At 43.7% G+C, this 72089-nt stretch overlaps 3 protein-coding genes across 5 annotated transcripts; 1 reads left to right on the plus strand and 2 right to left on the minus strand.

The window, feature by feature from the left end:
• Positions 1 to 654: 654 nt before the first annotated feature.
• LOC140104027 (monocarboxylate transporter 2-like) lies at positions 655 to 32808 on the minus strand. 2 transcript variants are annotated; one of them, XM_072127358.1, is made up of 5 exons: positions 32661 to 32808; positions 28214 to 28459; positions 8317 to 8460; positions 3068 to 3889; positions 655 to 2555 (listed from the first exon to the last, which is right to left on the minus strand). In XM_072127358.1, exons 2-5 carry the CDS (start codon positions 28428 to 28430, stop codon positions 2254 to 2256), a joined length of 1485 nt encoding a protein of 494 aa, XP_071983459.1. In that variant the 5' UTR covers positions 28431 to 28459; positions 32661 to 32808; the 3' UTR covers positions 655 to 2253. The 2 variants fall into 2 exon arrangements, with proteins under 2 accessions (XP_071983459.1, XP_071983460.1); XM_072127359.1 differs by lacking the exon at positions 32661 to 32808 and adding an exon at positions 32437 to 32581.
• Positions 20654 to 26022, plus strand: LOC140104367 (uncharacterized). Its single transcript, XM_072127893.1, has 2 exons — positions 20654 to 21578; positions 25100 to 26022. The coding sequence occupies exons 1-2, from the start codon at positions 20663 to 20665 to the stop codon at positions 25693 to 25695; spliced, it is 1512 nt and encodes a 503-aa protein (XP_071983994.1). The 5' UTR covers positions 20654 to 20662; the 3' UTR covers positions 25696 to 26022.
• Positions 32809 to 57511: 24703 nt separating the features above from the next.
• Positions 57512 to 67834, minus strand: KBTBD8 (kelch repeat and BTB domain containing 8). Of its 2 annotated transcripts, none has more exons than XM_072127932.1 (4): positions 67613 to 67834; positions 63982 to 64192; positions 62192 to 63306; positions 57512 to 59064 (listed from the first exon to the last, which is right to left on the minus strand). In XM_072127932.1, exons 2-4 carry the CDS (start codon positions 64128 to 64130, stop codon positions 58604 to 58606), a joined length of 1725 nt encoding a protein of 574 aa, XP_071984033.1. In that variant the 5' UTR covers positions 64131 to 64192; positions 67613 to 67834; the 3' UTR covers positions 57512 to 58603. The 2 variants fall into 2 exon arrangements, with proteins under 2 accessions (XP_071984033.1, XP_071984032.1); XM_072127931.1 differs by lacking the exon at positions 67613 to 67834 and adding an exon at positions 67552 to 67612.
• Between the last annotated feature and the right edge of the window lie 4255 nt (positions 67835 to 72089).

Below are 72089 nucleotides of genomic sequence, written 5' to 3' on the forward strand. Positions count from 1 at the left end.
TGTAGTTTGGGCACTCCGTCTCCAAAAGGTTTGTCATCACTGCACTAGGGATTGAAAAAGGATGGGTTTTTTTTTTCTATCTAATGGGTCCAAGGAATACCTATCCCTGGAAATCACACCTCTCATCGATCCATGAGCAGTTGAAGGTATGTCCAAGGCTACAACTCTATCGGCATATTCTAGGCACAGATAGAGTTGAATAAAATGGTGAAGCTGGAAGCTGTCATCAAGCCTCCCGACCTTACAGCCCCACACCACATTGACTGAGAAGATATAAGAGTAGAGGACTGCCACAGAGGGACAGAGAAAGAGTCTTTGTTTTTAAACAAAGGGGGGGGGGGAGATCTTTCGGAAAAGGGAACATTATAAACATGGCGGGTACTGAAATAGGGCCAATATAAAGGGGGGGGCTACCAAAAGTTAAAGTGTAGGGGGCAACAGAAAAGGGTGCATTATACTATGCAACGTGTGACATTGTATATTTTGGGGGGGAGTAGGGGGGAGGATATTATACTTTTTGGCAACAGTAGGGGTTAGAGTTTTGGCAGGTCAATAGTGAGGTTTATGACTGAAAAATTTTGCACCTTTCACCCTCCCCACAATTGGAGCTAATAGTTACATGAATACTAGAACATGACACCGTGACATACAAAACCAATTTAAATAAAATCTTTATTTTATGGAACAATCATCATAAAAATAATTACCGTCAGTTCTGTATTAATTTAAGAACAAGACAGATTTATCTTGTTCTGGTTCATATACTTTAATATACAATGTTTTTCTTCATAAATATTTGGTCCTGGAGGAATAGGTGCCCTTTACACGAGTGTGGCTTCAAAGGTTCACAATTCACAGGTAAGACATTTTTTCAAGTATATTATAACTTGGGCCTAAGTTATCAAAACTGTTTTACAGGCCTGTTGCTCCTTGACGACCAATCAGAGCCCAGCATTCATTTCTGAAGCTGCTTTTTAAAAATGAATGCTGAGCTGTGATTGGTTGCTACAGGCAACACATAAATGTCTTGATAAACAAGGCCTACAGTGAGCGTACGAGCAGACATTAATTGGTTAAAGTGCGAATTGTGTGTTGCTTTCCCTGAGAATTGCAAATTAGTCGGGATTAATGCAGGGATTACATCAGAAATGTGACTTAAATCTGTGTCAGGCCCTAAAACTAAAACATACTGGCCCAGATATATTAAAAAGTGAGGTAAATTTCTTAGTTTTGCTCACGAATGTGCAGCGTGCGGCAGATATTCAATAATTTAGTGTTCCCTTCACTGCTTAGGATGCGTGCACCATTTTTTTGGTGCACCTTTACAGAGTGTGACAAAATTCTATTGAGTCGCTGTGATTAATATGTTGCAAACTCTGACAATTTTCTAAAGTGTCAAATACAGTGCAGCCGCGACACAACACTGGCGCAAACACTTTATAAAAACATGCAAAACCAGATTAACTTTGCACTGGAAAAAATGTGTAGACAGAAAACTGGCGCAACCAGTTTAATATATCTGGGCCACCATCTATAGTTCAGGAAGAGACAACTAATGTGATCGCACCCTCTGCACTGCCTCAAGTTACACCCAGTGGAGATACAACACTCTGAACAATGCAGTTTTGATATGGCTGAACATTGTAATAATTTATTTCCCCTGTGGGGGTGCTGCAATAAATTGAACTCTAACTGTCTGGTCTCTTCACAGCTGACAGAAGATCATTGGTAGACAGTTTCTGATACCTTATTGCACCGGATGCATCTAAAAAGTAGCGATTGTCCAAAGTGGAGACCCGCTCTTAGGCACTTTACAATAAATCTTCTTAAAATCATTGAAATGTTACAATTAATTTCTCTATAGTGATTACCGAAGTTTAGAAAATTCCCAATAATCACTACTTTATTTCACAAATCTCGAGTTCCGCAACCTTCATATGTATTTAACATACAGAGGTTTAGGCCCAATGGATGACGGTTCCAATTGAGAACCCCAATTCACCACTGGTGACCCCCTTAGGACATCTTCTGTCTGCCTTGTAGCGATATTACATGTGATAAAGTATAAAGTACAGGGTTTGCATGGTCTTCATTTGAGATTTGAAACTTTTACAATCCGGTGGAGTCGTTTGCTTTGGTCTAGACCCTATCTGGCAAAGTTCGTACCATGACTGCACGTAGAGCACCAGGCGGAGCACTGAAATGTCCAAAATAAAGATCAAACCTACAAAATTCTAATGTCCCTCAAGTGCTCTAACATTGATGGCCATTTGCCTCTTCAGATTTTTCCGAGTCCAGTTTGACGCTGGGGACTTCGTTGCCGTTTTTTTCTGCCTTGTCTTCAGTGCTCACTTGGTCATAGTCATGTTTCTTCAAGCTAGCCCCATCCTTCATTTCTATATCCTTTTTCTCCTCACGCTTTGCCGCCTCAGCCTCTTTCCTCAGCATCCGGTAGTTGTAAAAGTTGCCGACGAAAAGGAAGACACCAGAAAAGACGATAATGGCTCCACACTCTAAGAACATGTATTTGTAGTCAAATGCATCTACAATAGCACCTGGAAGTAAGAGAACAGACAAACATAAGGGCTATATACAGTACAGATGTTAAAGAGGAAATCATGACAAATGTTCTCTACAAATCACAAAGTTCGAACTGGTTTCTAGGCTCAATCTGGCACTTAAAGGTAGTCTACCAGTGGTTTTGTCCTTACAAAGCTTAAGACAGTGTGAGGTATTGGCCCTAGAGAGCTGTGTAACCATACCTTTGTGTATGATTGTAGCTGGACTTAGGAAACCCAGTGTTCTAACACCACTGTTTTCTCTGATCTCTGCCTTCAACTACTCCCCACTCCATCTCTTTAGCATAGCTATCCAACCATAGCTCTTCTTCTCCTCTGGGGAGCAACATATGTTACTGTATGCCCATATGGTGCTATACACTGAAGCCTTTGGTTAAAGGAACATGTCGGAACATACTCATACGTGATGAGAACAGATTCTAAGAAACACATATTATGAGAAGTCAGGAAAAAACTAAGTAATTAAAATTCATATATAAAAAAATTACCTCCAATCGGGGGTCCCAGGAGTAAAGGAACGCACTCTACAATGGTGACCAGTCCAACAGCACTTGAAAATCGTTTAGGTCCAACGAGATCCATAAGAGTTTCAAAGAGCAGGGAACAAACCATGCCAAACCCTAGGCCAAAGAATACAGCATAGACAACAAGACCAGCGTAATTTGTAGCTAGTGGGCACAAGAGGTGGCATACACCATTAAATATCACCGAACAGCTGAAAAAATATTGGATTCTTGGCCTAATCCATTTAGTATTGGCGATCATTCCTGTGGCTGGTCTAGCGATCATATCAACGATGGCAAGTACAGACAATAAGAAGGCTGCAGAATACTCATCGACTCCGACGTGCTTGCCATAAGGAGCCAGGAAGACTATGGGGGCATAAAAGGCGATGAACATCAACACGTTTCCTATGAGGTAGATGAGGAATCCTCGGTGCTTAAACAAGGATAGGTCAAGGACCTTATTGAATCTCTCCATACAAGTTTCCTTCTTCTCAGGTTTTACAGGTTCCACTAGGCTCACGTTTACTTTCTCTGGATCTTTGTCCTTTTTGGTTTTAGTTGCTTGGGGTCCAATTGGTCGGAATAGAGCACCTGCAACGCAGCAGTTGAGCAGTAAGGCCCCCAAAATAAGGAAGCTTCCTCTCCAGCCGTACTTGTCCAACAACATCTGGTTTACTGGAGCCAGGGTGGAGAGTATAACAGGACTTCCCGCCATGGCGAGGCCATTAGCCATGGGACGTTTTTTCTGAAAATATTTTCCTACCACAATAACTGATGGCTGGAGGTTCAGAGAGAAACCAAACCCTAGAAATAAAGAAACATCATAATTATTGTTATAATGACAAGAAATATAGTGTCCTGCACTATAAGGCATATTACTTAATACTTCTCCACCCTGTTGGCTTTGGTCCTTTCTAGCCAATCGCTGGTCTTGGTTTGCAAGCACTGACCCCAAGAAGTATCCAATCTATAACTTCAGTAGTCACCCTGTCACAAAATCGATGAAATCACCGACTAACGAAGTCAGAGATTGGCTGCAGTGGCCACATGGATTGTCACTGATGTTACTGTGTAGCACCATAAACAGAGACCAGCCCCTCCCCTGGGACAACAGGGGAAGATAAGAGCACTTCTCACATTTTAAAATGTCTTTAATGGTAGAGAGGTGTTTTTATTTTTTGGGGTTTTTTTTTGCTGATTTTGATTTGATTTGCATTTGTTCTGCAAGTGCTGCTTGCTAAGGTATGGAGGAATGGATAGATAAAGAAAGAGAGCGATAAAGATGGATGGATATGACAGCATGCAAACAGTATCAGCTTAATTACCATGTATAATGAATAACATCACGATGCATTGATTACAAATAATCACGCAAAGTCGTTAACGGTTAATGACTGTGTTATAATTACTAAATTATGATGCACATAAATAAACAGATAGCACACTGATAACATGCAGTCATTATAGTCATTGCTGATTATAACACAAGATCGTTGGATGGCATTGACCAAGATTTGGGGCAAAAACAGCCAACAAGTTATTCTCTGTAGACAATCCCTAATGAAAATTTCCAAAAAAAAAAATCTCCAAAAAGTGTAATGCCCTACTCTGACCATAGTGGTACCGAAAACACTAAATGTGACTCAGTTCACATCTGCATTGGAGGTGATTCTACTCCATTATGGGTACAGTAGAAAAAAAACTAAAAGAAAAAAAAGAAATCAGATTTTTCAGTAAATTGTACATTGTGGTGTACAATATTTTATCTGTAAAATCATGAACACTACATGCTCTATTATAATGAATGTTTTTTTGGCAGTGTTATTAAGAAGTTCGCTGCTTAAAGGGGTTTTTCCAGGAATCTGGAAAACCTCTAAGTGGCAATAGTCGGGAAGACAAAGAATACTTCAGCTCCCAAATCCTGTGTCACTCTGGTTTACAGAACTGTTACCCACCATAAGTTCTGAGGACCTTCTTGGACCAATGAGTGGCCTCTTGGGGACAACACAGAAGGTAACATCCCATGGTAAACGTTTGTGTCATCACAAGGTGCAAGGAGGTCATATAGGAGCAATGCAGGAATGGGGGTCATAGCAGGGTAAGTTTGCATTCTTTTTTCCCAAATACAGAGGGTCCCCTACTTAAGGACACCCGACTTACAGACAACCCATAGTTACAGACAGACCCCTCTGATCTCTGGTGAAGCTTTTTGAATGCTTTACTATAGTCCCAGATTGCAATAATCAGCTGTAAGGTGTCTGTAATGAAGGTTTATTGATAATCCTTGGTCCCATTACAGCAAAAAATGTTTAAACTCCAATTGTCACTGGGGCCCAAATTTGTTTTGTCTGGATCTACAATTATAAAATATACAGTTTCGACTTACATACAAATTCAACTTAAGAACAAACCTCCGGACCCTATCTTGTACGTAACCCAGGGACTGCCTGTACTTAGGGTCTTCCAGATTCAACCATAATATAATGGAACCCCAAAGGAGTTGAATATTCTTTTATCTGTATTATTTTTGACTGGCGTCCAACAGACTATTTCTCTAAGACCCCTTTCACACCTGATACCATCATAGATTTAGTGTTTTAGCTGATAAACATTCAATGGAACAGGAAGCAAACATCTCTGTCCTCTGTGGAGTGGCCGAGACGCTGCAACTTTTTTGTACAAATAAATAGAACCTGATTTGCAGTACCTAGTCTGACCACTACACAGGAAATGGAACTGTCTACTTCCTGTCTTTGTGTTCCATCCGCTAATAAGGAGGGTTCTTAGTGTTCGACTTATTATCCCCATATTATAGATCTATTCTAAAATTCTTTACAATTACCAGTAAGGGAAAACTGCTTAATAAATGGCCTTTCCGGACCTCCCACTATGAACATTACAAAAAGAAACTTCCTATTTTGAAAAATGGCCATTAATAGATTTTGGGTGACACTCAAAGAATTTATGGAATGTAACAACTTATGCAAATTTAGGTCTAATGCCAACCACTGGGTTGAATGCCAACTACCCATTTAGGTAATAATCAATTATAGCTCCTTATTATCTCATCATTAAATTTCCACCGACACAAATCTAATTTATTATCATCTCATTTTACTTGCATTAATGAGGACGTGAAAGCATTGCTGACTTGTCATTAAAATGAGTTTCAGTCGCTAACAAAATCTTCACTGTAAATTAGATTCCGAAATTTTTTCCTTTCAGTTACCCGGGGAGGTGGGTCCTCTGGGAATGGGATAATTAATTGTCTATGGCAGAATCGGACTCTATTAACTTAAACTATACAAAAAAATATTTACATTCAGAATGGGGTTTATAAACCCATGCGCTTTTTTCATACATCAGTATGTGATCAGTGGGGGTCCCAAACCTAGAACCCCCACTGATCAGTTCTATCAGCCGCCTCCAGATTCCATCTAGTGAACAGAACCAGAATCTAAGGTCTTCAGCACCACCACTATATAATGGATAGTGATTACATGTAGTGATTCTGTGATTCTATTGACCAATCACATACTGATGACATATCCTAAGGATGAAGAAGGTTTAAGGGTACAGGAAAACTTTTTAGACAGAAAGGGACTGGAGAAACTTTGTACAGTCATCTAAAACCTCTCAGATGCCAAGGTTGCGTGTGACCACAGCATCGACAGAGTTAAAGATGAATTCTGAAATTCTATTGTCAACCTACATTAGATTGTAGGATTCTAATGGCTTGACAATAGCAAAATGACCCTTGGTCTATTACATCCTGCCAGAGGCAGAACCTACTGGGCTGCTGACCTGTGTAGTACAGACATGGGAGTAGTTATGTTATTACTCCTAACTTCTGAGGTATAGCAGGACAGTCCCAGTTTTTGGGCAGTTGATGAGCGGGCTGTCACCTATGCCTGGGGGCGGGCGGCTAAGGGAGATGGCGGCTCAGGAGGGAGGTGGCGGCTCAGGAGAGAGGTGGGTGGGCCAGGTTTAGGAGTGGACACAGAGGGAGGGGCCGGGGGCACGATCCGGGAGGCACCCGGCACCACTTACCACGGGCCGTGGCACAGCACTGCAAGGACACAGGGACCGTGCATCCCGGGCCCCTTAAGCCCTTGGGTCCTGTAGCAGCCATAGCGGTAGTTACGCCATTGAAGACATTATAAGTGGGTAATCGAGGAAGGATGCATTATATATGGGGACTGCTAAAAAGGGGGCATCATTAGTTCATGAGGCACGTTAGGGAGTGCACTATGGGGGCTCAATAAGCGGGGAATTATTGGGATATTATAAATAGTGGTCACAAGAAAGAGGGGGGCATTAAATTATGTCATAGTCATTATGGGGGGTACGATACTGCACATGCACATTAGGGGATGAGGTTAAAGCCTGAAATGTTGCCCCTATTTTCACTTTCAGTACGTTATTATTGGATATGGCTTTGTAAGTTATCAAAAGATTGCATGATGAAATATTACAACTCCAATGCAATTCTTGAAAGAAAAAAAAGAATTAAAAAAATTGGAAAGGGGAAAAACAAATGTAAAAAAAAACGGAAAGTGAAATCTACCTGTACTCTAATAAGTATCATGTGCAGCTTCCATCTTGTATCATATTAATGGAAAGAATGGTGCTCTATACATTAATAATATTAAATTATTAATCTTTTTTGTAATAAATTATTATAATTATTTTAATATATATTGATATAATTATTATAATAATGTATAATATATTATAAAAATTCCCTTTAAAAGCCCCTTTAAATAGTATATATGGCATTACATTCATTTATGCTCCTCCGCTAAACCATGGACATATCTGCAATGATAATGGAAGATATAACTTAAGTGACTCCTCCAGAAGTCTAGGAGCTCAATCTATAGATTATCCGGAGCCGTCACACATTCAGCAAATTGTCCCCCCTTCTCCTTATACCACAATAATACATTTACCTAGAAAACAACCTTAACCCCAAAGCTGTAATATTAATGGCCTCCCATTAACCCTGTGAATATATTAATGGAATATTAGTTTTTGTAAAGACCCGTTTTGTCATCCCTTAATGTTACATGACATTTGCTCTAATGACAATAAAACCTTAGGCTCCTTCTCCCTTATCATAAAAAGTACTTCACAAATCATAACATCGATCGCCGTGTCAAGAGCCCAGCAACAAATCCATACGTTAAAAGAGATTATGTTAAGTAAATTACAATATAATGCATCATTACCCGCAATGACTCCCACGCAGATATACATCTGGATGATACTGGTGCTGAAAGTGGCTAAAATAAAGCCAGTGCCACAGAGGACACCACCGAATATCACCACCGGTCGGCTGCCATACTTGTTCACCAGTATACTGGCCACAGGACCTAAAAAAAAACAAAGAAACAGTATAAAAATGTAATATACAGAAAGATGTAATTCAATATAAACCTTATAATAAAACAACATAAACCACAATCATATAATGTGTTATTATTATTGGCCTAAGGGGGTTTTCCAGGAAAAATTTGAATGCATACTTACCTCTTTCTGGCTTCCTGCTTTGCTCTGGTTTTCAGGTTTCAGGGGTCGTGGGACCTGCTTCATTTAAAGAGGTGGCTACTTGGACCAGTGGACAACAAAGGAAGTGAAGTCCCCTGGAAAATTAAAGCGATGTCCCATGTACATTGGCTGAAGCAGATTCCATGAGGTCCCCCGAATCCAGAAGTACCAAAGCGATGCAGGACACATGAGCCAGAGCTGGGCTACCATGTGTTTTTCATTTTTATTTTTTTTTACCAGCCTGAGCCCCTGGAGGAAATGAATTGCCCATTTTAATTGGATCTTCTTCAACACAATTATCTGATCTTAAACCATGGAACCTCATAAAGATTTCATAAATTGTTACTCATTTCTTAAAGTGCCTGAAACAAATGTAACGCACCCTAGCAGATAACACAGGAGTCAATGTTCCAAAAACCATAAGATGAGACCTGAGACAAGGGGTTAGGGAGTCAAGATTAAGAGGAACACATGAAGATAAGACCTGAGGCAAGGCATTAGAGAGTCAAGATCATGAGGAACACATAAAGATGAGTCTTGAGACAAGGGGTTACCGTTAGAGACTTGACCACAGATACAGATGATACCTTTTTTTCTGCCAATCTAGGCCAGTCTTATTGAGGAAAACCTCAAAGACCTGATTCTCAATCTGGAGGTATATGGGAACCCTCTTCTTTTGATTAGTGGGGGTCCCGGCAGTCAGACCCCCAATCATTTAACTATCCTGTGGTTGTAGGATAACATGAGCCAATCCCTTTATTAAATGGGGGTCCTACAATGAGAAACACCATTTATTTTTCCAAATGTGATAGTGCCTAAAAAGACAATGGGGCTTATTTACTAAGGATCTGAGGAACGCACTTCAGTCGGATTTGCCGACGTTTTCGGGATTCGCGCAGCTGTGCCAGGTATTTAACTGGGGATTGTGTTGCACTCTATCGGATTGTGGCGCGGCTGCGTTGGCTTCCATGCGACAGAAATTGGGGGGCGGGCCATTGGACGATCTGACTGATTCAGACTGACAGCGGGATTTAACTTTCAAATTGTGTCGCAAGATCAAGCACTTACATGCACCAGGAAGAAGAAGGTGAACTCTGTCGGACCTGAGCGGGGAAGCGACACATGCAGGATATCGGGGATATTGGGGTAAATGTGCCCCAATGTAGTCATTCTGACTGCCATTTTTAAGGTCAGAAAGGAATTCTCCTTTCGTTGGGCCAATTGGCATCAGCCTTATATGTTTTTTTTTATTTTCTTTGGATCAATACAGTAGGGCTATAATTTGAAATCGATAGATCTTATGTCTTTTGTCCACTTAATCTACCATGGCTATTTCTCAGAATGCTTCATACAACTTATTTTAATGGTTACATGTAATTCTCCATTTTCCCTGTGGGGGCACTGCAGGGAAACTGTACAGTTGCTGCGAGGGACCTCTACATATTACAGCTGGTAGCAGGACATGTGATCAGCTTACTCTTAACACAGGATGAACTGTCTAAAGCCGTTTACTTCTTATTACACCATGAAGAATTACAGTTATGTCAGATATTAGAAATCTGTTAAATATTAGTTGCTATTTTCCTCGCCTTTACTTTAGCAAGTAATGCAGAGGCGAAGAAAGTCAAGGAGAATTTGCGGAATAAAGATGAAAAAAATAAAATCCAGTCGAAAGGTTTGCAGATAGTTCTTATGTGCTCCGCTGATAGAATCCGAGGATCATTACCCCCGGAACAAATGACTTCACCCCTCGGCGTTCAGCTATTTGTGTGGGGGATGCCACAAGATGCCCGAGTCAGGGAACAATTTATAAATATATAGAGAAAAAGATTTCTTGTGTCGGTGAAAGTGATCACTTCTCAAGCATTATACTAGGAGTAGTAAATCATCCAGCGTACGGTATATCCGCACTACACCCCAGGAAGACATCATGGTTACCAGACAACGCAATCATAGATTTTCCATAACAGTCTGGATCCGAGGATCCGAGCGCTGCCCAGCAAACCAGAAATCCTGCTTACTCACCTGTAATGGGGAAATAAAACTCTCAAGTATTGGCATGAAATGGAAAATGTAGAGGAAGAGTAAACGTAAAGGGAACCTGTCACCACATTTTTCACAAATACACCTAGTGACAGGTTCCCATAGAGTCCTAGTAACTAACCGACCCTTTCTTTAAGCTAAAATTGTTTTCTTCACATCTCCATAAAATCAGAGATCTAAACTTGCCTTGTGTCCAGGGGTATCTAGAGCGAGACAGGGTGTGACCTAATGTCATGTGACCAGGGTGACATCCTCTCAGGTCAACTCACGCAGACCCCATGACTATTTTCCAACTTGATTTCTCTGCATACTGGCAACAAGCAAAGGTAGACTGAATGCGGCACATTTACTTACCTGTCCGAAGGGGTTCACCGAAAGTGCATTGTCCGTCAATAATGCTCTGTGCCGCAATTCACTAAGATCGTGCGCCCGATATCCTGCATGTGTCACTTCCCCGCTCAGGTCCGCCGGAGTTCACCATCTTCTTCCCGGTGCATGTAAGTGCATTGTCGTGTGACACAATGGGGCGTTCTACGTCAAGGATTCGGGTCTTCCGGCGATTCACTAAGGTAGTGCGCCCGATGTCCACCAGGTGTCGCTGCTGAACTGAAGTCCGCCGGAGTTCACCATCCTATCCTGAGTGCAGGTAAGTGCATGTCAAGCAACAAATTTTTTTTTTAAATTCCGTGGTTTTTCCAAATCCGTCGGGTTTTCCGACGGCCACGCCCCCAGTTTCTGTCGCATGCATGCCGGCGCCGATGCACCGGTAATATTCGGGAAACCCAACGAAAAATAGTGATTCGGGCCCTTAGTAAATGACCCCCATTGTGAAAGTTAAATACTGCGGTCAGCCCGAATCAGTCGGATCGTCCGACCGCACACACAACCCGGTTCTGTCGCACGAAAGCCAGCCACAATCCCGGTGCAAACCCCTGTTAAACAACTGTCAAAGCCGTGAAAATCTCGAAACCCGTCGGAAAGTCCGGCAAAAGTTAGCACCGCGAACCTTAGTAAATACGCCCCAATATCTGTCTTCTGGTCACATGTCTTCAGTGCAGTACAAACAAATAACTGAAACATGCAATACCGTTTTTCGGCACAATCTTTTCTAAAGACACCAATGCAATAGCGCCCCCACAAGCTCAGGCCTATAATTCAGGCCTAACTGATGCGGTGCACATGGCAGGAAGTGGAGAAGCCAAATTGTTTGATCTGTTACTAAGCTACTAGAGCAAAGACAGCAGTCTGTGAGAGGTCACCCCGTACCTCTTTTTAGGCGCGCACGCTACTTTGCAGTCAGATCCCGTCACGCACTTTGTAAACAATTACTCAGAACTCGCTGGAAAATGTGTTATTGATCACACGAGGCATCATTACATTTCTATATTTCACTCTCTTTTTAACCAATCCCTTACAAGTCACTTATTTATTCTGGTCTCTAACAAAGCTTACTCATCTAGCCTAGAGGACTTGGCATTATGATACGGTATCTTAAAGGGGTGTATCAGTTTAAAGGGGTTTTTGTAAAGTTGCACCATGCTTAAAGGGGTTTTCCACTTTGGGCAAAGTCTGTTTGTTGTTAGGGTTCTTTGACAATGGAAGGTAATCATGGAGGCCAGTTTATCTGCAGCGCCTCCACAGGAAGAATGAGGCATTACACATTGTCCATTCTAAACAATGAGTTATGTAACGTAGCACAAGAGATGCTCTTTGTAAGTGCTCTCCACTTTGGCCAAGAGATTTGGATCCCCAAAAACAGGACTACGGTTAAGATTGGGTGTGAACATGTTATTTTATTAAACTGGACACCCCGTTTAAGTAATAAATTTCACAGGCTAAGTAAAGATTCTCCATTAAAATTACACTGATTAAATGGGCCCCATTAAATTTTGTGCGCTCACGGAGCTGACATAGAAAGACCCCATCATGGTGGTACAGACTCTCACAGACCAGCATGGGAGAAGACATTTAAGACTACACAGAAACATTAGATTTAGGGATCTCGCTTCGTCTCTGGATGACGCTCAGAATTTGGAAAGGTCCAACTTTTACAATAGTCAAACTTTTACCTTCAGAGTCAAGGTAAAATGTCAAGGTACTGTAAATACTGTCACGCCCTGGTATCACCATCTCCATGAAGTGCAAAGTTCAGGACTGTGTTTAAAGGAGACCTTCCTAAACTTTAGGAATTTTAGCTATCTACATCAGTCCCTATGAGATTGATAGAGCAGAAGTAGACATGTTCAACCAACACATTCAAATGCAGAACTTTACACCCCTGTACCTGTAGATAGATGATAACATATCATTCTTAGACAACCCCTTTAAATGCTGTCAAAATAGTCTCCCACTTCCCAGCCAGTGGTAACCCAATTTTGATGATTAAGTCTTTCGGTGCTGATGTGGGTCAGACTGGTTGCTAGAGGTGTATTGCATTTGTCAAGGTCAGTCCCAGTTAAGCACATTTCCTTCTGATCCTCCTTGAGATGGCTCTACTCCTTCATTAGAGCCCAGCTGTGTTTAATTACACTGATTGGATTTTATTAGGAAAGGCACACGTATGTCAGAGCACATGAGAATCATGAGGTCTAAGGAACTGCCCAAGGAGCACAGATCCACTCAAGGTTCCTAACGCACGGTGACTTAAATCCTTGGCCGGATTTAAATGAAAGAAGTTTGGGACGGCCACAACTCTTCCTCGGCCTGGCTGTCCAGCCAAACTAAGCAATCGTGGGAGAAGAGCCATGGGGAAAGAAGTAAAGAAGAACCTCAATATCACTGTGGCTGAGCTCCAGAGATATAGGAGGGAGATGGGAGAAAATTCCACAAGGTCACCTATCACTGCAGCCTCCAGCAGTCAGAGTTTTATGGCAGAATATGCCGACAGAGGCCTCTCCTCAGTGCAAGACATATGAAAGCCACAGTGTGCAAAACACATGAAGGACTCCCAGACTATGAGAAATAAGATTCTCTGGTCTGATGGGACAAAGATTGAATTTTTGGTGTTAATTCCAAGCCGTGGGGAAACCAGGTGCCGCCATCAGCTGCCAAATACAATCCCAGCAGTGACACATGGGGGGCAGCATCAGGCTATGGGGAGGGGGACCACTGGGAGAGATTTACAGAGATATCCTGGATGAGAACCTCTTCCAGAGTTCTGGACCTCAGACTGGGCTGAAAGTTCACCTTCCAACAAGACAATGCCCCTAAGCACACAGCTAAAATAACAAAGCAGAGGCTTCAGGACATCTCTGTGACCATTCCTGACCGGCCCAACCAGAGCCTGGACCTATACTCATTTGAGCATCTATGGAGAGACCTGAAAATGGTGTCCACCTACATTCACCATCCAACCTGAGAGAACTGCAGAGGATCAGCAAGGAGGAGGCAGGGGATCCCCAAATCCAGGGGTGAGGAACTTGTAGCATCTTCCCAAGAGGACTCCTGGCTGCTCCAGCTCCTAGGCTGCTGTTTATGGCTTTGGTTGTAGTTTCCAGTCTCTCTCATCCTAAAGGCCAAATTGTCTCTGACCTGATTCCTCTCCGCTTGTTCTCTTGTTGACATATTAATTAGATTTATTCTACGAGTTCTCACATCTTATTATCATCCAATGACATTTTTGCATATTCTTTTACTTCCCAGTTTCTGCGTCACACATGTGGTTGTTTTTTCCGTATTTGGCCTTTGATGCCCAATCAAGCGCTATGTAATAACTTTATTTCACAAAGTGCAAAGGTCAGGGAATTCATTCACTGGTAAATTGGCAGCGGGGAGCTCCTTTAATAATCAGATTAACTCCACGGGAGCGTTAACCTTTTACCTCCTGTTTGGTGGCGCTTGCGTTCGCTCGCTCGGGTGTCATTCTCACTCATCCATTAGTGCTTAATGTAATTGTACTTATCTTGTTTAGTGAGCTGCGTAATTATCATGAGCTCGTAACGGAAGTCGCTACCATCAGCGGTCATGAGGCGGACGCCAGAGTAACTCCGTAAAAGAGCATTTAATAACTGAAACATGCTGTTTGGTCATACCCCGAAAATAAAATCACTGATCCCTTGTTTATCATAGAGCCGTACGGATTTACCCACATACGGTAATTATTTGTAAAAAAAAACATGCCACGTATCATTGGCCGCGCTCGTTACCAATTTTGCTCTGTTTTAACTCTCACCTTGACGAGATTGGTCTCTTTTTATTCAATGCTATTATAAGGATTGGGCAGTCTATAGGACTACAGGTCCCAGAAATTTTCCAAAATAGACTTTAACCTATTGCCAATCTTTTTTTTAGGTGACTAGTAAGTGTCCATTGGGTCGCTCAATGATCCCGAAAACGATGGCCCTCAAGTGGTGTAGAGAACTGGTACACGTGGTTGGCCCACACCCCTTATAGGGGACATTTGGGGAAAGTATTAAATATCTCCCATAGACCCCCAACCTCACAAAGAGAATTGAGCACTGGTTATGGGTGCGTTCACACAATCAGTTTATCAGATGCAGTTTTCAAAGCCAAAAGCAGGTGTGGATCATAATGGGTGATAAGATATCACTGAGAGGTGCTACTTCTGCTGTTTTTTTCCACTCTACTCCTGATTTGGACAGTGAAAACTATCTGAAAAACTGAACGTATGAACCCACCCTTATGGTGATGGCACATGTGGCGTTTTGAACATGTTTTGGGCCACTTTTAAGCAGTTCTTTTTAAAAAAACGCATGCGTTTTTGACAGGTTTGACCAATTATCTTAATTCCAACTGGTCAAAAACGCATGCGGTTGACGGACTGCTTAAAAACGGACCAAAAACGCGTTCAAAACACCACGTGTGCCATCACCCTCTGTGTGTGCACCAGCCCTCAATTCATGCGGTGCTCTCAATGTCTACTTCATGGGTCCTCAAGCAAATTAGGCAGAGCTCAACTCTGAATGGTAGAGCAAGGAGTCTTTTGCTACCTTCTCTGCCATTGCTTCAAACTGTATTGGCCTCTGTGTGCCCCTTCCCAATCCCAGAGGCCCCTGGGATACACCCTCAATAGATGGGAGCCCCAGTGGTCAGACCTTTAGGCCGCGTTCACAGGTAGCATTTGCATTGCTTTACAACTCCTGCTGCGATTACCTATTGAAGTAAGATTGCGTTTACACAGCGTTTACTAAACATGCGCTAATTAATAATGTACAGCACCCATTTATTTATACATTTTAAGGAGGAACAACACATCATAGAGTCTTATTTTGCCCTAATTTGGTATTTATAAAGGAGTTGTTCATTGCAACCAATCAGAGCTCAGCTTTCATTTTTCCACAGCTATTTATAAAATGAAAGCTGATCTCTGATTGGTTTCCATGGGCAACTAGAAACTTCTGGTAAATCTCCAGCATTGTCTTTTTCATCCTAAAACAGCACCACTCCAGTCCACAGGTTGTGATTGGTATTGCAGCTCAGTTCCTTTTACTTTATTAAAGGTGTTTTCTAGGAACCATGATATTACATGACCCTCGTCCCTGGCACAGATACATATCACAGCGATATATAACCTGGCACTGTGGATGTAATCTAGCAATGACATTCAGCCATAATAAATTATCTATCCTTGCCAGATGAAGTTGTGTGACTCTGTACCCTGCAATGTCACACTCTTAAAGGGGTTGTAGATTGCAGATACTGCGCCCCCCTTCCATGCAGCATTCATTTTCATTTTGATGAGCTGCAATACCAGACACAACCTCCGCTCAAGAGTGGCGCCGTATCTAGAAATATTAAAGGAATTATTATATAATCCCTTTAAAAGGGTAGTAACACCAGTATTCCAGTTATGTATTAAATCCCCTATTTATTAAAATGCATATGTTTTGTAGCGGATATGATTATAGAGCTTATAATACAATAATCCCTTCTTATGAAATTTACACATAACTTTTGAGCATGTAGTGGCAGAATTCTGCATTGTGACACAATTTCTGAAATATTTTAGAAAGGAGATCTGTAGGGGCCACATACTTAAAGGGTTTTGCTGATCTTTATTAAGGGAATATCGCTTTAAAGGGAATCTGTCACCAGGGACCTAATTTTCACTAAAGACAGATTTCAGAAGCCCACTACAGCTGCTTTGCATATACCGTATGTCTTTCTACCTTCTCTAAGCATTTGCATTACAATATAATTGCGTGTTATAACTTACCTTGCACCCTGTAAGAATCCCCTGTGTAGTCCCAGGGGTTGGGCTTTGGTTTGAATACATTTCAAAAAAACAACACGTGACTTGTCAGACACCTCAGCCCCCACCTATGTGCTCCTGTACAGCACCTCACTCGCACACTGATGTCAGCTCAGCACACTGTGAGCTCTGGGAAGGAGCAGGAGCTGAGGGGCTGATTCTGATCTGTTCCTATTTTATCCCTGCTACAAATCTATGAATATATTAACTTGATGTTACTACATGGGGGATGTCTATACACAGTCCAACACTATCCAATAAGACAACATAATGTTGTGTAAGGATCCCCCTCCCCACCGAATGGTGACACATAGTTGTCACTAGATTTCTAGGAGGAATAACTGAGGAATGGCACAGCATAATGTTCTAAAGTAAAGGAGTTACTAGATGAGGGGTATCCATAGACAAACCAACACTATCTAATTAGACAACATCAGGCTGTGTAGGGACAAACCCCAAATAGTAACATATAGTTGTCACTAGATTCCCAGGATGAATAACTGAGGAATGGCACAGCATAGAGAACTAAGTAAAGATGTTACTAGATGGAGGGTATCCAAACACTATCCAATTAGACAACATCAGGCTGTGTAGGGACACCCCCAAATAGTAACAGATAGTTGTCACTAGATTTCCAGGATGAATAACTGAGGAATGGTACAGCATAGAGAACTAAGTAAAGATGTTACTAGATGGAGGGTATCCAAACACTATCCAATTAGACAATATCAGGCTGTGTAGGGACAAACCCCAAAATGGTAACACATAGTTGTCACTAGATTTCCAGGACGAATAACTGAGGAACCGCACAGCATAGTGTTCTAAGTAAAGATGTTACTAGATGGGGGGTATCCATACACAAACCAACACTATCCAATTAGACAACATCAGGCTGTGTAGGGACAAACCCAAAATAGTAAAACATAGATTTCTATGAGTAATAACTGAGGAATGGCACAGCATAGAGTACTAAGTAAAGATGCTCAGAGTAGGTTGTTTATGCTGCCGGCCTCAGTCCAGGGCCGGATAATGTGTTTCCCCCCGGTATATTGGATTAGTCGTGTTATTTAATAACTCCGCTGTTGTTCACAGGACATCATAATTAATACAGCACTTTAAACCTTCAATCCCAATAATAAGTGAGCAAATTAATCCATTAATAAAGCAGCCGGGGAGCGAAGCGGAGCCAGCGCAGCAATGATTTACTCAGTGCCTTTTCATAGGCCAGCAGTGAATACCGTGCACACTGTAACAAACCCTCTGCTTGATGAACTAGACTAGGTCAGGAAAGGATTGTAACTGTTCAATAGGTTTTCATTGCATGACAGCAAGCGGGGGTCTTGAATTGAAAATATATCAGTGTACGGTAAATTTATAGTTTATATTTTAATGATTTATAGTCATTGGATTCTGTAATGTAATCTATTATTTAAAGGGATGTTGGGTGTTGGTCATGGCACCAGGAACCTACTGCCCTTCGTTCTGCCCATCTGATAAGCCTCTCACCCCACCCAGACGCCACAATACTACTGCACTGCATAATATTTGCACAAGATCCGTGTAATATGAGGCAACAACACACAGATATCTCTGGCTCCAAGTGTTAGACCATGTGGAACTTTCTCCTATGGTTCAAATAGCGTCTCACACTTTGGAGGACTCGCCATCACCTTTTCTGACTATTCGCCATGTAATACCACTCTGCACCACCAGTGGCCACTGCAGGAAGAAGTACCAGCTCCTAGGAGATGACCGCTGATCGATGGTGGTTTCATGGATTTGTCTTATGATCAAAGCTTATTATCAACTATTCACATGACTCTCAACGAGAATGAGAAAGAGGGTCCTGTGCCCCCAAATTAAATGAAGCCACAGTCATGACTATTGTTCTCCCTATGGCTGCGGTCACACATAGCGTTTTGAACTCATTTTTGGCCCATTTTTAAGCAGTCCATTTTTAATCAGTTTTAATTAAGATAATTGGGTAAACCAGTCAAAAAAACGCATGCGTTTTTTAACGGACTGCTTAAAAACGGGTTCAAAACGCCACCTGTGGCATGTGTGACTGCAGCCTATAGAGTTTGCATAGAAGTCAAGCAAGTACCGGACTGGCCCCTCAGAATCCCCCCCCCCCGGGCCCCCACCCCTCAAGCTCTGACCCCATGGGTCAAGCAGAAGATAACCCAAATTGGAGGCTACTAAGGGTTAATGGATGGTGGGTCCCCAGAATAAGTTTATATTTTATAACCCCAGTCCGACAGTAAGAAACAATGTATAAACGGGGGAATATAGGACCCCAGTTCTTGTGATAAGGGGGGATCCTTCTAATAGGATAGTTGGTAAATTATGATTATATGACAATCCCTTTAAGCGACATGATCTGCATTGATCACCAGCTTTTAATGAGAAAAATTTATATACAACTGGATGTCATTTCTATACTCAGTTTAAACAAGGAAGAGGTCGCAGCATTCTCCCCCCCCCCCCCCAATTAGGTTCCCTTTAAAGACCTAACTGACATTCATTGCCTTTAATACAGGCCGGAAAACTCCATTCATAGGGATTTCCAGTTTTATTCTACTGCCAGGGAGCAGTCATTAGTAGTGGACTGTTGGTGCTGGTACATATAAGATCCGGGTTATTCCCATTACAGCAAATTAATGTTAATGTTTTTATGATAAAAAGTTATACAGTTTTCGAATATACGTTCTGTATCAATACCTCACTGTTCTCTAGATCTCTGCTTGCTGTCACTCTATAGAAAGCTTCTATGTTCACTTCCAGTGGACAGAAATCTGACCGTGGTCACACAGGTGCACGGCTCGTTAGTATCATAGAGAGTAATCAGAGCCGTGTGCTATAACGAGCCGTGCACTTCTGTGACCAGGGTCCGATTTCTGTCCACTGGAAGTGAACATAGAAGCTTTCTATAGAATGACAGCAAGCAGAGATCTAGAAAACCATGAGAAATTGATACAGAAAGTATATTGGGAAATCGTATAACTTTTTATCATAAAAACATTAAAATTATTTAGCAGAAATGGGAATGCCCCTTTAAGAAAATAAATTTGCAGCGATCCGTCATAATTCACTGCATGAAACAAGTTTTCTCCGAGTCTGGAGACTTTTCCATATGTGACTGCGGTAATTCCTCTAAGTGGATTACCCTCCTCTCTATCCCCATGTTACTCCCAGCCGCGCTCCTGCGTACAATGGCAGCTGCCGATTAACATTCTAGCGGATAAAATAACTCCGCGTCTGCTGGAACTTTTCCATCGAGAGGAATTGGAAGTTCTGCGCAAAGACAAGGAATTCATGGAACATCAATTGATTATTAGTCATAACATATTCATTATAGCTGCAAACCAACGAGGATGCAAAGACTGGAACCAAAATCCATAGCTTCTTAAAGGGGATCTTCACCCTAAATTATTATCTTCATTCTTACAAGTTTGAAGATTCTTAAAGGGAGTGTTTTGACCTTGCAGGCTGCAGCTGGTGTTGTCCCTGGAGAGATGTGTATTCATACCTTTGTCTATGATCTTAGTAGTAACAAGAATGTGAGACGTGTATTTATATTCCAGGGTTGTAGCTTCTTCAAGTGCACTGTGCTCTTCACTCTCTACAGCCAGTGTAGAGACATTGTTTCTTGAGAGATGTATAATAATACCTGTTTGCAGGGGTGGATCAAAACTGCCATGGGTCCTGGGCTGTAGGAATATTAAGTTAGGGCCGAAGTGGACAGGAGGTGGAGCCGGTAACGGAGGCCCGTCATGATGAGGGGGACCGGAGCGACAGAGTTAAAGGGGCGGGGCTTAGGCCCGCGCCGAAGATCTCGCGGGAGCCGCAGTCTCCCGGGCTTAAAAGGAGGCTGGGACGGCCCCTTCTTCCTCTTGCCACGACGCCAGGGATTTGAACGCATCAGCGCGTCGGCAGAGGAAGAAGGTATGTCCCACATCCAGGACATCATGCGGGCGGCAGCAGCTGAGCACGGCCAGGATTGGCTGCGTGCGCAGCTGCAAGCCGCCTTAACCCCCTCTTCCCCGGCATCTCCTCTGCCTTCACGGCCGGCGCGACGGGCTCGCCCCCCGGAGCGCTTTAGGCCTGACTCCTCTCCCGCCAGCGTTCCCACCGCCAGCGGTACCGCAAGGCCCACCACCCGCCAGATCACCGGCGCGCGTGGGACACGTGCGCCCCCGACACCGGCGGCCAAGAGGGTTCGCCCTCCGTCTGCTGGGGCCAGGGGGACTTCCATGTCCCAGCGCAGATCCCCGTCCCGGGCCCAGCGGACCTCCCCACCACCGCAGAGATCCAGGAGAACCGCTGCCTCCAGGCAGAGCCCCCCGTCGCCCCGTGTGTCAGCTCCTGCAGAGCGGGGGAGGGATAGAGCATCCCGCACACCCTCCCTCTCACCGCCCGCCACGCCACAGGCCAGCGTGACCAGCAGACCCCAGAACCACGTGGTGGCAGCGGTGGTTCATACCCCGCTGCGCTCTTCTCCAGCACCCGTGTTGTCACCAAGAAACCCCCCACCAGCACGGCAGGCCTCTCCGGCCTGTTCTATCGTCGCTCCACCGGACGAATTGGAAGAGTTCCTGGACGCCAGCGAGGCCCTTCCGCTGCCTCAGAGGCAGCCGACTCCCGCAGGACCAGGCCCAACGGCTGTTCTACCCCCGGCGGGGCAGCCTGGTGAGTACCACACAGCCCCTTCCTCCTATTCCCCCATCCCCCTTCCCCCACCCCCTCAAATGTATTCCTTTAATGCCAATGTTCCACAATCAGGGGCCCCGTGTTCTCTCCCCCCCTGGGTAGCACATTTATGGTCAGGCTTCCAGGAGTTAATGGGGAGGGCATTAAACGCGGGTAGCCCAACACCCGTTTGGTCACCTCAGATAGTACCTGCCCCAGCTCCGGTTGTGCAGACGGCAGAAACACCGCTGCACGCCGAGTGGCGCCCGGATGACGGCCCGCGGAGCGAAATATACGTTTGCTTTGAGGGATGAGTACGTGGAAATTTTTTCACTACTTCCTTTAGACAAATTTAATCTAGATAAACCACGTCCAGAAGAGTATAAAAAGGAAGATGAGATAAAACGTAGGTACCAATTAATTCCCAGAACCTTTAATAACTGGTTCCAAGCATTTGCCATCCTAGCCAGTGTGATAGGTGAAAAAGCCCCTCAGCATTGCTCCGCTTTATTTTCTTATATGGATGCCATTGGGGAGGCGCATCGACTTTACGGAGGAATATCCTGGTTGCGCTATGACGAACAGTTCAGACAGAGAAAGGCGATGCGCCCCTCCATGCGCTGGGATCACAGGGACATTAGTCTATGGATGAGACTAATGGTAGCGGCTAGGATAGGTCCTCAGCCCTTTCGTGCAAGCTCCTCCTATTCACCGGTTACCCAGGCGACAGCTGTTGTCCCAGCGGGCGCTGGAAAATCAGGCACTTGCTGGCAGTTCAATGACGGCAGCTGTCGCTTCGGTAACACATGTAGATTTAAGCACGAGTGCTCCCATTGCGGTGGAGCGCACTCGGCAGCAAGATGTTTCAGAAAATCTCGAGGCCGTGCCTCCGATCCTTCTAGAAAAGGGGAGGACGCCGGTCCTAGCAAGCCAGATGCAGCCGTACCTAAGTAAGTATCCAGATCGGGAGGGAGCAAAATTTTTGTTAGAAGGCTTTAGTGTAGGTTTCAAAATTCCCTCAACTTCTAAACGAGTAACTTTGAGCACAAAAAATTTAAAGTCAGCTAGGGAACATCCACAAGTAGTTCACGAAAAATTGTTCAAAGAGGTAGCGTTGGGCCGCATGGCAGGTCCTTTCAAATCAATACCGTTAAGTAATCTTATAGTCTCACCGTTGGGGGTAGTCCCAAAAAAGGAACCCAATAAATTCCGCCTAATTCACCACCTATCTCCCCCCCCGGGGCTGTCAGTGAATGACGGGATAACGGATGAACTATGTTCAGTATCTTACGTGTCATTCGATAAGGCGATTGACCTAGTGAGACTAATGGGCCCTGGAGCCCTGTTGGCTAAGACGGATATTGAAGCAGCCTTTCGTCTGCTCCCGGTTCATCCTGAGTCCTTTCATTTGCTAGGCTGTTACTGGGATGGGGCCTATTTTGTAGATCAATGTCTCCCCATGGGTTGCGCGCTGTCATGCTCCTACTTTGAACAATTCAGCACTTTCTTGGAATGGGTGGTGAAGATGGAATCGGGCATCGATTCCATTATTCACTACCTGGATGACTTCTTATGCATAGGCCCCCCAAATTCGCATGTGTGCTCAGTATTACTGAGCACTGTTCAGAGGGTAGCAAATCTTTTCGGGGTTCCGCTAGCACCCGATAAAACAGAAGGCCCGGCAACAACCATGCGCTTTCTGGGCATTGAGATCGACTCTGTCGCAATGGAATGTCGCTTGCCACAGGATAAGCTGCAGGACTTGCGCGAGTCGATTGAGACGGCCCGGGTAGCGCGTAAGCTGCGATTACGTCAACTGCAGTCGCTTCTGGGGAAGCTGGCCTTTGCCACCAGGATCATACCCATGGGTAGGATATTCAGTCGCAGGCTAGCATTAGCCACGGTGGGAGTTCGTGCTCCTCTTCACTTTATCAGACTATCAGCGGCGCATAGAGCAGATTTGGCCATCTGGTCAACATTTTTGGCTAAGTTTAATGGCAAGACGGTTTGGCTTCAGGAATGGACATCCAACGAGGAGGTGGAATTTTACACCGATGCGTCTGGTGGTCTTGGTTTTGGGGCTTATCTGAAGGGCGCTTGGGTGGCAGAGGCTTGGCCTACGGAGTGGAGAGATGCAGGTGTCATCAGGAACGCTACATTAACGGGATTATTCACATTAGTGGTCGCCCTGACGGTTTGGGGTTCCAGATTGGCTAACAGGCGTTTAAAAGTATACACACCCAACGAGGCGGTGGCTCAGGCCTTAACATCATTAACAGCTTCATCCCCGCAGGTTGTCAATATTCTTAGACATCTGGTACTGCTATGTCTGTCAAACAATATATGGTTGAGTGCTAGACATGTCCTGAGCGAGCCTAATGCTACAGCATTTGCTTTATCTCATTTACAGTGGGAGTTGTTCCGGTCCCTGGCCCCGAATGCGGATCCCGTCCCGACCTACGTTCCACTTCATGTTTGGGATATCCCGTTCAGGTGGCATTGTCCTTTATAAAACAGTCCCTAGCTCCCTGTACATGGAGGTCGTACAATGTGACAAGGCTAGCTTGGGAACAGTGGTGCGAGGGGTTAGGTGTTAGCCCCTATCAAAACAATCTGGTAGTAGTTTTAGTGGGTTTCCTAGGTCACCGCCTTGAGATGTCGGTGTCCCCGTCAATCTTGCGGAGAGAAATAGCAGCTCTTGCATTTTATTTTAAACTGTTTTCAGGCCAAGATTTTACAAAACATTTCTTGATCAAACAGGCAATAAAAGGATACACCCGCAGTTTCCAACAGACACCCCGTATCCGTCGTCCAGTCTCCTTTGCATTGCTGCTGAAATTAACGGCATCTCTTCCTATGGCTTGCAGAGATGCCTATGAAGTAGCTCTATTTAAAGCAGCATTCGCCCTAGCCTTTTTCGGGGCGTTTAGAATTGGCGAATTGCTGAATTCCAGCAAAACCAAACCCGATGGTCTTCCGTACAGTGCCATATGCCTGACGGATAGTAAGATAGAATGTTTCTTGGCCAGATCAAAAACGGATCAATCGGGAAAGGGATCCACAATAGTGTTAAATAGTTTGCCGGATTCGCCGGCCTGCCCGGTAGCAATGGTGTCTCAGTTTTTGAAATCACGGCCCAAGGGGTTTATTCCTTTATTAATCCACAAAGATGGGTTACCTTTAACTAAATACCAGTTTGTAGTCATGTTTAGGAAGCTACTGGCAAATCTGCATTTAGACCCGCGGGAATTTGCTTCGCACTCTTTTCGTATTGGAGCTGCCACAGAGGCAGCTCGTTGGGGTCTTCCGGATGAGGTGATTAAGCAAATCGGTCGGTGGGAGTCAAAGCGCTTTAAGATCTATGTGCGCCCCAATTTAGTAGTGTAAGTTACTACCGGATCGATATCCCCCTCCCCCCCCCCCCCTCCCCCTCCCAACCTCCTCACTACCCCCACCTCCCCCCACCCCTTCCGGCTCTTTCGGGCATAGAAATGCAACAACGTTCCTGTTTTGTTTTTTAGCTCCGTCCAAGTGCCTGGTATGGATTGTAGGCCACTCTTTTGTTGTCTGGGGCGCACGCAGAGCTGATGTCCGTCCACAGGGTCGCAGGTTGGGCTTACCCAGAAGTGAAGCGGAAGTCCACTGGTTAGGAACTCGGGGAATGTTGTGGAGTGCTCTCCTCCCTCAGCTACATTACTATGCTCGGCTGGATAGGGAACCTAATGTCCTTTGTTTACATTTGGGAGGTAATGATTTGGGTTCGCGTACTTCTCAGTCGCTGATTAGAGATATTAAATATGACACCATGCGCCTGCTGTCTCTTTTCCCGGGAATCATACTCATTTGGTCTGATATCCTTCCCCGACTCAAATGGCGCAACGCCAGGTCGGTGTATAGGCTGAACCGCGCCCGGGCAAAAGTTAACAAAGCAGTGTCTAAGTTCATTACCCGACAAGGGGGGATCGTAGTACGTCACGACGACTTAGAGAATACCGATCCACAATTTCGTCGTGCCGACGGGGTTCATCTGAATGATATGGGCATTGATTTGTGGGCTTTGGGGATCCGGGATGGTATAGAGAGAGGTTTTCAGGTATGGCGGAGCGCACAGCAGTAAAGGGGTTTACTACTGCTCGCGTATGGCGGGGTCTATGAGGGCCAGTGGGGTGAAGCACTATACAGGTGGAAGTGGTTTGGTAACAACGAGCGTTTGGTCACACCAGGTGGGTGGACCTGGGAGGAGGAAATTGAGTGTCCGCGACACTTTTGTCACCCCACGAGCCGGAGCGGTGCGGCGTGGGGAATATTGCGCACACTCTCTTCTCTCTGGCCCTCATAGACCTTCTTTCTGCAGGTTCTTTCTTGTATAGTTTATAAATGTTATTTTGTAACATGTTATTTATGTTAATATATTTAATCCCCTTTTTGTATGTTGTTAATAAAGAGGCTGCTGTGGCCGCCATATTCCAACTTTTAAAGGTGTTTTCTGGATATTTCTTGATAAGATAAAGGTACACAGGGTTGTAAGGGGTGTGGGTCATAGGTACGGAGCACATCGGGAGTCCCTACATCATGGCCCCTACAAGTCTGGAATCACTTCCTACATCTGGTACTAGAATCACCTTCGGGAACGGAGGATGTCTCCCTTCTACCTGCTTTCAAGTTGCAGTTTCAGGACCTTTGAAGGACCTTCAAAGGTCCTGAAATGGCTCCTGTGTACATTGCTCGTGTGTATTGAGAGCAGAAACAGATGTACAAGGATTTAATGGATGAAGGTCCTTTTCAGTATATAATTTGGTGGGTGGTTTGGGTGGCCATGGGACTCCTAGAAGCCATGGGTTCCGGCTACGGCTAAAATCACCTATATAATAAACCACTTCTGCCTTTTTGTATTGTGTTAGTTTCTGCAGGACTGTGCAATATGTATATTCCAGGATTGCAGCTTCTCTGAGTACAGTGGAAAAGTATCATCAGGCCAGCAGCACACGTGGCGTTATAAACCCAAATTTGGGCTGTTTTTAAGCAGTCCTTAAAAAATGCATCCGTTTTTGACCTGTTTGAATTAAGATTATTGGGAAAACCGGTCAAAAACTGAGGCGTTTTCAAAAAACGCATGCGTTTTTTAACAAACTGCTTAAAAACGGACCAAAAACAGGTTCAAAATGCAACATGTGCCACCGGCATTAAACTGCTGTGCTCTAAGTTCTCTGCAGACAGTGTTTGTGATGTCTGTGTTGTTAGTAGCTGCTGAACTGTGAAAATAGATATATACGGTAGTTGCACTGGGGATGTGGCTCTCAGCAGACAGTGTGAGGTATTGTACCTGGAGAGAAGCGTAATCATACCTCTGTATGTGTGGTTAGTAGCAGCAGGACTGTGAAATATGGATTTATATTCCAGGATTGCACTAGGGGCAGGTCCTCACACTGCTGTGCTCTTAGTTGTCGCAGATGTTATAACATGCAACTATGTTTAGTATGTGAATTCCCTGCAGCCATTTTATAAAATAAAATGGGGATCAGCGGGACCCCCATTATCAATATACATGCACTGAATGGGTGATAACTCTCTAGATAAAACCGCAAGGATCTCTGGTTGCTGCTAGATTACACATTTCCATAAATCATTCAATCCAGGATTACGAGAGTTCAAAGGTTAATCTTATCAAGGATTAAAAACACATTATAAGAGAAAATCTGCTGCAATAAATGTCACATTGCATTTAAAGGGGTTTTCCACCTTAATAGAATGGAGGGGAATGACAGTTGGATCGAGCAGCTCCATTCTATGGCCATACTGTGTTACTACAGTTCAGCTGCTCCTGTTACATTGGATCCAATCTCTGTGTTAAATCTGGTGCTGATGATCTAATATTGGTGACCTATTGGTCATCCATATCTGTAAGGTTCTCCAAAAACAAAGATGGCACAAAGATGTGTCACACATATCCACAGGTTGTATATAGTATTGCATTTCAGCCATTTTCACTAAACTCTTATACTACACACAAATAACGGACTAGTATGACGCTACTCAAGGCAAGTCAGCGGTCGTGTAATACCAGATACAGCCTGTGGACAAGAGTGGCGCTATTTCATGTTCCATGTGTCCATGTTTGTCTAATCCTATATAACCTAAAATAATGATCCAAATAGCCACCAGTGCTGCAACGCATAGTAAAGATTTGCCTTTAACTAGGCCTATAGTAGACAGAGTTCCTTCTGTGACGCCTTGTAGTGTCATAGCCTGGAGGTGCAATGTAAGACGTACAGTGTTGGAGGGTGCGAAGAATCCGGAAATTTAGCTCTTCTAAGAAACTGTACAATCTAAGATAGGTATGCTGGGAGTTATAGTTTTGCCGCAGCTAGAGACTTAATCTCTGGAGACTATTGTTAGGGTTGAGTTCAGACACTAGAATTCTAGGTAGATCCCTCCAGACCAATCAGAGTTCAGCTTCCGTTTTTCCAAAACCGTAACATTCTATCAGGATTCTATTGGTTCCATTCTGTCTTTGCATATTCTTGCCAAAAAATTGGGCCCATAAGCAATTGACCCCAAATGTATTATGAATGAGTAATATAACGGAAGTATACATCTTATAGGGGATATATAGCAGTATAATGGGCGTCACTCACCTCCCGCGTACATAGCGGCCAGCAACAATGAGGAGATCCAGGCGATTTCACTATAAGACGCTCCGAAAAACTGCTGGATTTCTTTGAAGAAAACGGTGACGGCTTTGCAGAAGGAGTAGGAGAATCCCATCGAGATGAAAGCCCCAAAAACCACCACCCATCCCCAGCCACCATCAGGGGGGGTGTACCCCAGGTCTCCCATCACTGCTGGAGCCATTGTTAGCTCAGGACGCTCTTCTCATAGATCTATAATATAAGCAAAAAGTAGATTAAGTCTAAAAAAATAATTACTTTATCTTAACACACGTCTACATTGAAAATTTAAGGGGTCTTCCGAATTATTGATGTCCTATGGATAGGGTGGGTCATTAGAATGAAATAGGCAAAGGTCTGACACTTGGGAACCCCACTGATCAGCTGATTCAAAGGAGTGGAAGATGAGCTGCAGTAACACAGTTTGGCCACTACACAAAGAATGGAGCTGTTCCCATTGCTCAGTTCTCTGTGTTATTTGGCTAAATGAACTGTCAGGATCAGGACCCTACAGATCTCATATAGGTGTCCATTTCTATGTGTATACCATTAGTATCATTACACTGGAGAACCCCTTTAAGCGGGACATGTATGAATGTATTTGCATGTAGCTGATTTAATACAGAAATTTCGGTAATTGTGTTGATTGATGAAATTCCTACAATTTTCAGCAAAACAAAAAGCAAATCTGCAGTTTTTGAATGCAGACTATCACATAGTTAAAGGGGTTTACAATTAAGGACATGTTTCCTATGCTCCATTGATTTCTATGGGACAGATAATGGGGGCTTGGGGCCCCCATTCTGGAGATCGCAGGAAGCTCAATATTTGGACCCGCATGCATTTAGACCTTTATACCCAATCCTGTGGATAGGGGATAAATGTCCTTGTTAGGAAAACCCCTTTAAGTAAATTTGCTATTCAGGAGCATGGGAAAGATGGGTATAAGCTATAATGACAGCAATACAGTCACCCGGCTTTCCCTGAATGACATACACCATACCAGCATGACTCATTGATTCCGGTCTACTAGTAATGTCAGATTTTGGGGGAAAATTACTTCTAAATGGGGTAAACTGATGGAACACTGAGCAGGTTAAAGGTGAAGCTGCCCGGATTGTATCATATCTGGAGGCTTAATCCCCCTCGGCACCACAGACCGCCCTGTGTTCATGCTGAATTTACCACATTAGACGTTGATCCACATTAAAGCTCCCGCGTCACATGTTCCTTGTAAATCCTTTAAATCAAATGTAATAAGCCGGGACTCTGGGGACGCTGAAGGCTGACGGATCACAAAGGGGTCTATTATAGACAAGTTACACTCTGACAAATACAATTACTCCGAGATATGAACCCAAACTACTGTAGTGTAGCTGTAAATGTCCTGTGTTCTGTCATGTTGTACATAAAATATCAGGTCTACTAATAGCATGTTACAGAGCAGGAGGAGCTCAGCTGAGCTACTCTATACCTATAACAAGTTGTCTGCAGATAGGACACTGTACAATCTGCTTAGCTCCTCCTGCTCTATAACATGCTGCCTGCAGATAGGACACTATGTAAAATCTGCTCAGTTCCTCCTGCTCTATAACATGCTACCTTCACAAAGGACACTGTACAATATGCTCTACTCCTACTGCTCTATAACATGCTGCCTGCAGATAGGACACTATGTACAATCTGCTCAACTTCTCCTGCTCTATAACATGCTGCCTGCAGACAGGGCACTATGAACCATCTGCTCAGCTCATCCTGCTCTATAACATGCTGCTTGCAGATAGGACACTGTGAACAATCTGCTCAGCTCCTCCTGCTCTATAACATGCTGCCTGCAGATAGGACACTATGAACAATCTGCTCAGCTCCTCCTGCTCTATAACATGCTGCTTGCAGATAGGACACTATATAGAATCTGCTCACCCCCTTCTGTTCTATAACATACTACCTGCAGAGAGGACTCTATGTACCATCTGCTCAGCTCCTCCTGCTCTGTAAAATGCTACCTTCACATAGGACACTGTATAATATGCTCTGCTCTGCTCTATACCATGCTGCCTTCAGATAGGATACTATGTGCAATCTACTCAGCTCCCCCTGCTCTATAACATGATGCCTGCAGATAGGACACTATGTACAAACTGCTCCGCTCTCCCTTCTCTATAACATGCTGCCTGCTGATAGGACACTACGTACAATCTGCTCTGCTCCCGCTGCTCTATAACATGCTGCCTGCAGGCAGAGAGGACCCTATGTAGAGCATCATAGGGCTCTATGCTGAGCTGACAATGGGTTCACATCTACTTGTTGTTTATCACATGTAAAGAGGAGACAGGATACCTATGTTCCAGCATCCTGTTGCGATCCAGTTGCATCTACATGAAAAATAGAGCTGTGTTTATTTGATTTTTCTGTTGACAAACAAGTGCACAAGCACCAAGATGGAGCGCTGGTACACTAGATCTGTATAGAGAGGCTGCTCCAGTCATCTCAGGGAGCAATGAGGGGTCCAAATGGGGTACATCTGACCCCTGTTCTCATGATCTGTAAGGGTCCCATCACTGAGACTCCCACTGATCAGCAAGTTAGGCCCTATCCTGTGGATAGGGCCTAACTTGTTTTGTAAGAAAACCCCTTTAAAGGAAATCTACTATTTTAATCCATCCTGATAAACCATGGACATTACTCATAGATCCAGGGACCGTGACTGGGGTTATCTTCTTATATTTCTTATCCATGTCCTCATTCCTTCTAAAAATTAACTTTAAACATTATGCTAATTAGCCCAAAGGGCTCCTGGTGGTTTTACCAGAGCCCGTCTGTGCTATAGCTTCACAGGCTGTTATACTGTCTCCCCCTCCATTCCCTCAGCACTTCACCTTCCCTCCACCTGCCTAATGCAATCATATACCAGCAGGGAAGTTTCAGCACTTAATGGGAGGGGGAGGTGTTCCTCTACACTGTAATAGTCTGCGAAGCTGCAGCACCAAGGTGCACTGGTAACACCCTTCAGGCTTATTAGCATCTTTTTGAAAGTTGATTTTAGAAGGAAGGAGACCATGGATAACAAATATAAGAAGATTACCCTAGTCCCAACGGCAGTGCTCCTGGTTTATCATGATGAGCTACCTGCTCATGAACATGTGTTGTATTTGTACTGTAAGCAGATCCGTACTCTGTTTTGTGGTCCATGTGACTTCACTGTGTAATCAATTTCTGAGCCAAATGTCAGCAAAAATTCACATTTCATCAACCAATTACTAGAAAAATGTGCCATATGGCGTCTGGCGACTAACTATAGTGGAGCGACTATGAAGCATCCATGATAAGGAGACAAGAAGTTCTTCCTAGAGATGATGCACCAGTGACCCGCACCCATCAGACATTGGGGGTCCATTCTATGTCCCATTACATTACATATCGACTACTGCAGGATGGAACATGTTCTAACACATAATCCTTCAGCCAGACTAAAATATTAGTAATTTATAACAAATACCAAAATTGTTTATGTAATGTAATTTTATCAGCACGCAGGACCCCAACTCTACTAATAATCCCCCCCCTCCTCCAGAATTCTAGGACATAGGAGGAAAATACAGATCTGATACAGATACAATGTATCAAATAATAACAAATATTGTACATAGTATCTATTGTATCTAGATACACTGCAATGGTAAACACAGAAGATGTAGAAGGACTGAACTTGTTTCATTTAATGTGCATTCATTTGTGAAAGCCCTTTGCTGGTGTTGATGTATTTTACATGGGACTACAGGTTTCCTTCTGTATACAACCCCAGCACTGTTACATCTGTAATATACAATTGTTTGAATAAGTTTTCCAGGGGTTGATCCTACCATAATGTGAGTCCCCTCAAGAGCAGGATGACCCAGTGCTGACACTCCCCCAGCACTGGGAAAAGATACAGCATTTACATGGGACTTCTCTATATACAACCCCAACTCTGCTACATCTGTAATTTAAAATAGTACACATAAGTTTTTTACTACTGCTTTTCCTACCATAGTATAAGCCCCCAAGAGCAGGATGTGACCCAGTGCTGACTCTTTTTCATTGGGATAAAATAATGCATTTACATGGGACTGCTCCTTTGGTCTGTACAAAGCTGTGCTACATCATTCATTTCTAATAGTACAAATAAGTTTTCCAGAGGCTGGTCCTACCATATTGTGGCCAGTGCTGACTCTCCTCCTGCACTGGGGATAAGATGATGCATTTGCATGGGACTGCAGGTTTGTTTTATGTACAATCCCAGCGCTGCTGCATCAGTCATTTCCAAAAGTGCAGTTTTCCAAATGCTGATCCTAGCATAGTGTGAGCCCTTAGTGCTGACTCTCCACGTGTGCAGAGTGAAGTTCCCCCGTCCCAGGAGCTTGCACTCACTTACCAGATGACGTGGAGCTCTCTGCTGCTGCTTCTGCTGGTAAATACAGCTGGGGGTGACAGAAAATAGTTTTTAGTCCAGACCTTATCAGTATATGAAGAAGGCAGGATGCTGGGAGGAGCCCAGGCTCACACCATGCACAGCACAGACCTGGCCCCCTGCTCCTTCCTCACTCACCTACACAGGGGGGGGGCTGGAAAAGTTTTTGTAGAACTTTGGGATTGGTGCAGACATCAGCAGAGCCCACATTTTCCATGCATACAATAAATCAGAAGGACAAAGGAGCCAGTGATGATCAGGGGAGAGTGCAAATACACCAGTGACTGCTGCTGCAGAACCTCTTGGGGAGTCAAAGTACCTGTATATGACATTTTTGAATTTGCAGGTAGTCTTCATCTTGTAGCAAGCCTGGATTGTGCATGCTGGGAGTTGTAGTGCTGCAGTAGCTGGGGTGTCATTGGTTGGAGATCACTGCATTGGAAGTACTCTGTATGGGTTGTAATATATAAAAAATGCCCCATTTTTGGGGGGGATGTAAGTAATGTAATGAGATTTCCTGACTTAACCCCTTCCTTCATGACCACTTATGCGACTTATATATGGTCAATGGTTTCTGTACAACAAAATGGGCAATAGCAATGAAGTCCACAGAACAGTTCAGGGGGGACATAAAAAAGGTCACAATTTATAATAAACATATACAACAAATTTTTTTAACCCCTTGAAGACGTTACTTTTCCAATGTTTCCATTTCTTGATCTTTTTGACTGCATTTTTTGGTACAGGTTTTTCTGCATCAAACTTGTAATAAACTTTGTAACTATCAATCAGATTATATGGATTACTGGAAGGCAGATCAATTGAATTTCATTGCTCTGGAATTCAGTGTTAACCATTGCATTGCAGGAAAAATGAAAATATGGCCATTATAGTGGTTTCCAGAGCTTGTGTCTATCCAGTGATTGTGTCAATATCCCATCCACAGTATATAGGGTCTATATGTCCGATTTCTGGGGGTCTGACTACTAGAAAGGAGGTGCCCTATGCCCTTTTGTGCCTGTGTTCCATTCACCCCTATGGCACTATCACTGCCAAAGAACCACAACTACAAGGGCCAAAGTAATATCTGGCAGCACCTTACCCTTTGAACTTCCCAGCTCAAAGGTCTTCAGATATTTGATCCAATGTTGACAGACTGACCATAGACTGACCGCTGTTTTACTAAATGTTATAGCGCTCAGAGGTGGAATATGCAATAAGAGCGCCCCTTTAAATGGGCTCGGTCACCAGATTGTACCCCATTAAACAACCAGCCCCCTCAGGTAGGGTATGAAATGACCTTCCCATAGTGTTAGTCCCCCAAAAGCAGGATGGCACCCATTGTTGTCTCTTCCCCTGCACTGGGGATAAGTTGATGCATTTACATGGGACTGCTGGAATTCTCTATATACACTCCCAGCTCTGCTACATCTGTTTTTTTCTGAGGCTTTCTTATCATAGCGTGAGCCTCCGAAGTGCAGGATGTGACGCAGTTCTGTCTCCTGCACCAGGATAAGATGTGGCATGTTCCATGGGACTGCAGCATTGCTATATTAGCAAGCCCATCACTGCTACATCTGTAACTTGCAATAGGGCAAATATGTTTTCCAGATGCTTTTCCTATCATAGTATGAGCCCCCAAGAACAGGATGTGATCCAGTGTTGACTTTTCCCTCAAATTTACCCGTCCCCTCGGGTAGGGTATGAAATGTCCTTTCTAGAATTCCCCCTTAGAATGAAATCGTACCTGTTTACCCATAAAAATAATTTCTACAAAGTCATGTGAAATTGAGCAGAGAAGAATCATATTTTGCCTGAGATGAGTCAAGTTTGAGGCTGCAGGAGAAGTCACTTCAGAAACTACTATCTTCAGTGCTATAGAAACATGCTGGTGATGTCATATTAAAGAATATTAAGAATCTCATTTTTCTGTGTACCGATGTTACAGACAGTTAAAGAAATAGGTGGCAACTTCAACTTTAACAGATGCTTGCATTTCCAACTATATATTAAACCTTCTGTATCTCCGGTTCTGTAGATCACAGAACCACCAACCTGATAGCATCTGAAAGATTAGATCCGTATCTTTAATTATACCAGCTGCATGTTTCTAGGTAGTATATAACTGATGACAGGGGTGTCTGAATTGACTCTTTCCCTGCAGCCTCTAAATTTGACTCATCTTAGGCAACATATGACTGTTCTCTGCTCATTTTCACGTGACTTTGGAGGAGATTTCTAGAAAGGACATTTCATACCCAACCTAAGGTCGCTGCTAGTTTAATGGAGTCAAATCTGTAGACAGGTTCCCTTTAAGGGTATGTTTATATGTCCCACTATAGCGAGTAGGTTTGGTCTGATCCAGACTTTCACATATCTAACAAAAAGGAATACAATACCTATAATTTAGCAACACTCTGCAGTACATTTAATACATGAATGGTCAATTTGTTACAGTGTTGGTGCTGCTGTTTGGCTGGCAGACAGGGACTCCTTGCATCATAATTCACTGTGATGCAAAAACTCCCGTCCGTTGCACTGAACTTGGTCCATGGGATCTGACCAGCACACAGGTCCATTTCCACAGCCTAAGCACTTGCTTGTGTGTAGGTACCCTACGCGGTGCATTCTTGGTGCATTTTTAAATGCATTGCAAAACACAAATGTTTTTGCATGTTACCATTTGGCAGATTTTAATCCATTTTTCTTCATTTCAAGTGTAAGCAACTGACTCTCATTTTACAGCATGCGTTTTTAAAAAGCATTCTTTTTTTACCGTTTACCATGCATTTGGCTGCTGTGAACCTGTTTATCTATTAAAAACTGCAAAAACCGGACGCGTTTAAACACATGCTTTAACACGGTCCAAAACGGGACGTATGGCATCACCCTTAACTAAAATATGACTCTTCTCTGCTGAGCTTGCAGCTGCTTACACTTCCAGAAATCAAAAAAACAGATTCAAACAAGCCAAATGCATGGTAACACAGTTCAGTTTCTATTGTTGGTCCCGAATCGACATGAATGGTCGGGATGGGACCCCTTACATCATAGCGATCTATAATTTAAGCAGTTCCGAGACTGTAATCTTGTTTATTTAGTGAAGAAGCAGCAACTTCTTACATCATAGATCCCTCAAGTCCTATTCCAAATTGTGATATCGGTCGGGAAATAGGAATCACGGATCAGGAATTGCCCGAAAGGTGTGTAATGTATGCGCATTTTACATCCTAATTAACATTCATGTAACTACATTGTCCTCAATGTCCGTCAGCTGGTAAACAGCGGAGGATGGGCTCCGAGGTGTCAACATGTTGTGGGCAACATTACTAATAAAGGGTCTGGGGCCGCAGTGCCCGGGGCTGCTGACAATGTAAATATAGAGGCTTTCAGGTTAAAGTTACCAATACACCCCCTGTAAATAGAGGAGAAAAGTTACAAAACTAAGGAAGTAGTTACTGCGTGACCAGTAGTGAGTCCATCATGATATTTGTGTCCTTAGAATCCAAATGATACAATTCAATGAATCCTATTTGTGTGGTTTTTTTTGCAACGATTTATTAGAACTGTGCGTCAATTGTTATAATGTAACAATTAAAGGGGGTTTTCAGTCAAAAATATTAGAAACATTCATGGATCGGCTTTGTGGGGGATACAAGATGTAGTACATCCTAAGAATCAGATGTTCTCAACAGCTGATACATATAGAATGGAACAGGAAGCAGACAGCGCTATTCTCTGTGTAGTGGTCAGACCAGGTTACTGCAGCTTAGCTTCCTATACAGTGCTAGGCCACAGAAATATAGACAGCTCTATAATTCACCTACTGAACATAGTCTTCCAAACCCAGCCTAGTACCAGGTTTACTACGTAGTTGCCCTAAAAGCCTTACAAGGGTATGGGATAGATGGTTTTTCCTTGCCAAAGTTTGATAATATCCCATAATGCTTCTGGCTTCCACCTGAGCATCTAGCAGCTCCCCATTGGCAAGGACTAGAAAGGAGATCGCAAACTAGACCCTCTCAACCAAATTCGATGTCACATATGGTCTCCTGGAAGAATTTACACAAGTTTCCATGATAAAATCTGGTAAAAAGCCTTCCCCGTAGAGTGGCGGCTGCTTTCCTGGAACAACTCCATAATAAAGGGCTATTCCAGAATCTGGAACACATACCCACCCCGCTCCAGCTGACTGTTACTGCATCCAGTTTTTAGGCCTTCGCCCAGCTAGAAGTAGGTCACAAGACACACTTCAACCATAGATTGACCTTCTAAGGCAAGAAGACAACTCATAAAGTGATGTCCCATGGTCTGAGCAGATCCAATGACCCCCAAGACTATCATCCGGGTGAAGACCAAAAACTGGAAGTAGTGGAACGATGCTGATGCCAGAAGTCGGAGAGGTGTGATTTTTCACCCCAGCTTTGGTCTATTAAACATCCTACAAGATTTTGGAGTAGAACTTTGTTCCCATTCATCCAGAAGACCGTTTATGAGGTCAAACAATGATGTTGGATGCTTTGTGATCTCCTTTCTATTTCATCCCAGTGGTGGGTGCTCAGGCGGACCACAGAACATTGAGGTTTATATTTTCCAACTTTAATGGGTCATTAAAGCTCCTGTAGGTGGCCCTTACTCTTTCCCATATAGTGTGTAATAGGGGCCAATTAGGATTGCAGACTGGGCTTCTTGTAGATCATGTAACCCTTGTAGATCCTCGATCATGAGATGGACTAAGTATCCCCATATATGTCTGTACGGAGCGATGACACATTGTATATACATCTCCATAAGGCTCAGCAGTAACAGATTGTAGCAGGAGCTGTGACACGGTCAGGCACTGTAAATATATTGGCCCTGATAGAGCAAATATTGCCTTGAGCCTAGTGAGATAGTCCCCATTGTCCGGCCATTTTCTTCTATGACTTGGAAGCTGAATATTCATCACTCATGTCTACATTATCTTTGCCAACTGTTTCATAAAGCAAAAGTAAACCAATCAGTCAAGCGGCCGAGTGACAGCATCGCTTCCCCCGAGCAAGCGCTGGTACAATTACTTACTAATAAATCCTATTATCGATCTGTCCAAAGAGCACCAAAAGCCATAGTCCTTCCATGGAAACATATGGAATCGCTTATGTCATGGTCAACTGGTCACAACTTCTCCAGAAGGTGCTTGGGGGGCGACCATTAAAAATAATAGGGGACAATGAAATAGATGGTTGTGTCAAGTCCATCTGGTCCCAAAAAACTGAACTTTAAAACTGATTCATATTCCTGGATTGAGGCTTTTATGGGTTGGTCCTAACACTGCTGTGCTCTTAGCTCTCTGTATTGAGCTGCTCCACAACCCGTTTTTTCCTTCTCTGAAGTTGTATTTGACTTCTAGTTGAATATTACAGCAGTCACTCGGATGTGAGGGGTTGCAGAGCAGATCAATGCAGAGAGCTAAGAGCACAGCAGTGTGATGACACGTACACTCCTCTGTGACCTAGAATTAAGGACATTGTACTACACAGCAGATCAGTGAACTGATTGGCTGCCAGGTAGTAGTACTATAGTAGAATAGCTTCTATACAGGGGTGTAACTACAGGGCTAGCAGCCATAACAGCTGCTATGGGTCCCGCAGGGTCAGGGGGCCGAGACATTAGCAGGATTGGGTGGGAATATACTATATGTATGTATTTGTGATGTGTATATGCTCAACCTGTATTTGTATTTGTTATGTGTATATGCTTTATGTCTGTGTACATGAAGCATGGGGATATATGGTAGTGTATGCATGTGTGTAAATGTGGTGTGTATATACTGTATGTGTATTTCTTAAGGGGTAAATGGGGTCCTATTCAGAAGTTTGCTACACAGCGCTGGATCTCCTAGTTACCCTATTGCTTCTATGCCCATGTTTGTGTACTAGGGGGTCCGAAGTCGGACTGGGGGATTGTCACACTCATTCTTTTTGAAAGGGTTAATCACTGTTGGTCCCTTTAAAAGACCTACTTGGGTCTCCTGTTGGACAACTCAGCACCATTACTGTCACCTAGTCAATGGTACTACCACATTGGCATGGCCACCATGGGCTTCAATGGCAGCCCCATGGCATCAGCTCGTATTTGTTAGTCCCGATCAGACTTGATTGATCATTTTGAGGGTTGCACTAAGTAGGTGGCTATTAGTGAGTAATATCAATCCAAATTCCCTCTCTATGCCTCTAGGACTAAACATCATTATTCTCCACCCACATTATACAGATGCAAAGAGATCGGAGTAACAGGATAAACCAGCTCAAATAACTCTCATATTCGTGATACCCCTAGGTATGAGAAAGGTGACACACCTGAGTGTATAGATCTGCTCCATATAGTGAATGAACATATAGGATCAAAGAATATCTTAAAGGGAACATGTCAGGAGGCCTAATAATCCACTACCGGTCCGTTGTCAAGCAGCTGAACACCTTCCAGATTCAGTTTCTTTTATGGTCCAGTGCGGTGGCATCATCCAGACAATCAGCTTTGAAGTGAGATGTAAATTGGTTGTATAAAGTCATGGAGGCAGAGCAGGGATGCAGTAAGACCACCATGGGCCCTGGACTGTATGAATATTGTAGCCTCTACAAGTCTTGAATCATTTCCTACATCTGGTGCTAGAAGCAGCTTCTTGGGGAATGGAGGATGTGTCCCTTTCGTCTGTTTTCAATCTGTGGTTTCAGGACCTTTGGAGGACCTTCAAAGGTCCTGAATTGCTCTTGTGTACATTTGTATTGAGAGCAGGAACAGATGTACAAGGATTTCGTGGGTGAAGAACCCTTCTCAGTATAAAATTTGGTGGGTGGTTTGGGTGACCCCAGGCTACCGCCCAAACCGCCTATATTGATATATAACGCACGGATGCTAAATACCAGTGCAGACTCTGTAATGACTACAATGTCGGCTCTGCTGCATATCGGGGGAAGAAGAATTCCAGTGTATGGAGTCCCGTCCCCAGTATTGGGTCCAGTCCATGAAGCAGGACCCTGCACTGTCTATGGTTCATGGACCGAACACAACATGAGTGAAAGTGCCCTAAAGTTTAGTGTGCCCTAAAGTGTCTGTGTTTCAGTTCAATTTCAAGATCTCTGCTTGCTGACACAGGCTTAAAAACATGGATGATCAGAAAAATAATCAGTAACAGGAATCTCATTCCTGTCTACATGCTTTGCTACAATGTATCAGTCCAGGCAAAGCGAATGAGCATGGATTGCAGACTGATTCATAGAATTGCCTAGACGAGATACACTGTAGCAGACTCTCAGCTGTGAAGACACAGATGTCCCAGATGCTATATATTAGTGAGTACTTTAGGAGGAAACACAGCAGTGCAGTAAAGCGCAGTAACGCAGTATCACGCACTTGATCGACACGTGTGACATGTTACAATGCAGACCTGCAACATTTTACCACTTATCAAAACTCTCTTCCACTTTACAGCGAGTCTGCCCTGGTTTCAGCTGGATAATGATACAGAAGGGTTAAAACTGTTACGTAATCAAAGCAAAATCCTGTAAAGTAACAAGTGGGAAACTTGGCTAAAAATCTCCTAACATAAGTTTCCCGCTGCAAAAACGGTCCTGGATGGATCATCCAACATGTAACAGTCCAAAAATTCAATCTGACCGGAGCTCTACGTAATTCATCGATCTTCTCTCCAGCACTGTTCAGCTTCCGTTTATTATCCGGACATGGCGTAGACGGTTTCAACAATTTAAAACTTTTTATTTTCGGTTCTACTCACATAATACAGGGTAAAATGCGCATACCAAAATATATCCACAAGGACGCCAGTCATTGCCCGACCCAGGGTTTCGCATCTCAGCCTCTTCCGCGCCTGATGTTCTGCGCATGCGCAGACGGCAGATTTCTTGGACGAGGGCGCACAGCTACAAGGAGCTGCGTGCCGAAGATTTCGGGTAGGGGGATAAAAGAGGCTACTGGGGCGTGGAGTAGCCACACCATGTAGCCTACCCAGTTACCCAGCTCCGGCTACTGGGTGGCCCGGTGGCTGAGTGGGTAGCACTTCTGCCTTGCAGCGCTGGGGTCCTGGGTTCAAATCCCACCCAGGTCAACATCTGCAAAGAGTTTGTATGTTCTCTCCATGTTTGCATGGGTTTCCTCCCACACTCCAAAACATACTGGTAGGTTGTTTAGATTGTGAGCCCCATGGGAACAGGAACCAATTTGTCATGCTTTGTGCAGTGCTGCGTTATCTGTAGGCACTATATAAATAAAGAATTATTATTATTACTCCACGCCTCAGTAGCCTCTTTAGAAAGTTTACATATTAGGGCAGTGGTAGCGAACCCTCTATATGGGCACCCTCTATAGCCCTCTATATGGGCACCCATGCCATCACCCCACCGCAGACTCTGCAAGACAGGACTTAAGGCCTCTTGCAGTCCCAGGCAGCCCAGGTCCCTAGAAGGAAGCTACAATGATAACCAAAGCTTTTTCTCCTCATTTCTACTGGTGTCTTCAGGTGCCTATACAATTTAAACCTGTGACAGAGCAGGGAGTAATAAGTTACTGTTTAAATAGTTGCATCGGCACTTTGCGAAAAATATGTGGGTTTTGGATGTAGTTTGGGCGCTTGGTGTCTAAAAGGTTTACCATCACTGTATTAGGGGAATAAAAGTTATGCAAAAATTGCAAGATGATTAGCACTTAAAAGGGCTATCCTCACTTCCAATAGATGCACCTACCATCCGATCTACCTTTATGGGTTGATCCGTGGTGGTAGATTCCCTTTAAGTAAAAATGTATAATATAGTACCAGTGCTGACCATTAGGTGGCAATACAGAGATCTCACACTATACTATCACCATTGCATACGAGAACCTCACTATACATAGCAGGATCAGTCCAAGGCTTTGTTCACATTTGTATCATCTCCCCCATGAGCCCCATTTGCGGATTAGATCTTTTATGCTGAAAAAACCAGCAGAGACTATAGCAGAAACCTCAGCCAGATCAGAGCTGGTCTTGGGTCCGACCCATATCTACCAACAGTTCGGAGCCTCTTAGTAGATACAGGCGCCAGAGGGGGAACTTTAAGACCCCCGGTATAGGTTGGACAGTGTCACTGTGAAGGGTCACACCTTGTGTTACATGTTTTCTTAGTCTTCCATGTGGAGCAATCATAGTCATAGTATCATAGTTTATACGGTTGAAAAAAAGACATATATCAAGTTCCACCAAGGAAGGGAAGGGATTGGATGAGGAAGAGATTTATGGGAAACAATTCTATATTATAACATAACCATCAATGTTATTTAGGTGTAAAAAGGCATCTAGACCCTTCTTGAAGCTCTCTGCTGTCCCTGCTGTGACCAGCGCCTGAGGCAGGCTATTCCACAGATTGACAGTTCTAAATGGAGGAACAACCAAACACATGAAAAGATGTTCCAGAATTGTTATTTCATGGTAAATATTTACAGACGTGACAGAGGCCGTCGCTGCTTTTCTCTAAATTCTGCAATAATTACCTGAAGGTTTCACATTCTCTCTCCTTATTTTTCTTCCCTGTTATTTTGTATTTCATAGCCACAGGCGGCCATAAGCCTGGAGGACGTTCACAAGGTGTTGTTGAGCTCCTCACTATCAGTCCATCAGCAGGCGTCCACCTGGTGACCCCTCTATCTTCCGCTCTGTAGATTCTGCCAATATTTTGGGTCTCGGCTGTCGGATGGGGACAACTGTTTACATACACTGCTGTCTCTGGATTCTGGACCATCCTGTTTGTGGTGACCAACTTATCATCTGACGTGTAGATCTTTAAAGGATCTTAGAAGGAGATAAACTCGCCCCTTCTAATGCACCAATTCATCCTGTTTTTATACAGAGACTATGTGGTGCCATCTGATGTGGGGGGGGGGGGGGTGCGCATGTCTGATGTGGGGGGGGGGAGGTGCGCATGTCTGATGTGGGGGGAGGTGTACATATGTCTGATGGGGGGGTGCGCATGTCTGATGTGGGGGGGAGGTGTGTATATGTCTGATGAGGGGGGGGTGCGCATGTCTGATGTGGGGGATGTGGGGGGGGGTGCATGTCTGATGTGGGGTGGAGGTGCGCATGTCTGGTGTGAGGGGGGAGCATGACTGTTCACTGCAAATAATCACCACTGAATGCTGAGAGGGGCAAGTATAGCCTTAAAGGGGTATTCTCATCTGGGCATTCACATTCAGTTTCATTAATCTGTCATATATAAACATTTCTTCATTAAAATGTTATTAAAATTTTTTTTAGCTGTGTGAAGATAATTTCTCATAAATGTAGTCATATGGTCCCTTAGAAACAAGACTGTGTCCTTGGATACGGCCACCTCTGCTGGAGGGATTGCACAAAGAAACAAATGTTTTTTTGTACATGAAATGTCCGGGAGTTACTGCGTGTCCCGCAGCCGTCCTGTGGTAATGCTGCATCCAGGTGGTCAGGCAGGATTCAATAGCACATGTCTGGCCAACGCGACCAAAGTGTGAGGTGGTCGTATCCAAGGAAGCCATCTCGTTTCTAAGAGACAACATGACTACATTTATGAGAAATTATCTTCACATTTTTTTTAATAACATCCAATTGAAGAAATGTTTATATATGGAAAATGAATTTAATTAAATGTGAATGCCCAGATGGGAAAACCCCTTTAATTTATTTTTAATCCTCCTACACTTGGATAGATATATATCTCACAGACAACACCCATACGCTGCCGGTGTCAGCTATAAAATACAACAAGCAGGCACACAGTTTGGGTGCAAAGCAATTCTGTGCAAATTGCACAGAAAAAAAAATTCAGGGGACCACAAGTGCATTGCACACCAATATGTAACATTCAAAATACACTGTTTTTTAAATAAAGTTCATAAACTTTAATAAAAAAAAAAAAAAACTACGGTGTAGTTTGAATATTACATATTGGTGTGCAATGCACTTGTGGTCCCCTAAATTTTTGGTTTGTGCAGTTTGCCGTTTTAAAGGGGATTACTTTGAACCGGAACTGTGTGCCCACTTGTTGTATTATACTGCATTATACACCTGACACCTGTCAGTATCTGCCACGGTCGCTAATGGCACCAATCACAGCAGTTAACCTGAGAGATGCTGTGGTGGAACCCAAAAGGTCTGCTCTTCGGTGCCAACCCCCCTCCCCCCCCCTTGCTGAGGTGAATTAAGACATGTGCCCTGGACTGTATGAATGTTATAGCCCCTACAAGTCTGGAATCACTTCCTACATATGGTATTAAAATCAGCTTCTTGGGGAATGGAGGATGTGCCCCTTCTTCATGCTTTCATTCAGTGGCTTCAGAACCTTTGGAGGACCTTCAAAGGTCCTCTTATGGCTCTTGTGTACATGTGTATTGAGAGCAGGAACAGATGTGCAATGATTTAATAGGTGAAGGTCTTTCTCAGTATAAAATTTGGTGGGTGATTTGGGTGGCCATGGGTCCCCTAGAAGTTTTGGGCCCTTGGGTGATTTTGGGGGTCCGGTTCTCTTGCCATTAGAAGATGTTTGGGCTTAGGATAAAGATTTTCCACTTTTTGTTATAAATAGGACCACTTCATCAGTAGAATTCATTCAAAGTGCTACAAACTTGAAGGTCAGGTCAGTCTTTTTGATGGTTCTATAGAGTAAAAATATTCTGTTGAAGTAGTGGACGTGTATATACATCCTATCTACATGGTGCATCAAAAATTAGGAGATATATACATATATACAGAAGACGGGAAGGAGTCACTGGGAACGAGCTGCCAATCTCTGTGCAACTTCACTAACGGACCTAGAGCCTGTACCTAACTACAAAAAAAAATAATAATAATACAAAATTGATTGATTGTGACCATGTAATAAACTAAAATAGAATAGATAAACTTTTTTATTTTAGCTTTTCAATTGGTGGAAAAAAAATCAACTCATAATTACCCATTTTTCAGCTTTTTGGACTGTTTAGAGAATCCGCTTCACGTTATTTACAGTCAATGTGGAATGTTTTCAGTACTCGATGCACCAAGAGGGAAATAAAGCAAATCTACAATATCTGGCAACAAAAAAACAGCAGTGAAAAATGTATTCGCTGACCGGTGCGGATCAAGGACACGGATAACACCCAACAGGACCTGCACAGAATATTTTGTTACACTGCTATGTGTTTACGCTCGCCGTGTTTGGGCGCTTTGAGCCTCAAGGTCACTCATTTAGTTAGATAAACAGCAACAGAATTGACTTGGTTGGAGGGGGGGGGGTCATTCTTGCTAGGAAGTGCGATTCTAAAAATTGTAATTTTCTAAATTATCTTATAGTAAAGTGTAGGATTCTTCAAAGTACATGGCAAAAAAGAAATCACAACATTTCGTGAAAGACAATGGGGATCTTTGTTTCTTAAAGGGGTTTTCCAGTGACAACTTGGCTCTATCCTGTGGATAAGGACTAACTTGCCGAAGTCAAGTACAGCGCTCGGTTATTTCCTTCAGAGAAATTGAGAGGAAAAAAAAGCAAAAAAAGTTGTGGAAAGTGCACTGGATGCAGTGTCCTGTGTAGTGTGCAGGGGGCGCCAGATTCAGGATTTCTGGCAACCATTCTTCATGAATCTGGCTCCCCCTGCACTGCCCCGACAGAATACACCAACTTTTTAGTGCTGCACCTTTAAGGCTAGGCTCACATCACATTTTGTGCCATACGTCTTCTCACAACCATCTGCCTGTACAGTGGGATACATCGCCCGGGGACCCCCTTAATGCGGGTCAGCTGCCAATGAACAGGGTGTCCTCCCTCCTGCCGAGCGATGTATGCGCTCGGTGGGGCTGTGGGGAGAGATGCTATACGCTGCCTCCGCTGAGCGCATACAGCGCTCAGGCCGAGGCTGCTGTGTGTCTTTCCCTCCTGGTTTTTTTGGCATACGTTAGGTATAGTGGTCAGACAGAGGCAACAACTATGGGGCACATTTACTTACCCGTCTGCAGGAGTTTCCCGAAAGTGCATTGTCCGTGTATAATTCACTGTGCCGCGACTCACTAAGATCGTGCGCCGCTCAGATCCGCCGGAGTTCACCTTCTTCTTCCTGGTGCATGTAAGTGCTTGTTCTTGCATCACAATTTGAAAGTTAATTCCCGCGCTCAGTCCGAATCAGTCAGATCATCCGACGGCCCGCTCCCCAATTTCTGTCGCATGGAAGCCGCCGCTACGGCAAAATCCGATCGCGCGCAACACAATCCCTAGTTAAAGTTGAATGTCAGAGTAGATGTATTTGGGTAAATCCAGTTTGATATACCGTATATACTCGAGTATAAGCCAACCCAAGTATAAGCCGAGGCCCCTAATTTTACCACAAAAACCTTGTAAAACTTATATATTTTTTACTCGAGTATAAGCCGAGTTTGGGTTTTCAGCACATTTTTTTGTGCTGAAAAACTAGGCTTATACTCGAGTATATAAGGTAAGCTGTATTTTTCTAAATACAGTGGGTACGGAAAGTATACAGACCCCCTTAAAATTTTCCACTCTTTGTTTCATTGCAGCCAATTGGTAAAATCAAGAAAGTTATTTTTGCTCATTAAAATGCGCTCTCTGCCCCCAGGAAAAACAAACAAATATGTAGATATTTTTGCCAATTTTATTAAACAAGAAAAACTAGAAATCACATGGTCATAATTATTCAGACCCTTTGCTTTGACACTCATTATTCTGACATTTCCTTCTGATCCTCCTTGTGATGGTTCTTGTCCTTTATTGGAGTCCAGCTGTATTTAATTAAATTGATTGGACTTGATTAGGAAAGACACACCTATCTATATAAGATCTCACAGCACATGTCAGAGCACATGAGAATCATGAGGCCTAAGGAACTGCCCAAGGAGCTCAAAGACAGAATTGTGGCAAGGTACAGATCTGGGCAAAGTTACAAAAGAATTTCTGCAGCACTCAAGGTTCCTAAGAGCACAGTGGCCTCCACAATCCTTAAATGGAAGAAGTTTACGACGACCACAACTATTTCTCAACCTGGCCATGCAGCCAAATAAGTAATTGTGGTAGAAGAGACTTGACAAGAGAGTTAAAGAAGAAGCTAAAGATCACTTTGGCTGAGCTCCAGAGATGCAGTAGGGAGATGGGAGAAAGTTCCACAAAGTCAACTATCATTATAGCCCTCCAGCAGTCCATTATGGCCGTCGGAAGCCTCTCCACAGCATTATGACTTATTTCTCATAGATTCTTTAGTCTGGTGAAATGAAGGTTACACATTTTAAGATGTTTATTCAAAGCGCTATGTGTGGACAAAACCAGGAGCTGCTTATCACCTGCCAAATACAATCCTAACAGTGAGACATGGTAGTGGCAGCATCATTCTATGGGGGGCAGAGATGGGGCGACTGGTTGTAAGGAAAGATGAATGCAGCCAAGTACAGAGATATCCTGGATGAGAACATCTTCCAGAGTGCTCTGGACCTCAGACTGGGCTGAAGGCTCACTTTCCAACAAGACAATGCCCCTAAGCACACAGCTAAAATAACAAAGCAGAGGCTTCAGGACATCTCTGTGACCATTCCTGACTGCCCCAGCCAGAGCCCGGACCGAAACCCTATTGAGAATCTCTGGAGATACATGAAAATGGTGTCCACCTACATTCACCATCCAACCTGAGGGAACTGCAGAGGATCAGCAAGGAGGAGGCAGGGGATCCCCAAATCCAGGGGTGAGAAACTTGTAGCATCTTCCCAAGAAGCCTCCTGGCTGCTCCAGCTCCTAAGCTGCTTCTACTCAACACTGAGCAAAGGGGCCGAATACTTATCACCAGGGGCCGAATACTTATCACCGGGGGAGATTTCAGTTTGTCTTATTTAATAAATTAGCAAAAGTATCTACATTTCTGGGTCACAATGGGGGCAGAGTGTACATTAATGGGCAAAAAAAAAAATTAATGCAATGAAACAGTAACAAATTTAAAGGGGTCTGAATACTTTCCACTGTAACTGGTATTTTTAATAGTTTTTTCAATATATGCACCAGCACCTTATGGTTAGAATAATAAGCAGGCACACGCTTGGACTATAGAATTTTTTTTTTTTGTGCTGTTGAAATATATTGTTCATATGTATTACCTAAAGTCCATCTTCATATCAAATGCTAAGAGTCCCCTTCCTTATGCATGATACACAAAGTTGCCTATTACCCACTCCCGCTATTTGCGCTGGAATGTGCGACTTCCCAGTGGAACGCATAACCTGAACTATGACATACTACCGGCTTTAATGCTGGGGCGTGCGCCTCCGATTTCCTGCATGATCGCCGTCAGGGCAGACACGTGGTACAAACCTTTGCTTTATAGATATCCCCTGGGGGAGCCTGCGTGCCAGGCGATACGCATTGGGTCTATTCCTACCTCACCTGGTAGTGTTATGTAATACTGATCCGGTAATGTAGTTAATCCATTACATAATCCGGTAAAGCATTGTTCATTGTTAGTGGCATTGTTGCAATCACAATTTAGTAACAAACTTAGCAAAAAAAAAATAAAATAATTTCCTTAGTATATTATTTTTGGTATTTGTACAGAATATTAATTGAGTCAACCTCCATTTGCTACTCCAGGCATTATACATATGAGTTACTACTGCGTCTTATAATATATTTTGTCATGGTTCTACCTCAGATATGGATATAGCCATTTGCAGGTTTTTAGGGAAAGGTTTGTATTGGTCCCATATGACATGGATTACTTTGAAATGTATTATATATTAAAAAAAAAAAATTGTTCCTGTTTGATGCTGTAGTATCTGTGTAACTTATTCACATAGCCGGCTGTCCTGCAGCAATGGTTCTTCATTCATCTCTAATGGGGTTTAGGAAAATGCAGAACACAGAAGTTCTGGAAAAAAAAAATTTCGATACACTTACCTAATAGAGTAGTTTAAAGGGAACCTGTCACCCTTCGTGAGCCTCCTCCCCAACTTCAGGCAATAATATGAGTTATTGTTTTCACCACAAAAGTTTTCGTGGCTCCCTACCAGCTTGTGTCCTGTGTCCCTGCATGTAGAAGAGTTCTCCTCCCCATTTTGCAAAAAAAAAAAACAAAAAAAAAAACAAAAAGCAAACTTTCCTCCACCCAGTGACTTCCCCTGCCTTCTCCTCTGGCAGATCCAGCAGAGAGGAGGGGGTTTTCCCCTCCAAACTCACAGATAAGCATTTTGCAAAGACAGGAAGGGAGAGGAACTCTGCTCCATGCTGAACACACCCCAGGGACCCAGGACACAAGCTGGTGGGGAGCCGGGTAAACTTTAATATAAGTTATTGTTTTAACCACTAACGCCAGAAGTTTTATAAAAAAAATAGTTTGAAGGATGAGCTATTTATTGTCTGTGGGGACATGGTGGAGGCTCAAAAATTGCATCTGGTCAATACGTTTACGTTAAGCAGCGATGAACACTGGACCTTCCTAGAACTTTTACAGAATTTATTGCAAACTTACCCCATCTCAGGGAAGGGCCGGTCACCCAGACTGTAGGTAGGAAGGGAGCATTGCTCCCATTATTTTTGGCTTTATCAAGGAGGTATAGTCCTGTTATCTGTGGACCACATTGCATATGAATTCTTTTTAATTATATGAAATTATCCATATTTCAGACATCTCCTTTCAAGTCTGGTCCTTCATTATATTAATTTTAGTTTTTTAAATGAGGAAAATGGGAAAAAGTTAAATTATGGTGTGCATTTATAGAAAGTTCACTATTATGTCAGCATGGAGATAAAACATAAGTACAGGCGGTCCCCTACTTAAGAACACTCGACTTACAGACGACCCCTAGTTACAAACGGACCTCTGGATTTTGGTAATTTATTGTACTTTAGCCCTAGACTCCAATAAACAGCTATAACAGTTATCACAGGTGTCTGTAATGAAGCTTTATTGTTTATCCTGGTTTTTATGACAATCCAACATTTTTAAAATCCAATTGTCACAGAGACCAAAACAGTTCTGGCTGGGATTACAATGATAAAATATACAGTTCCGACTTACATACAAACTCAACTTAAGAACAAACCTACAGACCCTATCTTGTATGTAACCCGGGGACTGCCTGTAATATTAAAAAAAAACACACAATGGCAAGAAGTGCTAGAAAATGCAGCAACATGGTACATAAAAGCTCAAACATAATTTATTATTGGTAAAGAACTGACATGTGCAAGATGGCAGGTAACACAAAAAAAAACACTATACAGGCAGTCCCCGTGTTACGTACAAGATAGGTTCCTGGGGTTTGTACTTAAGTTGAATTTGTATGCAAGTCAGAACTGTATATTTTTGTCCCAGTGACAGCTGGATTGTTTTTTTTTTTTTGTAAATTTTTTTGCTGTAATGGGAACAAGAATTATCAATAAAGCTTCATTACAGACACTTTACAGCTGATCATTGCAGTCTGGGAGTAAAGTAAAGCATCCAGAGACTTCACCAGAGGTCACAGTGGGCAGAGAGGTCCGTCTGTAACTAGGGGTCGTCAGGTGTCCTTAAGTAGAGGACTGCCTGTATATACTAGAATTTTTTTTCGGATTCAGGCCTTTTGTTTGTTTATCAGAGTTTGTGGCAACTCCTCTAAAACAATGAATTATTGGTAACATGTTACAATCTAGATCTACATGAAAAATGAAGTTCACAACATACAAGTGCAAAATTTTTCGAAGGATGATTTAAGAAAAAATCTTGCCAAAGACTAATAGTTAATTTGCCAGTAATTGAAACTACAAACGGTTGAGGGTTACATGCTCATGTGATTGGGCTACAACCCATAAGAATTGTTTCTTCTCCTATATCAGTGATGGCAAACCTTTTAGACGAGTAGCTTATTACTCCCTGCTCTGTCACATGTTTAAATTGTATAGGCACCTGAAGACACCAATACAGTAGAAAGAAGGAGAAGAAGTTTGGATCATCATTGTAGCTTCCTACTAGGGTCCTGGGCTGCCTGGGACTGCAAGAGGCCTTGAGTCCTGTCTGGCGAACTCTACGCTGGGCTGATGTTGCAGGTGCCCATAGAGAGGGCACCCGTGCCATAGGTTCGCCACCACTGCCCTATATCCTGATATGGCAAACACAGTAGATGACACATAGGTTGATAGTAAACCTACTCGCACATCTCTTGCGCTACAAAGATACAAACATGTTGACATACCTACCCAAACCAGTCTGCTCCAAAGTTACTCTTATACTTACAATTCTGATTCCCACAGGATCTGCTCATGCCATGGGATCAGATTTTAATGCACAAAATTTTTTTTTTTTTAGACCTCTCAAAGATGTTACATATTAATCCAAAGGCCATAAGGGTGAACAGAAGATGGAGGCGAGAAACATCACCAGATAAATCAGAACTGCAGGACATTCCTTTAAAATTTCCAAAACTTCGAGTAGGGAAACGAAGTCTAGATTATTTATCCATATTTTGTGTGCGTATTCTTGATTTTTTTTTTTAAGCAAAAATGTTTAGCATAAAAAAAAAAAATAAAACCATACACACAACCCTGTAGGGGACCATAACAGCCGGTGATGGCCTTCACCAAACCCAACATATGCATGCTCAGCAAAGTGTGACTTTCTTCCCCAAGAATAATAAGGATCAGACACCGAAAATTCAAACGGGCCAATCCTAATCTCTTTTCAATATCTTCCATCAAAAAAGGGGGTGTCAAAACATATATATTAGAAGGTAGACATCAAAAAAGGTCAGTTCCGTTTGACAGCAAATGCATTTGTTGACTTGCTTTAGACTTTAAAATGCACCTGTCACCGGGAATGTCATTTTTAGCTGCTGACAGGTTCCAATATCCTGTGCGGATTGTAAAAAATGCCTTTGTCTGCTTTCTGCATCATTTCACTACCTTATAAAACAACTTTAATTTCATATTACTTGGCTCCCTGCCAGCAGCATGTTGCGAGTCTCATGGGCTATTGAAACCAGTCACCAGCTAAAAATCCTGGTGACAGGTTCACTTTAAAAACAAATAGCAACTGCACCCATTCCTGCAACCCTTCCTAGAGTGCAGTGTACACAATAGAAGTACATCCTTCATTCTGCTCTAAATTCATAAACCCTTGACCATAAGAATTCTCTGTGCTCTGTACAGCATCCAGGGCCGGATTAAGGGTGGTGGGGGCCCCTGGGCGCAAACTGGTGGGGGCCCTTCCAACAATGATTTTGGAGATTAGTAGCCTGCCAGCCCCCCTGTAGTATACAGCCTGCCAGCCCTCCTGTAGTATATAGCCACCAGACCCCTGTAGAAAATGGCGGTCTTGGCGATCTCCCCCAGCGAAGGCAGCTGTGTCTCAGCCACCGGCCGCTGCACATTGTGCACAGAGACAGAGCTGAGCCAAGTCGCTGCCTGTCTGAAACTGGTGGGGGCCCCTTAAAAAGTGAAAGTGGTGGGGGTCCCGGGGCTCGAGCCCCTTGAGCCCCTCCTTTAATCCGGCCCTGACAGCATCACAGGGGCAGCTAGATTGCCTCTTCCTACAGGGAGGACAGTGTGCCTTCTCAAACTTCTCTAGAAGTTTTTCAAAATCTTAAGTTCAATATGCATTTGGGCGTTTGCATTGTCATCATCAAATTCACCGTAGTAGTAATCATGACAGGAGTTTGTGCACCCCCTTAAACTGTGTGGTACAGTCCATGCAGTCGCACAATCCAGGGAGCCAGATGGTGGCATCCCGTAAGATAGGAAGTAATGTGATCCAATTAGATTGCACCACAAGACCAAAAGGACCAATGAAATTTAGATCTAAAAACAAAGTTTTTCTTTGTCAAAACACCACAATCTTCATGCCCAGACTCCGAGTGTGGCTTGAAAATTTTATTTTACATTTTTTAACAAGGCAGAATTAAAAAGAATATCACATTTCACACGAGCAGAGAACAAAAAATAATTCACTATTAGAAAATGGTATTTTTGTTAAAAATAGAATTTTTTTTTTTATACTTTAGAACGCCAAACCCACATCAATGATCATAGCATTCTTATAATTGGACAAACAATACATTACCAATAATTAAAAAAATAAATCAAAACATTAAAAAAAAAAAAATTCAGCGGATGAATATAAACTTTAGTTAATTTTGTAAAAACACAGCTCAATGTTATTAATCACATGGGCATCCTACACCCTCATCTACGGACGTTCATATCGATACAAATCTTCACAAATATCTTTCCAGACGGGCAATGGTGGGCCACAACCCAGTTTGAGGCAATGGCGAAGGTTTGTTCAGCCAAAATCCGATCAAGTAGTCTTAAAAATTTCCCACCACAAATTCAAGTTCTCCGACAGATGGTGCCAAGAAAGAAATCAAAAGGATTGTCCAAAAGCAAAATGTATCTATATACAGCCAGAAATGGGTTTTTATAGAAGACATCACATTCACAAACAAACTAAGAAGAGGCGGAGGAGTAAGGGGAGGAGAGGCAGAGGAAGAGGAGTAAGGGGAGGAGAGGCGTAAAGGGAGGAGGAGTAAGGGGAGGAGAGGCGGAGGAAGAGGAGTAAGGGGAGGAGAGGCGTAAAGGGAGGAGGAGTAAGGGGAGGAGAGGCGGAGGAAGAGGAGTAAGGAGGGAGGAGAGGCGTAAAGGGAGGAGGAGTAAGGGGAGGAGAAGTGAGGAAGAGGAGCAAGGAGAGGAGGAGTGAAGAGGAGGAGTAAGGGGAGAAGAGGTGAGGAAGAGGAGCAAGGAGAGGAGGAGTGAAGAGGAGGAGTAGTGAGGGGGAGGCATAAGGGAGGAGGAGTAAGGAGGGAGGATGAACAGCTTTCAAAAACATTTACAAAATTTTTAACTTTGCTTTCAATGTAAAGCCTTCACAGAGCGGAGAACTAAATTAGAGTTTAGATCAACAACTCTACTTAGACCGTTCACGTTGGAAAGGCTAAGCTGCAAAACCAGACAGACACAACCTGAGGGTGGCATCTTGTCTGGAAGAAAGCAGCCATATTGTTTAACCTCATGCAGACCTTTAAAAGGAGACTTTTTGCCCCCTCATACTCAAAAAGGACAATTCCAGAATATTCTTTTTCCGAATGTTCCTTAGCAATCAGTGCAGATTTGGCATTCGATATGCCGATTAGGCCCTCTACTGTCAAGTGGGCAGTCTGGAGAGGAGACGTCCAATGACCGCCTACCTGCCAGTAAAGCGCGCAATCCACATAAGTGATGCTTAAAACAAATCGGCGCCAATTGACCAGGAGCAGTGAGCGTTCTCTTAGAATCAATAAAAGCGAGAAGAGTTGTAAATGGAGAAAGATACTCTTACATATATACACACAGAAGGAAAGAAAAAATTTAAAAACACATTAAACGACTTGCGAATGCATATGTAAATGTTCAAAAGAAAAACAGATGAGGTATGTGATTTGTCAAGGCTTTTCTTTTTCACAGTATTGTTTGTGCAAGACATGGGCATATAGTCATAAAATATATATAATAATATACAAAAAAATATGATAAATACAAGGAAGGACCAATAGAAATCCCCTTCTCCCAACATGGGTAAAGGCGTACACCTGTAGTATTCACTCAAGTATGTATATGGGGTGCGGTATTGCTCTCTAAGCTTATATTGCAATTTTTATGATCTCCAAAATTCCAGTTGATCATTTGTTACAATAACGAGTGTTTCAAGTACAATAGATCTCTACCTTGCCCCCATCCAGTTGGTGTAACCTTATAGATATGGTGTGTGCCAGGACGAGCTGTAGGTTTCAAAAACCTCAAAATGTTCTTAAGAGTAGAAGCTGTGCAAAACATGGACCAAGTTTCAAAATGGCCGCCCCCCTCCGAAACACAAATATAAAAATCAACGCTCAAGGCATGAGGCCATTTTATATGACTTGTGGGGGGGGGGGGGGGTGTATATGAGGTCTGTCTGGACATTATCTCCCAAAAGTTGCATTAAACTTCTGGCAAGAGTCATGGTCTTAAGGTGGTCATATAATGGTGTAGACCGATGGTTGGACGACCACTGAGCAAATCATGATGGGAGATAATTTTGCACAGATGTAGGAATGAATTTTAGTCCAGGTTGACCTTTACCCTTTTAACCCTTAGTTAGTGTTGAGTGGACAGTAAAGGTAAAAACTTTCCCTGACATCCATCAGCTAAAAGTCCTTGTTAAAAGTCACCCAAATCTCCAATTGTCTATTTTCATGTAATAAGCATAAGCAACTTTATGCATTTCCATGAACAAGACCAAGTGTAGATTAATTAGGCAAGGGAGCCTCCACGTTAAGGTTGTAAGCAAATTTTTCAACATCTTTAAAAATTTACCAAAATTTTAATTTTTGTCCAATATAGTCACCAATTATAAAAAAAAATGGGATTACCATCTGGCGCCAGACACTTAGTAGACAGTTGCTGAAGCATATAGCATCTGGAGACAGTGTAGGCATAAGTGGTACAAAATATAGGACAGACTAAAATTTGTTCCAATTTGTGACCTCCAGCCATGTTAATGAGGACGTCTTATTCCCGATCAAAAAAAAAAAAAAAAAAAAAAAAAAAAAATGATATATTTAAAGACAAACTAAATGGATGGAGCGAAAAACTAAATCTGAAAAGGGCAGCAAGGTGGGGTCAGAATCTAAGTGTTGGGATTGGTTCTGTCTAGCACCTAGGTCCTCTCTCGGTTGTATATGGTGGCTACATAACAGATCTGTAGGTGGCATCTCATTGCCAAATCTGTGCAACAAGGTGGTACAATTGTCTCAATTTAGGGAGAAGTAGACCCCGAAACTCTGTTCCAACAACTATAAAAGAGGCGAGGCTATAGGATAAGATAGTCAATTGCAATATACACTATACATTTTCTACATGGAAGTATACAGCATTATTTGGGATAATGCCATAGGACCACACATTACACCCCCAAAGATTTCATCGTTACCAAAATTTTATGGCCGCTCTGCCAGCAGCCAATATTTCCATGATGAATTTATATGGATAGAGAGTAGCAACTACAGGCAGTTTTTAGGACCAACAAGCTACAGTCAACCTCCACTCAACCCGGGTCCAATAATATTCAACTGCATAGGAAGCTGTTAAAGGGGGGGGGGGGGGGGGCTGTACCATCTAAACAATTGGAGTTTCAGTCTCACAAATTGTTGTAGCAATTGGCCCAGCATGCATCCTGCCATGACAGTCAATACTACGGGGAAGACAAAAATTGGGTACCTGGGTATCTTCTGTGCTCCCTCTCACTGTCTACGAGAGGGCCACAAAAAGGGACTCCCGATTACAGGATCAGTGGTGGTGTTAATAGAGATTAGCGGAGCCAAACTTTGGATCCGACATCCTCCGTTCAGCAGCTCTGCCTAATGGGCTGCTAGAGCTTTACATCCTTATCAACTAGGCTTGGCCGTGATTGGCCAGGTGGATACACCTAGCCAATCACGGCCAAGCCTAGTTGATAAGGATGTAAAGTTGCCCAATTGACTGCTCTGCATGCAGGTTAGGTGGAGCTGCTGAAGGATACATGCCAAACCTAAAAGATTGGTTCCGCTCATCTCTAGTTCCCACTGGCCGGACCCCACCAGGTAGATTCTAGTCCCCTATTCAATGTCCCCTTAAATTGAACTGAACCAGGGATTTGTAGGAGAATGAAGCTGGACATACAACAGAAATCTTTTTGCTCGCGATTTAAAAGTGGTTGTTTGAGGGGTCAGTGCTATGTGGTAAACTCGTGAAACCAACCAATTGATCACTATGGAATCTATAGTCAGGTCTGGCCTTCCATCGATAGGCTACAGATCTTATTAAGCATGAATTTTCACCTAAGCACCCAACAATGGCCAAAAATATATCCAACATGGCAGAGCGTCTTTGATGGACACTTCCCACCAGTCTTGAAAAGGCACTGATGGTTGGCAGAAAATGTATCAAAATCTGCCTTTTAACCCAACCAAAATTTCTGGTGTATGACCAGCTTAACCCCCACATACAGCACTGGAAGCAAAAAGGGAAAAGACAAAAAAGGACAACGCGGCACGATTTGGATGACTGAACCCTTCATCCTCTTGTGGGTGGGTAGGGCTATTCCAACTTTCATCTGGTAAAAAGCCAATTTTTAGACTGAGCCTCTTATTATTTTGGAAGTAAAAGCCCCAAAAGATCCAATGAGTTTGTAGCCAACGTGCCGAAACAATCGATGACCCGACATTTGTTAGGTCAAATTTTTTCTACGTCTATGAAGGTGGCTCCTAAATTCTACAAGATTTTGCTCAACCTGTGCAAGATCTCAGAACTTGAGCAGTTCACATGACCAAGATAAATTACGGTAATCAAAAATGGACCAGTAATGAATGAAGGGTGGGTAAATTTTTTTCTGAAGACAAAAAAAAAAAAAAAAATTCCACAACCATGCAAAGTCTGGCAAGGTTTACCCATAGGAGTGTCCCAAAATCTACACAAAGTTGTGAAGATCGAAACGGATCTTCAAAATATATTCCTAAAATAGTAGAATATACTAAAAAGGTTTCACACAATTAAGTCAAGGAGTAGATATTACAACCCCCCCATACACGTAAACCCCAAAAACTACCGCAACCTACGTACAGTACTCATTAGATAAAATCGATTATTCTAATTTTGGTCTTCTAGTTTAACTTTTTTTATATATAAAGATAGCACCATTTAAATACACAAATTAAAGCATGTGATCAAATTAAAACCTGCTATGACATGTGCTTTTTTCCAAAAAATACAGAAAAAAAAAAAAAAAAAAAAAAAAAAAAAAAAAGGAACTCAAAAGAGACACATAGTTCTCTATACAAAATGAAAACAAAATACTGAAAATCATTAAAAACAGCCCAAAAATCGAAAAGCGTCAAAGTATGTAGCGTATGTATTGCAGCCTCAAGGATGACGGGCAAGGACTGCAGGACTCTGGAAGCCGTCCGTGCAAGAAAACGGTAAACCAAGTAAAAAGGTTTGATCAATAGTGTTTTTTTTTGTTTTGTTTTTTTCCCCCTAGAGTTATAAATAAATCAGAAGGGGGTTCGGAGGGGAGAAAAAGACACAAAGCCTAGTGATATTGCCTCAGATATTACCCGTATTAAGTCTTCAAAACTTTAAAAAGATGCAGTACCACTTTGACGTATTGTGCCGCGGTGTGTAGCGATGAAGGCACTCCAACATATAACATCCTCTGCACCATAGAGATGTAAAATACAAAAAAAAAAAAAAAGTTGGATTAAATATAATGCAGAAGACCACTCTTTCCAAGTTCATTCCAAAGCAAACCTATGCGACCTACAAGAGACAGCAAAAAAATTCCACTATTTCAAAAAGGTCAAGAAGTTGGGACATTAGAAACTCGACCAGCTGAACACAACAAAACAAAAAAAAAAAAAAATTAAAAAGAAATCTTAAGACAATACACAAGATTCCTTAAATAAAAGGAAACAATTTAGGATGAAATCAAGTGGAACTGCCCCATAGAGGCTAAGGCATGAAGGAGTCTCACCTCCGTTGCCCGCATCCTCTACCAATTGTTGTGTAGTCGTAGGTTCGGCCCGCGCTCTAGTGCATAGATATCTTGGTTCCTCTAAAGCGTTCAATAAGTTACGTTAAAAACAATTCCTACCTACAAAATACGACGACGAATGACATGAATACATGTACACCATGAAAACAATGCTGATAATTGCACTTTGTAAACTCAGGTTTCACTGAAATACAGTGGTGAGAAATTAAAAAAAAAAAAAAAAAAAGCTGCGATCCTACGGCAACTCATACTGCAACCTTAAAAAGCACCCAATCCACAAGTACAGGAAGCCGTCCACAGACATTAAATACTGACAGTTTTTGAATGGTCTTTTCCCTCCCGTCGGCAGCCGATAAAAAGCCGCCTCAAGTCTACAAAACTTTTTGAAGACACTGGGGATAAAGTTTAGCAACTGCACATTCGAAGTGACGGCCAAGGTCCCACAGCCTCTCCGGAGTCTCGTATACTTTTTTCCAACCATCGGTCACCTCGTCGTACTGATAAAGGGAATTCTTTCGACTGGTCCGGAACACAAACTCTTCCACGCTGACTTGGGTTGCGCGAACAAATAGGTGGAGTTTACCCTTAAGGACGACAAGTTTGATGTACGGGTTCGAAGACTGTTCACATGGAAGATCTTTCTTTCTAGTCCAGCGGTTTTGTTCTATGTCGTAAGCCTCTACGGTGAGCACTCGATGGTTCCCCCGGATGCCGGCTACATAGTAGATGGAACCTTTGTATACAGCCGCCATCCCCTGGACTCGAGGAACTGTCATGGGAGTCAGGTAACACCAATAATCTTTTGGAGGATCATAGCATAAAAAGACATCTCCTATAGTAAGACAAACAAAGGAAAAGCCAGTTTCATATAAAATATGAACAAATTATAGAATTTTAAAGGGGTTTTCTTAAAAGAAATCTACCATCAAGGATTATACAAAGTATTACCAGTTAAATTAGTTATGTTACAATTTATACAAAGGTGTTCCGGAAGCTACTGGTAGCCCCCTACCACCTTCTGCACAGCGCACTCCCTCTGCCCCCTGGACACACTCGTTTTGTGTAGTAGACATGTGCAGTAGCTCCATCTACGCGGACAGAGGAAGTGCACTGTACAGAGGGTGGTAGGGGGCCTCAAAACCGGCAACTGGGTCGTGGAGTACCCTTTACTCTTGCTTCACAGCGCAATTGGTACCGCCATCCATCAGGTGTTTGTAGAGACCATGACTTTCAGAAAAGGTCTGCAGCATAGTCACTCCTCACCAAGCACAGCGCCATACATTGTTTAGTGGCCATGTTCTGTATTACAGCTGGGATCCATTCATACAAATAGAACTCATCTAAAACTTGGCCATGTAATTGCCTGGAAAGTGGAGGTAATGGTCTACCAGGGTGCCTCTCGTGTCCGATGTGAAAAGATGTGATAAGCCCCCCACAGATCACGAAAATGAGGGGTCCCACATACCAGTAATGAAGCAGACTGCCGCACATGACCGGTCTGCTCCATTACTCTCATGAAAACGGGCAGAATAGTAATGCGCGGCCGTCTGCTCCATTACTCTTATGGAGTTATGAGGGGGTCTGACGGAGGTACATGGGAGCCCTCATTTTTGTGATCTGTGGGGGTCTAATCACCAAGACCCCCACGATCAACAAGTCAATATATTCTAAGGCCACTTCTATATTTGGCAGAGATTCTGCAACAATTTCTTCCAATATATAATGCATCTCCTGCAGCTGCTAGCTCTGCTTGGCACATGTAGAGGACAACCTTCACCAGACCGCCCCCCCCCTCGTAGAATCCTTTAACAGATGCGGCTCATTCATTCTGGTTTAGGTGGAATTTTTATCTCTGCCCCCCCCCCCCCCCTTCATTTCAGTATAATAAATACCATTAGTTTCAGCATCCAATAATACTTAGGCCTTCAAATGTTCAAACCACCTACTTGACTGTAAAGAGCCTTACAAGGGGTAATTTAAATTAATGCTACAATCAGTGAAGTAGCTCCTACTATAGGGAACCTGTTATCCAGCACAGGCACAATCAAACAAGGCACAGAGGGGATGCGAGTAAAGTTTAAATGTGCAGCGCAGGCCTCATTGCTTAAATCTGCCTCCTCCCACCACCACTTGGCCCCGCCCACTGCAGGGGTTGCAAGAAGATCTGCAGTTTCCCACTCAGGGCTCACTGTTACATACACCATGCTGTGAGAGGGACAGCATTCTAGTAAGACAGACTGAGGACTTCCTGTCTGCTCAGATACAGATTTTACACCGAGCGATCAGTCAGAAGGAGGAGGCGGGGACTCACTGGCAGGCTGGAGAAAACCTTGACTCTTCTCTTCAGAAGTGGACTCATGTGCTCAATAAAAACCATCTATAATTAGATTCAGTGCCCAAGTAAGGTGCAGATAATTTAAGGAGATATGGGGAGGACTTTTACTCCTTTACCAGCAGGTATCACTGGTGTGAGGGGTAAAATTCTGGTGACAAGTCCTCCAAGTTAAGCAAAGTCAGTGGAAGTGATGAAATGTCCCGCTATTAAGAAATCTGCTGCTTTATGTGACTCAACATCAGTCAATTCCTTCAACAAAATTTACAAATACACAAAGTTTTAACAGGGAGGGAGGGAGGGGGGGGGCACCCAAAGGACAAACATTACATAATTTTATCAGATTTCTAGCACAATCCAAGTCAGAGCATTAGTAATCTGACCTTAGGAAATCCTCCCCAGTCTATCAGTTTTGGCTTCTACATTTATAGGAAGTGGTCAAAGTGCATCACGTTATGCAACAGCGTTAGGTTACATTCACATCACGTTTTTACGATACGCTCAGCGTGTACACAAGGAAAGCTCCTGGTGTATACGCTCAATGGGGCTTATTTACCAAGTGTCCGTGGACAACACTTTCAACGGATAGTCCGAGATTTTAGAGTTTTTCACGGCTGTGACAGGTATTTAGAAGGGGATTTTGGTGGAGCTGCGCTGCTTTCATGCGACATATCCTTAAAGGAAATCCAGCACTTGCACAAAGATCCAGGCACCGAAACTGTGGTAGCCATCTTATATTTGTCATCTATGGGCTTATTCTTTCTACAAGCAAGTTTTTAAATTAAGCTAATGAACGAGAAGGGTTCTGGGGGACATTGCCATAGCCCTTAAGTGCTGCTGATTCACAGGCTGTTCTGACCGTGTGAGATTACAGCAGCCAGAGGGTAGGTAGGGTAAGAGTGGCAGATAGTTATAGCCTGGTCACACAACCCAGAGCCCTTCTGCCTCATCAGCATCATTTTAAAAGTTGAGTTTAGAAGGAATAAGGCCATAGATAACAAAGAAGATGACCACAATCATGTTCCTATGAGTAAGTGTCTCTGGTTTATCATGATGGATTTTGAGGGGAGATTTCCGTTAAAGGCCATCTATCACCAAATCACGGATTGTAAACCAAACACACCGACATACTGGTGTGCGCCCCTTCTGGCAGAATCTGCTCTTCTTTTAGCTTGTTATGTTTTTTTTTTTGGGGGGGGTAAAACTGTTTCAATTTATGCAACTAAGCCCGAGGGGCTCCAGTTTCCGTTAACTCCTAAGGAGGCTGGAGCCCCTCAGACGAATTGGTGTAATAAAAAAAAACAAAAAAAAAACAAAAAAAAAAAACACCACACAAGGGCATAAGAAGTTAAAGAGCAGATCTTGCCAGAGGGCCCGCACACCTGTTTGTCAGTATGCTTGGTTTACAATCCTTGATTTGGTGATGATTATGTGCTTTGAAGCAGAGGGCTACAAACTGGTGTAAATGTACCCTATGAAGTTCATATAAGCCGAGGACAAGACAAGATGGATAATTTCTGCCATAGATTTAGTGACAAATCTACATTGACTTAGATCTACCATGGAATAAGACGCACTTGGGCTATCAGAACCTTCCTCTTACAGAGCCAGTGATCCCATATCTTACCCTGTAGGATGTAAATCTTGTCCTTATACTCCACAGCGCTATGAAACTCCATGGCCACAGGCATTAGACTCACAGCCGTCCAGCAATTGTCTCTCACATCGTAGCATTCGACGGACTTGAGCGGATTGCGCCCGTCCCCTTCATATACGCGGCCCCCTATGGCGTATTGCTTGCCGCAACAATGAACCAGCCTGCAACCTATTCGGGCTCTGAGCAGCGGCGCCTTGGCCAGCCACCGATTATTCGAATGGTCGTACAGCCAGAAGTCGCTTTCCGCTCTATGGTCTATGCAGACGTCGTTGTTACTCGGTTTGTAGCCCCCCGCGATGTAAAGTTCGTTATCTGGCGTCACGAGGATCCCGACTTCTCGTAGGTCTCCGGGGGGTTTGCATAGTTTATAGACTTTTCCCGTGAGTGTGTCCAGACAAGGCACAGTTTGCTTCTTCCCTGAGTGTTTGCTGGCAGCTTCGAAGCAGATGATCATTTCCGAAGCGGTCATGCCGAGACGCCGATTACAGTAATTGGCACTAATCTTTCCCTTTTGTACGTGGTTTTTAGGCATTGCCCGTGCAAACATAGGAGGGATCTTTTCCACAAATTGTTCTTCCATAAGAGGCATACGGACACATTTGGCAAATATTTCCGGAAGATGGATTTCTCGTTCGGCTTGGTCGTGTTCGAACCAACTGATGATGCTGTCGTACACGTGTTCCTCCTTGTCCACGTCCAGGTCGTCACTGTTTAGGATACTTATGAGCTGGTCTTTCCTCAGGTGCAGAAACTCCTGCTCTTTGGTGACGTACAGAAACTTCTTCCGAATGTATTCTTGAGACTTGTCCTTAAGTTCCTGGTGACCGTAGTGATCGGCAAAAATAAATACACCTATACAGTTCTGTGGGTCCAAGCGGCTGATCATGAATAGAGCGCACTGGTCCTGGAGGGAAGGGATCTGGAAGATGCTAGCTGCAGTGAACAGAGCCTGGACATTAGCCTCGGTCAGCTGGACTCTGGAGGTGTATGCATAGTTCAGTACCAGCTGCATGGAATCCGCTTCAATCCCCACTAACCGGACCTCCTTCTGTGTGCTCTCCGTAAGGCCGCTAGTGAACATAGATCTGTAGTCATGGGAGAAAAGGGATAGATTAAAGACACAATGTACATACACAATATTACACTGGAACATATTACTTAGATACATTCAACAAGATGAGACAAAGATAGAATGGGTTAAAGGAAATTTACTGTTAAAGGGGTTGTCTAACAAAAATTTTGGTGCCCGGCTCGGGAGGGTATTTAAAAAAAAAAAAAAAAAAAAAAAACTTATACTCACCTGCCCCGGTGTCTCTTGAAGCTCCACAACTTTTAAAAAGCCCTCCCCATCCTGACACTGATATTTATATTAGTCAGACAACCCCTTTAAAAATCAACTTAAAACTGATGAAGAGTTCTGGTGGTGGTGGTGGTGGTGGTGGGGGGGGGGGGGGGGGGATTGGCAGAGAGTGCAGAGTGTAACAGCCAGTGAAGCTACAGAACAGAGGGGCACTGGTAATGCCCCCAGAGCCCTTCAAGCTCATTAGCAAGTTAATTTTATAAGGAAGGAGGCCAGGAGTTGCCTGGATCTAGGAATAATGTCACTATTTATCATGATGGATTTTGGATACATATCCAGACATGTAAATTGATGGGTGCCTGACCACTTTCCTGAATGACTAGAGCACAAGGTGGGGTATATATCCTGACCCTGCATTCATTCTCTATTGCAGCTTTGCTTAATAACGTTATTTCCCTACCTGAAGTAGGGACTGATTGCTGCGAGGACGTTCCGGTGGCAAGAAAAATGTTTCCCATGATCCACTTCGACAACGATATCGGTCAGCTGGCCTTCATCGTACATCGCTTTAAGCTGCTGGAGAATGCTGCAGGCATGGTAAGGGTCCATCCCACTACTGATTGGACTGGACGAAGGGACTCCATTCTGTGTTTGTAAAAACTTGGCTACTTCTGAAAAATAAATGCAAAAATTTGTGTAAAATTGTGCTAAATGCAAACAGCCCCCATTAGCATTTGCAAGGTCTTAAAGGGGCCCCGTCACCACTATTTTCACAAATACAGGTAGTGACAGGTTCCTATAGAGCTGTAATAACTATCTGACACCCTGCTTGTAGCTATTCCCCGGGAAATTCCCATATATTGAACTTTATAGTTTTATCTGGTAACTAAGCATGGCTACAGCGAGTCCAGGTGGGCGTGGCCTCCTCAGGCTGAGTCCAGCAGCTTCTCTCCATCCCTATTGCTGTATGCTGCTATAATGTCATGTGACCGGGGTGACATCATCACAGGTCCTATAGCTTCTGTAGCATTAGGAACTGTACACTAAGCATACATGTCATGAAATCACAGCATATTTTATCACATGAAATCACAGCAGGCTGCATGGAGAGAAGCAGAAGTCCATGGAGGCTGCTGTGATGGTTTTATGCGGTCAGATATGTACATGTACAGTTTTCATATTAAGTAGCTTAAGGACCTTTGATGATGTCACCCTGGTCACATGACATTAGGCCACGCCCCCTGGACTCGCTCCAAAGCTGCATAGATACCAGGCAAGATTATAACTCTGATTTTATGGGGATCTGAGGGAAACTACTTTTAGCTACAAGCAGGGTGTCAGATACTAGAGCTCTATAGGAACCTGCCACTACCTGTATTTGTGAAAATAGTGGTGACGGGTTCCTTTTAAATGATGTCATTAGATGCGCCGCCATGACAGGATCATAAATCCAGGCGCACATGGGTGAGGCCTATCAGCTACAGGAATAAAGTATTGGACATGTTAAAATTGGATATGCCCAATCCTCCATTCCAATTTCCAAAACATTCATTTACATTTGCTGTAGGCAAGTACAAGGATTTTCCAGGTAAGTGACAACCAGGCAGGATGGTCACTTTCTAGGTCCCATAACGAAAAATTATTTGCATAAATCACACGTGTGTATGCGTCTCAGCAGGACGACAGAAAAAATTAGCTCCAAACTTTGTCACAAGTGTAATGGAAGCTGAATCTTCAGGTAACTGCGGAATCTCTACCCCTCACCCGCATCTAATCTGGGCAAAAATCTGCAAGTAATAGGAGTCCACAGTTCATGTCAATTTCCATGCGGAGCATTTCGTGGCAACTTTATAATCTCAGTTCTCAAACCTACTGTAATCCGCAGCTGATATTCTGCCATTAAAATAGACGGTAAGCTCTTGGGTCTATGAGGGTCCCGCCCCTCATACCTATAACATATAATCGTAATTTTTCAGGATGTAGATCACACATTTTTTATTTATTTATTTTTAGAGTTTATTTTTATAGTTGTTAATGCCCACAGTGCGCTTTTCCTACTCTTTTTTGCATTGAGACGCAATGTCAGACATGAGACATGTCTCATCGGGTCCTGTCCAATTTAAATCCATAGATAACAGACTGCACTCAGGTGTGAAGTGTGCGTAATCAACGTGCAGTCCGGTTTTACATCGTTTCTAGGAAATATCATGTGACCTGAGGTCTATATTTCAGCCAATTACATAATTGAAGAGCCTGCTTTCATTTTTACAAATCCGCAAAACGGGTGGCACAAGGATGACACATGGAACGTGTCTCTGGCCATATGGATAAGCTGTGGATTTCCTCTCTGCATTATCTGCAGCTGTGAGTGCACATACACAAGCGAAAATCTCGATCACCAATAGCACTAGGCCCTGCCATGAGGTTAAGTGTGAACGCAGCCAAATAATCACAGGATGCCCCAAGCCAAAACCTACAAACAGCAATGGTCTACATACAGAGATGAAACCCCATGGGCACAGCTCAGTTATCTTTAACTATAGTGATGTTGGCCATGGGATATGGTCATCACAGCCCTGTGTGTATTGGGGATCCTAACGCTGAACCAATGACCTATATTCAGGGTAAACACAGATCAGTACTATCATTTTGTTCTAAAAGCCATAAGCTGCCACTAGACTAAACTACCCCAATACGATAGCACTTGCACACTCAGTAATACCGAGCCAAGTATGCGCATGTGTGTAAGGTGCCCAGGAGAATGTAACATTTATGACAAGCCTCATATTACAATGGTTTGATGAGGTTGGATGTCCAGGATTAGGAACCTATGAGTGGTGTCAAAGGTCATTCATCCCACTAGAGTCCTATCCGATGGAAACAAATGGAGATCCAAGCTCACAGGTTGAATCCCACCTGGTCAGGCCCTACAAGACGCTGCAGATAGATTGATATACCCTGAAGCCGGGGGTCTTACCGATAGAGCCTCTATTAAAGGAAACCTACCACTGCCCGCATGATGAAATCATGCGAGCAGACCACCCGGTAGGCTACTTAATGCTGATGCCGGCACATAGTTTTGTTAGGCACGGCAATCGTTAGTTTAGCAAAAATAACTATTTTCTTACATATTTAAATGAGCCCTCCGGTGCTACCGTGCATCATTTTCGGGCTGGCGATGGCTTCCGATGTTTAATTATTCCTCCTTCAGGTGCCGAGAGCCGTGACGTCACCAAGCTCTCGGCACCTATCGCGCATGCGCAGACACTAAGTCTCGCACAGCCGGCCGGCGATAGGTGCCGAGAGCCACCGCCAGCCCGAAGATGGCGCAGGGTAGCACCGGAGGGCTCATTTAAATATGTAAGAAAATAGGGGGGGGGGGGGGGGGGGTTAGTGTGATCCTGTGTACCCCAAAGCTGCACAAGGCTACGGAAATGGACACGGCCTTCCACAACCTCCAGATAAAATATAAAGAGCGCTATATAAAGAATTATTTATTGTTAAAGGGGGGCGACTCCCGGAATCTTATTGATCCTTAGGATCAGATTGGAGGGGCCCACCACCTGCCACTCATAATCTATAATACCTATCAGTACCACTATAAGACCCCTGGTGCTGAACTGGGTAAGAAGGGAAGAGCCAGGAAGACCTGGGGGTCCGGCTATGGGAAACCCAAACACTTAACGTCCATTAAAAAAAACTTGTCGATAAAGTTTAGACTTTCAAAAACAGTCACTATTTGCCTGAAGTGGTCATTTTGTTGCCATATAAAGACGACTGGCGCCAAAGACGACACAGAGCGGAGACATGACCTGCACAATCATGGGGGGATGTAGAAGGGAACTGAGGACATGCACTGGAGGGGGATCACCCAGGAGACAGGGTAGTCACAGGTACAGCACTGCATGCTGGGTAATCCCCATATACAGCCTCTATGACAGTCCTATATACAGACAAATGAATGAAAAACGACCCCCCTTCACCTCCCCAAATGCAAACCCAGAGCCCTGAGACACCCCAAACAACCCACCTCCTCCCTGCGCAGCCATTCTCCTCCTCCGGCTCCAGCTTGAGTACAAAACGTCACTTACTTCCTTTAGAAAGCCCGGATGTCCCCTCCTAGCCAATCACAAGCCTCCCCTCTCACCTCCGCGGCGATTCTATTGGTTAGCTCTAGCAAAAGACGCCGGGAGATGTAGTTCCGAATTGATAGAGAAGGGCGGAGCCTTTCCCCGGTGTTTTGTGTGACGTGTCAGCAGCTGGGAGAGGTGCATGCCGGGAGATGTAGTCCTAGAGGGCAGGAGTAGGAGGGGCTCAGTCTACTTAAGGGGCGGAGAGTGTCAATCTTCAATAATGTAACTTTATCCACATGTATTTTATACACACATATGACATATTGTTGCAGGTTTTGGAATGTAATGGTTTCCTCTGAGGTAATAATGGAAAGTGAAAGTGTTTTGCATGAGGAGAGGGGATTCCCATAGTTCCATATGGTCAGGGCTGGACATGATGGGGGACATTAATAGTGGCCCAGATTTATTATAGTCCCTGTCAGACTTTATGTATTTATCAAGTGCCTGAGACACGTATGTGACGCTGCTGCGCTGTACTGCACATATAGGGGCGCTCCGGTGCTCAGTCGGACCGTGCGGCAGATGCAGTGTCTGACAGAAGTGTGTCATACGCCCCATGTTAAAGGTGCACCAAAAAATAAATGGTGCGCTCTGTCAGGGCAGTGCAGAGGGGGGGGGGGGGGGGGGGCAGATTCATGAATCGTGAATCTGGCGCCCCCTGCACTATACACAGGTAACTGCACATAGTACACACTGCGCTGGTCTTAGTAAATGTGGCCTACATTTATTGTACTATATGCAGTTGCCTGTGTAGTGTGCATGGGGCGCCAGATTCAGGATTTCTGGCGCACGTTCTTCATGAATCTGGTGCCCCCTGCACTGCCCTGTCACTATTTTTCGGTGCACCTTTAACATGGGGCGTGCAACACATTTTGGTTGGACTTTGCATGTTAAATGTGATGCACGGCGCCGGAACGCCCCCTTCAATGCCAAAATTTGCATCACGTTTCATATGCCGTTGCACCAAATAGTTTAGAGTGCGCCATAGATGTGACTCAGACACTTCTTAAATACCTGTGCAAGCAGTCTGCACATGAAGGAACGTGCAAAGTCTGAAAGAAAACTGGCGCAGGGGGCATGTGGCCCACTGTGTCTTAGATTCGCTTTTTTTTGCGCCTGGTTTGTTCCTTTTTTTTGTCTTGTGATTTATATTTTTTGTTGTTTTGCCTTATTAAATGCGTTTTGAATTGTGGCACGGCCGATTAATTTGCGCCTAATGTGTCGCAAAGTGCGACCAATAAGGAAACGAGATTGAAAAAAGCTGGCAGAACGTTCAGGGTGCGGCCACACGTTGCGTTTAACGCTTGCGTTTAAAAACGCCTTGCGAAAGCTTGAGCCTTCCCAAGTGGTGTTTTTAAACACATCCAAAACTAAAGTGGGAGGGGGGTTGGCCGATCGCATATGCGTTTGCAATGAAAATAAAAAGCACTATTCCTGCAGATCACTCTTCACGACCGCTCCAGTACCAGAATCTCTTGTTTAACCGGTTTTGGGCCTGTTGTTCAATAAAGAACCGTGAGTTGATTTGCACAACTTTGCTTCCGTCTGATACCTGGATACGGCTGTCACCACCACGGGCTCCCCATCCATTACCCTACAGACCTTACAGACACTCAGGGCGCGTTCACACGTTCCGCTAGCGCCGCGTTCATAACGCGACGCTAGCGCACAGGGGGCGGAGTTTGGGGCGATCGCATATGCGTTTCCAGAGAAACGCATGCGATCGGGTTATTAATCGCATGCGTTTCCCGGGAAACGCATATGCGATCGGCCCGAGCCCCGCGGAACCTGTGAACGCGCCCTCAGGGGTTGCACCAGGGAGAACCAGTACATCAGCCTCTCCCTCCATATTTCTTGCACACACCACCTGCTGGAGACCTGCCAGGCTGTGCAACAACCCTCCCCCCATACCAAGCACCGTGACACTAGCGTGCCTAGGCCGCAACCGCCAGTCACTCCGGTATTCTGGGCCCGGCTGCCTCCAGGCCCCAAGAAAAGGCGAGGCCCCGGTGGGGGATGTTGCATCCATATTACAGATACTTACCATAATAGTGTTTTTAAACTCCAAAGTGTTATTATTGTGCAGGGCTGAATGAGCCTCTTACTGAATGTTCATAAAGTAGTTTTATTTTGGGGCCCTACTTTTAGTTTTGCCCAGGGCCCCACATTGTCTAAAACCGGCCCTGGAGTTCTTAATTCCCCAGTATGTAGCAGAGCCGACACATATCAATCTCCAGCACAGTGATCAGTCCCTGGTATGGCCGTGCTGTCGGACTGATGACGGAATAATGTGAAACAGGCTTTAGGCCGCGTTCACACGTTCCGCTAGCGCCGCGTTCATAACGCGGCGCTAGCGCACAGGGGGCGGAGTTTGGGGCGATCGCATATGCGTTTCCAGAGAAACGCATGCCATCGGGTTATTAATCGCATGCGTTTCCTGGGAAACGCATATGCGATCGTCCCGAGCCCCGCCCACTGTGCGCTAACATCGTGTTATGAACGCGACGATAGCGGAACGTGTGAACGCGCCCTTAGGGTGAAGACACACATGCCGTTTTTGGGCCGTTTTTGGGCCGTTTTTACTAAGTGCGTTTTCAGATCGTCAAAAACGCATGCGTTAAAAACGCATCCGTTTTTTAAAAAGGCATGCGTTTTTGTCCGGTTTTCCGAAATTGCGCAATGAAAAACGGACAAAAACTGATGCGTTTTTTAACGCATGCGTTTTTGACGATCTGAAAACGCACTTAGTAAAAACGGCCCAAAAACGGCCCAAAAACGCCATGTGTGTCTTCACCCTTAGGCCGGCGCCACACAGGGCGCTTTGTCTGCGCTTGCAAACGCAAACGCAGACAAAGTCGCGCCCACCGAGGCGGGCCTCGGCCCGATCGCATCAGCGTTTCTATGGAAACGCCTGCGATCGGGAATGAGCCGCCGGTGTTTCGCGTTAAATTAACGCAAAACACCAGCGGCTCGTTCCCGATCGCAGGCGTTTCCATAGAAACGCCGATGCGATCGAGCCGAGGCCCTCCCCGGTGGGCGCGACTTTGTCTGCGTTTGCAAGCGCAGACAAAGCGCCCTGTGCGCCCTGTGCGGCCTTAGGCCCCTTCTACACTGGCGTTTTTCACGCGCGAGTTCTGCGCGTGCATTTGACGCGCAGAACTCGCATTGCACTCTGTCCCATTGTATTCAATGGGTCTTTCTCCATTTGCGTGGTTTTGAACGCGCGTGCTTGCGTTCGTTTGCACGCGCGTCAAAATCGCAGCATGCTCTATTTTTGCGAGTCACGCGCGTTTTTCACGCCCCATTCAAGTCTATGGAGATGCATCAAGAACGCATTGCACTCGCAATCATTGCAAGTGCAATGCGAGTGCAATGCGTTTTAAACGTAAGGGTTGCTAGGTGACCAGAATAACATTATTTCCCCTGCTCGCGAACGATCATTTAATTAATAAAACACAGTGAAGAACAGTGAAGAATAGAATAAAAACAGTGAACACAGTGAACACAGTGACCACAGGATCATTTAAGATAAAAACACAGTGCAGAACACAGTGCAGAATAGATTACAGATGTTCGGCACATCTGCTTACTTGTCGGGAGATACGCGCGGAGCGGTGCGAACAAAATAGCATGTGAAGAACAATATATATGTGTGTAAAGAACACATTGCAGATGTTTCCATACATCTGCAATGTCTTCTGCACACATATATATTGTTCTTCACATGCTATTTTGTTCGCACCGCTCCGCGCGTATCTCCCGACAAGTAAGCAGATGTGCCGAACATCTGTAATCTATTCTGCACTGTGTTCTGCACTGTGTTTTTATCTTAAATGATCCTGTGGTCACTGTGTTCACTGTGTACAATGTTTTTATTCTATTCTTCACTGTTCTTCACATCTGCTAAATTGTCGGGAGATAATATACGCGCGGAACAGTGAAGAATAGATCGCAGATGTTTGCAAATTATCAGAAGACATTATTTTTCAATTAAATAACACATTTTAATCCCAAATCATGGTCCCTTTGAAAACTGCTCGAGTCTCCCATTGAAACGCGCGTCAAAAATGCGCCGAAAACGCAAAAACAACGCTAACAACACGCGCGTGAAAAACGCAAAAACGCAAATTACTCCAAGGAAAAATGGAACAAAAACGCAGCCAAAACGTCAGTTTTTCACGCATTGCACCCGCACGTGAAACGCAACGCTAGTGTGCAAGAGGCCTTAGGGTGGACTCACATCTGCGTTTTTTTCTCTGAACCCATTTCGGCCTATGGACACGTACAGATTGGTTTTCACTTCCTGGCTTATGTGATTTATCACTGATCCCTAACTATGCTTAGTAATGGGCTTTATTAAACTTGGGGGTTTTTTCACTTATCAGTGGTCAGTTTAGAAATTGTTCTTTTTGTGTTCACTGACAGCAATGGATCA

Source organism: Engystomops pustulosus, chromosome 10, assembly GCF_040894005.1.
Source record: "Engystomops pustulosus chromosome 10, aEngPut4.maternal, whole genome shotgun sequence".
Taxonomy (NCBI): domain Eukaryota; kingdom Metazoa; phylum Chordata; class Amphibia; order Anura; family Leptodactylidae; genus Engystomops; species Engystomops pustulosus.

What these genes read in the sequence shown, in the direction of transcription:
- LOC140104367 (XM_072127893.1), top strand. Translation starts at nt 20,663, where the DNA reads ATGATGAGGGGGACCGGAGCGACAGAGTTAAAGGGGCGGGGCTTAGGC. An exon ending in ACCCCCGGCGGGGCAGCCTG is followed by an intron (nt 21,579 to 25,099) that starts GTGAGTACCACA and finishes TTTGTTTTTTAG; the next exon opens with CTCCGTCCAAGTGCCTGGTA.
- LOC140104027 (XM_072127358.1), bottom strand. Translation starts at nt 28,430, where the DNA reads ATGGCTCCAGCAGTGATGGGAGACCTGGGGTACACCCCCCCTGATGGT. An exon ending in GGCCGCTATGTACGCGGGAG is followed by an intron (nt 8,461 to 28,213) that starts GTGAGTGACGCC and finishes GTTTTTTTTTAG; the next exon opens with GTCCTGTGGCCAGTATACTG. An exon ending in CTGCGTGGGAGTCATTGCGG is followed by an intron (nt 3,890 to 8,316) that starts GTAATGATGCAT and finishes CTTTATTTCTAG; the next exon opens with GGTTTGGTTTCTCTCTGAAC.
- KBTBD8 (XM_072127931.1), bottom strand. An exon ending in GCAATCAGTCCCTACTTCAG is followed by an intron (nt 63,307 to 63,981) that starts GTAGGGAAATAA and finishes CCATGACTACAG; the next exon opens with ATCTATGTTCACTAGCGGCC. An exon ending in CAAGATTTACATCCTACAGG is followed by an intron (nt 59,065 to 62,191) that starts GTAAGATATGGG and finishes GTCTTACTATAG; the next exon opens with GAGATGTCTTTTTATGCTAT.